The sequence below is a fragment of the Euleptes europaea genome, chromosome 1 (genome assembly GCF_029931775.1).
Source record: "Euleptes europaea isolate rEulEur1 chromosome 1, rEulEur1.hap1, whole genome shotgun sequence".
Lineage (NCBI taxonomy): Eukaryota > Metazoa > Chordata > Lepidosauria > Squamata > Sphaerodactylidae > Euleptes > Euleptes europaea.
The window spans coordinates 27,958,370-28,030,281 of NC_079312.1; the positions used below are offsets into that span (position 1 = coordinate 27,958,370).

Consider the following 71,912-nt stretch of genomic DNA (forward strand, 5'->3'; position numbering starts at 1 on the left):
GATATATGCCTGTGCCTTACCTTTGCCCCTTACTAGTGTCCTAATGTGAGCTCTAGCCCTGCGGCAAACCCATAAACAGATTCCAGCAGACGGCAAGTCCACGAAAGCTTCTGAAATATGGCTTCTGAAACCTGTCGATTATAACCAATAAAACTGCTTTCGTGGACTTGCTGTCTGCTGGAATCTGTTTATGGGTTTGCCACAGGGCTAGAGCTCACACGGGGAAGCAAACCTGGTTCTCTAGATCAGAGTCCACTGCTCCAAACCACCACTCTTAACCACTACACACTGGCTTAGATTGGTGTAGTGCTTAGTCTCTGAGAATACAGCTCGGATATCCAATTTCAAATCTCCACTGAGTCAAAAAGGTGACTTTGGGCCAGTCACTTTCTCTTAGGCTAGCCTACCTCACAAGGTTGTTGTGAGGCTAATGTGGGAGAGCCATTTTTTGCTGCTCTGAGTTCCAGGGTAGAAGGGTATGGCAACGATGTTTTCTTGTTTTGCTTCCATCCCACAGGTTGTAGAGTTCCAAGAATGGCTTCCAAGAAGATTCCACTTTCACAGAAACAGGCTGAAGACACTGGACATTTTGGCCCGATGGATCTCTTTGGCACCTGGACTAGAATGGGCTGGGTACCCTCCATGTTTTCTTCAGGCTCCAGAAAGTCTCCAGAATCCTGTTGCTCCCTCAAAGAAGATCTGATTGCCACACACCCTGAGGTCGTCACCACTCTGCCCAGAGACGCTGAAGAAAGTAACAGGATGAGGTTTCGCTTGGGAACCGTTCCTTTGGCGGAAACGCCCCGGCAGACTCTGTCCCGGCTGGATGAAGCAGCCCAGAAGTGGCTACGGCCGCAAGACCGCACCAAGGGACAGATTGTGGATATGATCATCCTGGAGCAGTTTCTGCAAGTGCTGCCATGGGGGATGCAGACCTGGGTGAGAGCCAAGAAACCGAGAAGCAGCGAGGAGGCAGCTCTGCTGGCTGAGGCCTACCTGGGGCAGCAGGTATTGTCTGAAAGAGGAGGTCACGTCTGCATGTTTTGTGCTGGTGTTCTCAAACCCTAGGAAAGGAAAGCGCTCGCACATGACGTATCTCTCCCCTAGGCTTGAATAAAGACTTGGGTTTCCTCACTCACTAGACATAACCTACTTTTTACAGTTGTTAGGTAGTTCTACCTGTCTGATTTCACCATGCACTTTCCTTTAGATTTTATGTTTATCCTGCTCTCCCCATCTCACACAGGTCAGAGTCAACCTTGGGGAGTCATCCTTACCCACACACTTTGTGGGTTGATTTCTCTTTCAATTGGTTATTATTTCAAACCAGCCTCTTCTTTTGTCATCTCCCCCTCACACCTATTTACCCATTGCTTACAATGCTAAGTATAAATGTATCTGCCTAGTGGATGTACTCTTCACTGCATCTGATGAAGCGAGCTCTGACTCACAAACGCTTATGCTGAACTGAATTTTGTTAGTCTTCCCTGGCGCCACTAGACTTCCATTCGATTTTGTGGCATCAGACTAACATGGTTGCTCTTCTGGAATGACTAACCTTACATAACAGACAACTGTCTTATTGGCCCCAGGTACTGACAAACAAACAACACAGTGGATAGGTCACAGAACCTCCTACATTGGCACGGATTAGGAAGCTGGCAATCTTCCTCTTGTCTCAGTCCAGGCATACTTGGGAAGAGAGATCAGAAAGCGGCCATTTTTTTAGCAACTATTCCTGCTCAACAGGGAGGCCTGATCCGTATGTTGCAATCCATTGATCTAAGATAAAGGTATCATGGCACCCACTATAATTTTGTTGGTAAAGTATTAATAATAATTGTGTGCTGTCAAGTCACAACTGATTCATGGGATTTTCAAGGCGAGAGATGTTCATTGGTGATTTGCCATCGCCTTTCTCCACATAGCAACTCCCATGTTCCTTGGCGGTCTCCCATCCAAGTCCTAACTGGCCAACCCTGCTTAGCTTCTAAGCTCTGACCAGAGAGGGCTAGTCTAGGGAAGTGGCTAGTCTAGGGAAGAGGTGAGCTCCCCCCTAACTGGCAGCCTTTAAGCAGAGGCTGGCCAAGCACTTGTCAGGGATGCTCTAGGCTGATCCTGCATTAAGCAGGGGGTTGGACTAGATGGCCTGTCCGGCCCCTTCCAACTCTATGATTCTATGATTAGGCTGCTGTTGTTAAAATACATGTTTAATAATAAAAATAGCAGAGTCAAATATATGATGTGCTTGCTTTCTTTACTAGTGGCCTGTGGCTTTTCAGGAAGTGGCTGTGTATTTCACCCAAGAGGAGTGGGATCTTTTGGATGAGGATCAAAGGCATTTGTATCACAGCGTCATGCAAGAGAATTCTGAGAACATGGCTTCACTGGGTAAGAATTCTTCATGATAGGACCTGTTCACATGACGCTTTGTGTGCCTGGAAGTTGTGGTTTTTAATGCTGCTGCGGGCTGTGGCAGCCGCACGACCAGCAGCCTGGATTGACTTGGGATAATTTAAAAATGTGGTGGCTGTGAATCATTACCCAAATAAATGAGGACTGTGTTCAGTGTATGGTACTGGTACAATACAACTGGTTCAGCCTATAGGATCATAGAGGGAAACAAGGATAGGCTACCTGAAAATAACAGGTCCTTGATAAAAGGTAAAGGTCCCCTGTGCAAGCACCGAGTCATTTTTGACCCATGGGGTGATGTCACATCCCGACGTTTACTAGGCAGACTTTGTTTACGGGGTGGTTTGCCAGTGCCTTCCCCCAGTCGTCTTCCCTTTACCCCCAACAAGCTCGGTACTCATTTGACCGACCTCAGAAGGATGGAAGGCTGAGTCAGCCTTGAGCTGGCTACCTGAAACCAACTCATGAACTCAGGTCGTGAGCAGAGCTTGGACTGCAGTACTGCAGCTTACCACTCTGCGCCTTGATAGCTAATTAATCCCTTCATCTGGAAATTAAAATGATCGATCTATCAGGCTGACTTGCCTTTTCTGGCTGATTTTCTGTGCCAACACTGAATATAAACTTGCATTGAACTTACTGTAATTCTCACTTTAGATGGCTAGTCCACAAACTTATCATTCCCTCCCTGTCATCCTGTCTTTTTCCTCATCCCAGAGCTGCTGATTGCAACATCTGATCCGGTTCTCTATCCTGGGTATAAGGAACAGCCACACATCACAAAGATCCAAAAACCAAATGAAAAGGAAATCACTGCCAAAGTTGCTGTAACAAGTGACAGTGTAACTGAGCTTGGTGAGTGCCTTTCTCTACTTATTTATTTTAGCCATTAATGCTCCACCTACAGACACCTACCAATTGCTGCCGCCATTATTTTTAATTAAGATTTTAAATAATTTTAATTAACATTGAATATTTGTAAAACATTTCAAACAGGGCTCTGGAGAAGCAGCGTATACATTTTCTAAATAAATAAATGATGTCCTCTCATTGGAGGCTGCTTGTTGCATCTCTGCATGAATCTCTGCAGTGGGATAGCCTCCTTTCAATCAAGTGCAACTAGATAGAACACCAACTTGCAGAGAAACAAGTGGCAGATGATTCCTATACTTTTGTATGATAAAAGTAAACTACTTTGGGATGTAAGTGTAAATTGTCACTTGTATTTAACAAAAAGTGTAGCTATTAAAAGTTTAAGATATACTAAGGTGTTTTCAAATGATTCTAGCAAAGAATCGAGTAGGAAAGGTAAAGAGACTATAATAAATATCACAAATGATCAGTGATTTACGATGTTACTTACCAGTCACACCCAAGACACTTGGGCTGTTTTAAATTGCCGTGGGTGGCAACATCCACTTCGCTATCAATCTCATTTTTATCTTGCCCTTCTTCAAGGTGGCCAGCATCATTCTCCCCTTTTCCATTTTATCCTTACAACAACCCTATAAGGTAGTTTCATCTGAGAGACAGGATTGGTCTAAGGTCATCTAATTTTTGAAGCGACTCAGTTCAAGAAAGCAAAACAGATGCTTTACCACTGAGCCGCAGCTACATCCTCTGTGGGAAAGTGCAATGGCAGGAGACGTATACACACTTTCCCACAATAGGCAAAGACAAAGGATGTGGTTGTGGCTCAGTGAAACATCTCTTTTGCATGCGGAAGGTCTCAGGTTCAATTCCTGACATCTCTGGTTAAAACATTCTGCTCGAGGCCATGGAGAGCCGCTGCCAGTCACAGTAGAGAGAGGCAATGGTCTGCTTCAGTAAAAAGCATGTTCATTTTTTACACTGTGTTCTTTTCCTTTTGACCATAAGGTAGTTTAGAGCGGAAAATTCCCAGCAATCGTTTGGCTCCTATAGCTGATTTATAGACCACATTCACACTTCTTTTGCATGTTTCCCCTTAGCACAGAGATAGGGCCAAATAAAGACAGCCAAGAAACATCTGCCCAGCCGCCGCAGGAGACAAAATGCTGGATGAGAGAGAGACGTTTGGTTAGATCCCCAGTGGCAGTTTGTATGTTCTGGTTTGTTTTCTAACGCTTTCCTCTGATTTTGTTTGTTTTCTGTGATCCAGCATTTCCACCAACCAAACTAGACAAGATTTCCTCTCCCCATGAATATGACTTGATGGTCCAGACAGGACAAGAAGAGGAGATGCAGATGCTGAATGAGAACAGCCTGAGAGACTCTTGCACAGGTGAGATCAGCCTGTGTGGAACAGGTGTAAGGAGATTGCTCTGGGGTAGGGGCAAATGGTTGAGTCACACCAGGCACAAATCTCCTCTGCTCTCTCCCTTCCCATATGTGAGAAGAAATAGCAGGCTGGAGCATTCTATGGAGCGCACCCATGATACACTCAGCATTCATCTGACTGCTCAATGTAGAGCAATGATCTCCACTGTAGTGCGTGCCAATGTGATTCAGAGCTTCCGCTTCCCTCTTCTCCAGACCAAAGAGCCAATCCTAACTTCCTCCTTCTGCCAGCATGGTGCACTGGTTAAGACCGATGGACTCTAATCTGGAGAACCATGAGGGGCAGACTCTAATCCGGTGAACCAGGTTGGTTTCCCCACTCCTCCACATGAAGCCTGCTGGGTGACCTTGAGCTAGTCACAGTTCCCGCTGAACTCTCTCAGCCCCACCTACCTCACAAGTCTGTTGTGGGGAGAGGAAGGGTAGGCAATTGTAAGCCAGTTTGAGACTCCTTAAAGGTAGAAAAAAATCAGGGTATAAAAACCAACTCTTAATATTATTGTTATTATTTTCTGATAGGCTGCAGTGCCTACGGAAGCCATTTTGTGGTCAGTTGTGCCCCACCTGGTGGCTGTGATTAAACCCATGTACTGGTTCTCAAAATTTCAAAAACTGCCCACAGAGTCAACTTTGTGGGTCACCGAAGAGAGGAAGAAAAGTAGTGGCAAACCATCTTTCCTTGGAGGTTGTCTGCCATCGCGGATCTCCCCATCGAGGAACTACTGCTGAGTTTTCAGGGAACATGGTTTTTAAAACGTTAAGTCTCAGACAGGCATTCAGTCCTTGTAAACCCCCTATCTGGCTGTTCCACAGATCTTCAAAGTCGGGGCTGCTTGTGGCACGTATTCTGGTAGTTAGCTGCCTTTGTAATGGCAGGTAAATCTCCTTCCCTCAATCAAAGCTCTGTGTCCTCTTTGCATTTCCTGTCATGTTTGCCTTCTTGCTCTCTTTGACCAATTTCCATTGGGATTTTCTTTATTCCTGCAGGTGATGGGTCAGAAAGTATGAGCGGGTGTAAGAATCCTCCGCAGGGAGATGCAACAGCAGGGCCATCACATGAATCATTGTGGTGGGATTTGTTCTTTGATCCTAAGCTGTCCAAAGCAGTTGAGATCAAGTCAGTAGGACACCAGGGAATATTGCCAGAACTCACACAAGGATATTCAGCTACTAGGAAAGGAAATTTCACAGAAGGCAAGCCCCAGTTAAGAGTGTCCAAAAGAAATTATCCCTGCTCGGTTTGCGGGAAAAGTTTTGACCGGCGTGCTAACCTAATTAAACACCAGAGAATCCACACAGGAGAGAAGCCGTATTCGTGTGCTGAATGCGGAAAACGTTTCGATCAGCAATCCAACCTCAACGTCCACTTGCGAGTCCATACAGGAGAGAAGCCTTACGGCTGCCCTGACTGCGGGAGACGTTTTAGCATCAAGTCTCACCTCCACGGACACTACAGGATCCACACAGGAGAGAAACCTTACGAATGTGAAGGATGTGGGAAGAGGTTTCGGGTGAAATGGTGCCTGAATAAGCACCAAAGGATCCATGCAGGAGAAAAACCCTACAAATGCCTCTCCTGCCAGAAAACTTTCACCTGCAGCTCTGATCTTATTAAACACCAGGTGACTCACTCAGGGGAAAAAGACTACACCTGCTCTGAGTGTGGCAAGAACTTAGCCAACAAATCAGATCTTAACAAGCACGAGAGAATCCACACCGGAGAGAAACCTTGCGTGTGCTCCGTCCGCGAGAAAAGGTTCTGCGATATTTCTCAGAAAAACAAGCATCAGAGAATCCACACCAACGAAAAGCCTTATGGATGCTCTGACGGTGGGGAAAAGTTCAGAGATTGCTCCCAACAGAACAAACACCAGAGAATTCACGTGCTATAGAGCAGTGGTTCTCAACCTGGGGCCATATGGCCCCTGGGGGCCCCCAGGATATTCCAAGGGGGGCACAGGTGAAAATTGCTGTGTGCATTTTGTGTGGCTGTTTATGTTTCTTTGTTCCTTGGCTATTTACAAACAAAACATTTAAATAGCTACCTTTCTACCGGTCAGACAGGGGGGCCACAGGAAGGAAACAAGGTCGAAAGGGGGCCACTGTAGGAAAAAGGTTGAGAACCACTGCTATAGAACACCTAGGTACACATAGGTGCAAATACATAGAGCAGGGATGGGGAACCTTTTTCCTGCCAAGGGCCATTTGCACATTTATGACATCATTCAGGGGCCATACCAGGTGTAGATCTCCCGGGGGGGGGAAGAGGCTAGGGTTGCCAGGTCTCCAGCCACCACCTGGAGGTTGGCAACCCAGGGGAGGCCACACAGAGAAGGCCTGCAGGGTGCCCCCACTCCCCCCTCCCAGGCGGAAGGGCAGCCAGCAGTGGGCCCGAGCAAACAAGGTGCTATGGGGGCGCAGCCCACAGTCGATCGGCAAGGGAGGAAGGAAAACAGAGAAAGAGGAAAAGGGAGGGAGAAAGGGAGAAAGAAATGGAGAGAGAGGGAGAAAGAAATAAAAGGACGGAGGGAGACAAAAGAGGGAGAAAGAGAGGGAGAAAGAGAGGGGGAAAAGGAGAAAGAGTGACAGAAAAAGAGGAAGAAAAGAGAGAAAAGCCTTCCCACACACACACACCCGCGCACGCTGGCCCCGTGCGACCGGGCCCCAGCCTCCCCTGCCCACACACACACACACACACACACACCCGGCGGCGCACAGAGCCCCACGCAACCGGGCCCCAGTCTCCATGCCCTCTCCTCCCCAGAGTCCACAAAAGGGTCCCCTTGAAGCCCGATCGGCTCCTGCATGCATGCTCTGCTGCCGGGAGCTGCCAGCCTCTTTCCCCTCTTTCTCGCTGCTCAACAGCCGACAGTCGGCGAGAGGAGGTCCAAAGGGCACCGCAGCGCCGCTGTAAGCCATGGTGCCAGGAACACCCTTTGGGAGGGCCGCCCTGCGCCCCGCCTCTGCAGCAGGGCCCCGGAGCTCCCGAGGGCCACAAAAAATGTCCTCAGGGGCCGCATATGGCCCCCGGGCCTGAGGTTCCCCACCCCTGACATAGAGGGTGGGGTTGTTTTTGTTTGCTTGCTTTTTTTTCCCCCCAAAGGGATTGCATTCTCAAAAGAAACATTATAGATGTTCCCATGTGCATAGAAAAAATGTTTCGGATTTCAATAACCAACACAGCTAGGAATATGCACCAGAAAAGCAAATCAGTGAGAAATATGGGCTTTTCCCACACAGCTTGTTTGTCCCAGCTTCAATGCTTTTCCTGCATTGTGTAGGGGGTTGGACTACATGACCCTGGTGGTCCCAGCGTGGTGTAGTGGTTAAGAGCGGTGGTTTGGAGCGGTGGACTCTGACCTGGAGAACTGGGTTTGATTCCCCACTCCTACACATGAGCAGTGGAGGCTAATCTGGTGAACCAGGTTGGTTTCCCTACTCCTACCCATGAAGCCAGCCGGGTGACCTTGGGCTAGTCACAGCTCCTCCTCCTCTTCCTCTTCTTCTTCGCACTGTGGTGCAAGGCTGTACCTTCCAGGTTTCCACGACCTTTCCCAAACCTGCCTTTCTCCAAAGTTTTGCAAAGCCTGGATGGCTGCCGTGTGGGTGGGAAAATTTGGGTTTTCCCAGTCCTGCCCACACAGCAGCCATTTCCCGATCCCTACCACCATTATTTTTTTAATCAGCTATTGAATAGTTACAGTGTTATAACAATATATGTATCAGGTTCCCTTAATTCTCAGCTTTCATTCTTTAGAATAAACCTCTAGTACCTATCCTTGCAGAGATATGCCTTTCCCCTTATATCTCTGCAGCAATAGGGACTAGACACTTAAAAAATAAATAAAAAGAAAGCTGTGAATTCAGAGAACTGGATAAGAACAGCAGACTCTAATCTGGAGAACTGGGTTCAATTCGCTACTCCTCCACTTGAACCCTGCTGGGTTACCTTGGGCCAGACGCATTTCTCTTAGAACTCTCTCAGCCCCAAATACCTCACAAGGTGGCCTGTTGTGGGGAGAAGGATTGTGATTGTAAGCCACTTTGAGACTCCTTAAGGTCGCGGGGGAAAGGTAAAGGTAGTCCCCTGTGCAAGCACTGGGTCATTCCTGACCCATGGGGTGATGTCACCTGAATCATTGTGGTGGGATCTGTTCTTTGATCCTAAGCTGTCCAAAGCAGTTGACTAGGCAGACTTTGTTTTCATAAACTTTGCTTTAAAAATCCAGTAGTCTACAAAGCCACATACAACCAAAGACCACGTAAAACCCAACACAGTTTGATGTAATTATAGGCCCTGCCACAAAACGTCCTCCTAAAATCCACTCATTAACCTGAGCTTGTTTTTCCCAACCTGCACTGTGTGTTGGCATTGTTATTCCCATTTTCTTGTTCGTTATTAGTATGGCACTTTTCAGCATAGGGACCGCTAACCATTTCTTATTTATTTATCCTTGCATTCCACCATGGAAAGAAGGATCAGGGCAGATGAAAATGACTTTCTCAGAGACAGCCAACATGCAATAATATTGCAGAATGGATTTGAATCTTGCTCTTTCGCAGCCGCTACCAAGAGGTTTTGGGGGTGGGGCTAAGATCTTTTCGGCCATAAGATTCCTGAAAAGTTGTAGTCACTCTGCCACATGGCTGATCCTGCTCTTGGAGGAATGCAGCATATTGGGAGTTTGATCTGCTTCAGCTTCTTCTCTCCATAACTGCTTCACTTATTTGTCTTGGTGGTGTTTGTGTTCTGTCCTGGAATTTGTGAAAATTTGTTAAGCTTGCAAGGTGACTGATTAAAAAATAAACAGAAGTGTACCAAAAATGAGATTGGCATTTGATTTCCAAATACATTAAAAAGATCCCTACTATATAGCCCCAGGCCAGGCTGATCCCATCAGATCTCAGAATAGGGTTGCCAGGAGGTTTTGGGGGTGGAACCTGAGGAAGGCAGGGTTTGGGGAGGGGAGGGACTTCAATGCCATAGAGTCCAATTGCCAAAGTGGCCATTTTCTCCAGGTGAACTGATCTCTATCGGCTGGAGATCAGTTGTAATAGCAGGAGATCTCCAGCTAGTACCTGGCGATTAGCAACCCTACCTCAGAAGCTAAGCAGGGTTGGCCCTGGTTATATTTAGATAGGCAACCTCCAAGAAACACCAGGGCCATGCCATGGAGGCAGGCAAAGGCAAGCCACCTCTGAATGTCTCTTGCCTTGAAAACCCCATCAGGGATCACCATAAGTCTGTGACTTGACGACACACACACAAAAAAACACCTGGATTAGAACAGTGGTCATTTTAGACTAGCAGCCAGTTCCTCACAGTGCCCAACTAGATGACCTGGAAGGTCCCCAAAGCGAGGTTCAGAGGCTAATGCCATCTGGTGTTGTTGCCTCCTTCCTAGAGATGAAAAATTTCCAGAAATTTTGATGCCGCATGGGGGAGGACAGAAATTTGGGGGAAAGTTGAAATATAAGCAATACTTGGTGGTGGTGGAAAGTGCTGTCAAGTCGCAGCTGGCTTATGGTAACCCTAAGGTTGCTAAACACCAGGCAATAGATGGAGATTTGGGGTGGAACCTGAGGAGGGCAGGGTTTGGGGAGGGGAAGGACTTCCATGCCATAGAGTCCAATGGCCAAAGTGCCCATTTTCTCCAGGAGAACTAATCTCCATCAGCTGGAGATCAGTTGTAACAGCAGGAGATCTCCAGCTAGTACCTGGAGGATGGCAACCCTAGTGGCACCACCTTTCCTCAGGAAAGGTGCTCCAAATTCCTTGATCATTTTGGTTGCCCTTTTCAACCCTTTCTGGTAGAGCCAGCTTGACCTTGCCTGAAAGCTCCATCCACTGACTTGGAAGACTTTAACCCGAGATGGGGCTTGTTTCAAATTACTGGCAAGAGCATCTAACAGGACAACCCTACACAGTAAACCTCCCTGTGTAATTAGAATAATTGCCTTAGCCCAACTATGAAAGATTCCTTTCCTGCATATTTACAGCCATCCAATGTAGCCCTTCCACCAAAGAGGCACAATTGTGAAGCATAAGACATGAGAGCCAGCAAAGTGTAGTGGTTAGAGTGGTAGACGAGGACCTGGAAAAGCGGGTTCGAATATCCCCACACTGTCATGAAAACTCTGGGTGACCTTGGGCCTCCTAACACTCAGCCTAAACTATCTCACAGGGTTGTTGTCATGAAAATAGAATGGGGGCGGGGAGAAAGACATAATTAAGTCGCTTTGGGCCCTGCAATATAGTTTGGAATGATTATCCCCATATTGTAGATGGGAGAATGAGGAAAATGCCTTTTGTCTAAAACATCAAGAAGCTTCAAATGACAAAGACATGATGTCAACAGCTTCCTTTGTGGCTTTTACTTGAAATGCCAGCTCATATTTGGGAAGATCATCCATGACCTGGACTTGGGTCTTCTCAACAGTGGTCCCATTCCTCTGGAAAACCCTTTCAGAGGACATTGGGCAGGCAGGGGAGGGGCTGTGGCTCAGTGGTAGAGCATCTGCTTGGCATGCAGAAGGTCCCAGGTTCAATCCCCGGCATCTCCAGTTAAAAGGTCTAGGCAAGGAAGTGATGTGAAAGACCTCTGCCTGAGTCCCTGGAGAGCTGCTGCCAGTCTGAGTAGACAATACTGACTTTGATGGACCAATGGTCTGATTCAGTAGAAAACAGCTTCATGTGTTCATGCATTCACCTGACCGAGTTCCTCTGCCAAAGAGGCTTTTTGCTGAATGAGCATAACTGTGATAGCTTTGTCAATGGCATGGAGATTCAACAAGAAGGTATGGGCTAAGGGGAACCAAACCTTATGGAACATGTGGGCATGGAACTTTTGAGAACAGATAATGGACACCACAACAAAATTGATGTTAAAGGGGTTGGAGTCAATCAGAAAATGTTGGGAGGTTGTAAGCCAAGCATCATACTGTGATGGAGGCAGCTGTCTCCAAAGGGGCCCTCCCTGCCAGTACAAAGGTGATGCCTCTCCTCTTCTAAAGCCCTCCTGCTCCGCTGAGGTGGAGGAAGCCAGGATTGGCTCCTTGCTTCGAGGAAGAGATGAAAGTTGGCACCAGGAAATACATTGGCAGAGACCAGGGTGCCTAAATGCACTGCGTTAGGTATCACAACACTTAAGGAATATTTGGGGGGTTGCCCTGTTGCCATGCATATAAGCTTGAATCTACTTTAGGCCTGCTTTTTCAGGCAGATACTAATTATTCCCTATAATTAAATTTACCAAAGACATGACAGCCCATATTTCCAACCAGTACACGAGACAGTGATTTCATAGAACAAATAGTTTAAACCGCTAACCACCAGGGCTGAGACCGTGACATCTAATTTTTTCCTCTAGTTCACCTTTCCCTAATGCTGTTCTCTATGGATCCAGTGTAGTTATTAAAGGTAAAAGTAGTCCCCTGTGCAAGCACCAGGTCATTATTGATCCATGGGGTAACGTCATATCTCAACATGTTATTAGGGCATCCAATTTTCCCTCAGTCTTACTAGGGACTTGTGAGCTGTGACGACTGCTTCTACGTTGACTTTTTGGTGCTTGGTTATCTTTAAAACCCGATACCACAGCACATGAGTCTCCAACTTCATTGAGACAATGGTAGCCATATGATGGCCAACAGGACAAATGGCAGTTCCCCAGAACAATTTCAGGTTGGAAAAACGGCATGCAAGTAAGGCTTAAGACAACTCCCTCTTGTACCAGGGTTCCAATCAGAATTAGGCTCCTGTGCACCTGGTAATTGCAATTTTTTGGACAGTAGAAGCTACTGTCATTTTCAGCAGTTTCTCTGGTTTGGTCCTTGGCTACATGATTATTTGGGAGCAAGACCTGCTCAAAATATGTACAGGGAAGGGAAGAACAGCTCACAAAGACATATTACAAGCATCCTCTGGGCTGGCTGATCTCTGCTACATCACAAAGGGTTTTCTTTCCCAGCCACCCAATCACAGGGCAAAGAGGTGCCCCCTCATTTGAATACAAGACAATATATAATAGCATGGGTGGGCCCAGTCCTGAGGCATTTATCAGTAAGGAGTACAGCAGGAAGGAGGTACAGAGCATTGAAACAATGACTGTTTCCCAAGATCAGAAGAAGGCCCAGCCTCAGAAGAAACAGAAACTGCCTAAACAGCCCAAACAAAAGAAAAAGGAGAAGAGGACAAAGGCAGCCAAACAAAAGAATAAGGCCAGGAAGCCAAAGCAGTCTTCCAGTGTGTTTGTGTCTAGGATACTGCAGCAGCTGTGCCAAGGAGAGGCACCCCTCCCAGCCAAGGACAATGAAAATACAGTCTTTTCGCAACGCTATTTCCTCACCAATCAAGATGGGCAGCAGCAGTGTTTCCTCAGCAACTACGTCTCCTCCCAAGGCCCACGTGGCACTATGGACAACCTCAACATGCCCATGGTATCAGTGTGGCCTTACAAGCCAGCTGTGACCAGATGGTCAGCCACCATGTGTCCTCCACAACAAAGTGCCCTGACAAGCCAGCGGTGGCCAGACGTGCATCAGCAATACATCTTCAGCAATCCAGCCCCCTCACAACAAGCCCTCTACAACCAGATGAGCACCCTCAGCCCCAAGGAGCTGCACTATGAGGCCAACGAGAGGATGCCAAGGCAATCAGTCATGGGCTTGTATGGCAGCAAGCCCGGCGTCCCTAGATATTAGGTCAACATCACTCCCTTCCTCCTCAGCCATCTCTTAAGGGGAGAAGGAAGAGAAGACGTGGCCAGCCTGTGAACAATCCCATCTTCCACCTGACATTACCATGAATGGTGCTGAGAAACCCACTGACCTAATGAAATGACTTGCCTTCAACAATCCTATGAACGAGGGACAGGAACGTCTTGAGATGAAAGCACGACATGACAACACTTTCCCCCTTTTCGTTACAAAGGAGAGACCCTTTGTCTCCGCAGGAGTTCCCAACTCTTGGATTGTGTGCCAGAGATTTCCCAGCAGGACAAGGAAAAGAAGTTACTTATTAACATACTAATAAAGTGGGATTTTACAATCAATGCCTTCTCTTTAGTTCTTTCGTTTTCTTTTTGTGTGCAATGGGGAAATTACTGGGTTTCTGCAGATGTTATTTATGGTTCTACTATTCTCGACCTTATCGTCACCTTCTGCCAAACCATTATAACATGAAACACTCTTTAAAATGGACAGTATTTTAAACATGCACACATAGCTGCCTTATAAAAAGTCAGACCAATGGTTCATACATCCCAGTACTAACTGTGTGTGTTAAGTGCCGTCAAGCCGCTTCCGATTCATGGTGACCCTATGAATCAATGTCCTCCAAAATGTCCTATCTTTGACAGCCTTGCTCAGATCTTGCAAATTGAGGGCTGTGGCTTCCTTTATTGAGTCAATCTATCTCTTGTTAGGTCTTCCTCTCTTCCTGCTGCCCTCAACTTTTCCTAGCATGACTGTCTTTTCTACTGAGTCTTGTCTTCTCATAATGTGACCAAAATATGATAGCCTCAGTTTAGTCATGTTAGCTTCTAGGGTCAGTTCAGGCCTGATTTGACCTATAACCCACTGATTTGTTTTTTTGGCAGTCCAAGGTATCGTGGAGTGCCAGTACTAACTACTGAGATGTATTATTTTACTGGGGAGGCCACATAATGAAAGAGTGAAAATCAAGGGTCTTGGCTTCATTTCTCAAAATGGTAGAGAAACAAAATCAAAATGTGGATATTCAAAACAAACCAGACAGCTTTTGCAATTCCGTACCATCCAACTGTGTGGAAAGCGCTTGCTGGGATTCCAGGTGTACCCACACCTGTACATCTACTGATGGCCATGAGCCAGCTCACACTCATATACCAAGCCTCAAGAAAGACTGTGCTATAAGCTGTTGGGCCAGTTAGCGTGCCATCCTCCGGGTGCGGGCTGGGATTGTCCCTGAATTACAACAGATCTCCAGACTACAGAGGTCAGTTTCCCTGGAGGAAATGGCTGTTTCAGAGGGTGGCCTCTAATGACGCAGAGTCCTAGGCCAGTGCATGTGAAAAGTAAGTGGAGGACTTGAAACATTTATACAGGTGAACAATTTGCTTGTGGCCTTTGCCTGTTTCCACACTTAAGGGATGGCATAAGACACTGCAAAGCAACCTCTCTCAATGACCCTTGGTAAAGGAGAGGGGAACGAAGTGCTCAAGTTTTTCCCTGGCAGCTGTTTTTCCACACAAATTTCCCCCTTCCATAGCAGTGTGGTGTAGTGGCTAAGAGTGGTGGACTATCTGGAGAACCAGGTTTGATTCCCCACTCCTCCACATGAGTGGCAGATTCTAATCTGGTGAATGGAGATGGTTTCCCCACTCCTCCATATGAAGCCAGCTGGGTGACCTTGGGCTAGTCACAGTTCTCTTCGAGCTCTCTCAGCCTCACCTACCTCACAAGGTGCCTGTTGTGGGGAGAGGAAGGGAAGGAGATTGTAAGCCGGTGTGATTCTGCTTTTGAAAGGAAGAGAAAATCGGCATATGAAAACCAACTCTTCTTCTAGAGCAGGAATCCCCACCATGAAGCCCCCAGGCAGCACCCACTATTACATCTTCTGGCACCTGCTTGCTTCTTGACTCTTCAGGATAAAATTCAAAGGGTAAAACTGAATGGATTTTTTTAAAAAAACAAGATGCTCCTATCAACTGACAGACTAGCAAACCCCTGAGCTTATCCTGGGCAGGTAATCACAGCTATGCACTGTCGGCTTGGCATGGATACAGAATCTTTTATATCTCTGTGCTTGGCAAATATGATCATGCGAAGTGATGGTATGGCTTTACTCTGCTCTGGTTAGACCTCAACTAGAGTACTGTGTTCAGTTTTGGGCACCGCAATTTAAGAAAGATGCAGACAAGCTGGAACGTGTCCAGAGGAGGGCAACAGAGATGGTGAGGGGTCTGGAGACCAAGTCCTATGAGGAAAGGTTGAAGGAGCTGGGTATGTTAAGACTGAGAGGGGGTATGATAACCATGTTCAAGTACTTGAAGGGCTGTCATATAGAGGAGGGTGCCTAGTTGTTTTCTGTTGCTCCAGAAGGTCGGACCAGAACCAACGGGTTGAAATTAAATCAAAAGAGTTTCCGTCTAGACATTAGGAAGAATTTTCTGACAGTCAGAGCGGTTCCTCAGTGGAACAGGCTTCCTCGGGAGGTGGTAAGCTCTCCTTCCCTGGAGGTTTTTAAGAAGAGGTTAGATGGCCATCTGTCAGCAATGCTAATTCTGTGACCTTAGGCAGATGATGAGAGGGAGGGCATCTTGGGCATCTGCTGGGGATGAAGTAGGGGTCAAGGCATGTGGAGGGGGGAGGTAGTTTGGAATTTCCTGCATTGTGCAGGGGGTTGGGCTTGATGGCCCTGGTGGTCCCTTCCAACTCTGATTCTATGATTCTAAATTTCCCTATGTCCTCTCAGAGAACAAAACTGCTCCTTCCTTTGGAAACTGCAACAAAAAATGTCTCTCCTGTCATTCAGTGGTGGGATTTTTCCCCCCACCCCTTTCCTGAAGGGCCTTAGGAAATAAGGGCTTGCAGATGTGGACTTCACAGCAGCAAGAACAAAACACAGCAAAGAACTCAAGCTTCAGACCTTCAACAGCAATAAATTATAAGGAGCCAGAGCTATCAATTCAGAGGATAGATGGACTGCTGGCCTCAGAAAAATGTGAAGTGGGCAGTTGGGTTTGTACCCATGAGCAGTGATCTCTTCAGTTTATTGAAATGGAGATGCACAGAACAATGTATAGCATGTCTCGTGATAATTATGTTCTGACTGTTTGGAAAGCTCTTAATTGGGAATAGAAATGTTGCATTTTTATAATTTCTTCTCTATATAGCTGCACGCTGAACTAATGCCTGGAAGACTTCATAGAAATCAAATCAGAATGTCATAGTACAGATTTGAAAAGTAAGGGCTAGGTAAACCAAAATGCAAATATCTTTTATCTTTGTAAAAACACACACTTTTTTGTTTTTATTCAGAATGTATTTGATATCTTTTTATGATACTGAACTTTAGATTTAGTTTTAGATTAAAATGAAGTGCGCTGTGGAAAAAAAAAGTCTCTCTTTCAAAGCAAGATGACCTGGGCTTTCTTCCTTGTCCTTGGTACAGGAAGTGCTTCGAGTGAGCCCATGAAGCATTGACTTTGCACCTATGGAATTATATTTAACTTTGAACCTTCCCAACAGTGTGTGGAAATTCCAACATGTTACTATTGGCCGTGCCCTCCCAAGGCAGCCATATTGTGATGGTACAGATTAGACTCACTCAAAATCCCAAAAACACTCCAAAAGTGTTTGTAAAATCATCAAGGATCTTCTATAGATTATCAAGCTCCAAAAATATTAGTCTGCAGGGAAAAAATAATTTAGACACTAAGAAGGGCAAAATACCCAGACAAGAAAACAAAAGTAATGACTACAGGAGAATTACACAACTTTAAGATTGACAATGAGGAAATTGAAATTGTTCGAGACTTTCTATTCCTTGGCTCCACCATCAACCAAAAGGGAGACTGCAGCCAAGAAATCAGAAGGAGATTGAGACTAGGAAGGGCAGCCATGAAGGAGCTAGAAAAGATTTTGAAGTGTAAGGATGTGTCACTGGCCATCAAGACTAGATTAATTCATGCCATCGTATTTCCTAGTACTATGTATGGGTGTGAAAGCTGGACAGCAAAGAAAGCTGATAGGAAGAAAATAGATTCCTTTGAAATGTGGTATTGGAGGAGAGTGCTACGGATACCGTGGACTGCCAAAAAAAATAATCAGTGGGTCATAGGTCAAATCAAGCCTGAACTGACCCTAGAAGCTAAAATGACTAAACTGAGGCTGTCATACTTTGGTCACGTTATGAGAAGACAAGAGTCACTGGAAAAAGACAATCATGTTGGAAAAGCTGAAGGCAGCAGGAACAGAGGAAGACCCAACAAGAGATGGACTGACTCAATAAAGGAAGCCACGGCCGTCAGTTTGCAAGATCTGAGCAAGGCTGTCAAAGATAGGACTTTTGGAGGACTTTCATTCATAGGGTCGCCATGAGTCGGAAGTGATTTGACAGCACTTAACACACACACACAGCGCATGGCTAGCACTGAGCATGCTCATTGCCCTCCAGTAGCCATGGAATGTTAAGGGAACCTGAGTTTCAGTGAAAAGATAAAGGAGGGGAAACCGTTTATCCCATTTGACAGGAGGAAATTGGGGGTTTTAGACAGCACTTTCCACCACCAATAACTAGCAGTAGGATAGTACTTACTATATTTGTTTTATTTATTTTTTAAGGCAGCCTTTCTGCTTTATCATTTCCCCCCCTATGTCTGATGTCACAATCTCCAAATTTACATATGACAGGGATGAACATCTCACAAAGACATATTATGAGGTCCTGTTGGCTGCTGTCCTGACATCACAAACTGGGCTTTTTTCCAGCCACCCAATCACAGGGCAAAGAGGTGGTCCCTCATTTGAATACAAGACAATATATAATAGCTCGGGTGGGCCCAGTCCTGAGGCATTCATCAGTAAGGAGTACAGCTGGAAGGAGGTACAGAGCATTGAAATGATGGCTGATCCCCAAGATCCGAAGAAGGCCCAGCCTCAGAAGAAACTGAACCAGAAACTGCCTAAAGAGCCCAAACAAGCGAAACAGGAGAGGAGGACCAAGGCAGCCAAGCGAAAGAATAAGGCCAGGAAGCCAAAGCAGTCTTCCAATGTGTTTGTGTCTAAGATACTGCAGCAGCTGTGCCAAGGAAAGGCACTCCACCCAGTCAAGGACAATGAAAATGCAGTCTTTTCGCAACGCTATTTCCTCACTAACCAAGTTGGGCAGCAGCAGTGTTTCCTCAGCGACTACTTCTCCTCCCAAGGCCCATGTGGCACCATGGACAGCCTCAACGTGCCCGTGGTATCTGCGTGGCCTTACAAGCCAACTGTGACCAGATGGACAGCCACCATGTATCCTCCGCAACAATGTGCCCTGACAACCCAGTTGTGGCCAGAGGGGCAGCAGCAATACATCTTCAGCCATCCAGTCCCCTCACAAGCCCTCTACAGCCAGATGAGCACCCTCAGTGCCAAGGAGCTGCGCTATGAGGTCAACGAAAGGATGTCCAGGCAATCTGTCATGTGCTTGTTTGTCAACAAGCCCGGCGTCCCTCGATATTAGCTCAGTATCACTCCCTTTCTCCCTGGGCCCAGCATGAATCATCTCTTGAAGGGGAGAAGGAAGAGAAGACATAGCCGGTCTGTGAAAAAATCCCATCTTCCACCTGACATTGCCATGAAGGGTGCTGAGAAGCCCAGAGGTCTAAAGAAATGCCTTGCCTACAACAATCCTACGAACAAGGGAGAGAGGCAGATCTTTACTTGAGAAGGACCTTGAGATGAAAATATGACAACACTTTCCCCCTTTTCGTTACAAAGGAGAGACCCTGTGACTTTCCCAACACTTGGATTGTGTGTCAGAGATTTCCCAACTGGGCAAGAAAAAGAAGTTACTTATTAACATACTAATAAAGTGGGATTATACTATCAATATCTCCTTGTTAGCAGCAAGTTCTTTAGTTGCCTTTTTGCATGCAATTCAAAAAAAAATCATTGGGTTTCTGCAGATGTTATTTATTATTTACAAAATAGGTACCCTGCCTTTCTGCCCTCATAAGGGCCATCAAGGTGGCTAACCAAGACATATATGAAATCACTTTTTAAAGCCATTAAAGTCAACCCCCTAAAGCACACACATCATTAAACTATTAAAAGCAGAGTTAAATACATACAAAACCTTAAAGAATAGCAATTAATACATTGGTGAGGAAGGAGGTATCACTGAGGGAATGCCAAATGAAACAAAATAAGTCTTCATCCACTGGCAGAAAATGCCAGCAGAAGAGGACAGACTATCACCCTGTGGAGAGAGTTCTGGTGCCATGACCAAGAAGGCCCTCTCCCGGGTTGCCACCCACCTAATATCAGAAGGCACAGACATGCGAAGCTGAGCCGCCAAACATGATTACAGTGTAGGGTTGCCAACTGCCAGGTACTAGCTGGAGATCTGCTATTACAACTGATCCCCAGCCAATAGCAATCAGTTCCTCTGGAGAAAATGGCCGCTTTGGCAACTGGACTTTAGGGCATTGAAGTCCCTCTCCTCCCCAAACCCTTCCCTCCTCAGGCTCCTCCCCAAAATCCTCCTGATATCTTCTTAAAGCCTGAAAAGTTCTCCATTTGTGTGTTTGGGGGCAGGGAAGAGTAGGGTTGCCAGGTCCCTCTTCTCCACCAGCGGGAGGTTTTTGGCACAGAGCCTGAGGAGGCCAGGATTTGGGGAGGGAAGGGACTTCAATGTCATAGAGTCCAATGGCCAAAGTGGTCATTTTCTCCAGGTGAACTGATGTCTATTGGCTGGAGATCAGTTGTAATAGCAGGAGATCTCCAGCTAGTATCTGGAGGTTGGCAAGCCTAGGGAAGAGGCTGTGTGGGGTAAGACAAGGAAAATGACACTGAGGTGGATGGGGCCTCAACACTCCTTCCCATCCACATAGGATATGAACACTCTTTGATTGTGATTTCCCCCCCCAAATTGTTTGGTTTGGGAATGAAGGCAGCAAAGTGGGGAGAAACATGGAAGCTGATAGAGGATGACAAGACGAAAAGGTGCAAGGTGGAGAGTTTATTTATCCCTTCTAGATCTCCACTTGTTCTGCGTATGGCTTCGTCAAGGAAGCTTCTATAAAGAAATCTTTATAGAGAATCCCCTGATGAAGCTAGGGTTGCCAACCGCCAGGTACTAGCTGGAGAGCTCCTGCTATTACAACTGATCTCCAGCAGATAGAGATCAGTTCACCTGGAGAAAATGGCCGGATTGGGCAATTGGACCTGGCAACCCTACTGAGTGGTTTTGGGGGCAGTCACTCTCTCCAGTGGGGCCCCAGCATGGTTTATATCATTCTCTACTCCTTCATTTTATGATCACAGCAATGGTAGATTAGTCTCAGTAAAGTAGTTGCATTCAAAAGTCACGTGATACAGAGTATCTACACTAGCTGCACCACATACTCTATCAGAGTACGGTATCTTAAGATACCTCCCTTGGATGTGAGGGCAATCTGGCTATGACACACTATAGGTAAAGGTAAAGGTCCCCTGTGCAAGCACCGGGTCATTCCTGACCCATGGAGTGATGTCACATCCCAACATTTACTAGGCAGACTTTGTTTACGGGGTGGTTTGCCAGTGCCTTCCCCAGTCATCTTCCCTTTACCCCCAGCAAGCTGGGTACTCATTTTACTGACATCGGAAGGATGGAAGGCTGAGGCAATCTGGAGCTGGCTACCTGAAACCAACTTCCGTCTGGATCAAACTACAAGCACTGAAAAGATGCCGCAAAGCAATGAAAGGTCTACATAAGGTAAGACAGGCAAGGTCTTCACTAAATAAAATATCTTTCATGATATAACCTTTTAGCAGCATGATCCATCAGAAACAGTTATATTCTGCCTCTCCAGCAATGTGCCCAATGCGGGTTATCATACAATCAAACAAATTAACTCCTCTCTCAGCAAACCCTCCTCACAACCCAGAGGGGGGGAAATGGGGTGGCTGAGACAGATGTGTATTAACTTACATAGAGCCTAGTTTATGGGATCAAGCAAACTCCACACCTGAAACTCTAGAAATTTCCACCATAATTGTCCTGACTATGGCCACTGCCTAGCCATTCAATTGGTATTCGGATTCTAATTGTGTTCTTGGAAAGCTTTGGAGGATAGGCAAAGGAAGTATTCATCAATCAGAATTCATTAGCATATTTAGATGATAAAGCCACCAGGTTAAGAGTGACAAAAGGCTTAAACCAAAGGCTGACCTAACTACTTCCCAAACATATAGGAAGAACACTCAGAAGTAATGTTATAGCGAACACAGGGCCAGGCAAAGCAAACCTCTGATCATGTACACAGTGTTTTTAAACCCGTAACTGGAGTGATTAGAGTGCTATGTACCGTAGATCTGCCAATGCCCATTATGCATGTTCCGTGTATAAATGTAGTTTCGGTTCTGCAACAGTGATTGAAAATATAGGGTGGTGGTTAATCCAGATTCCTAATTAGGAATGATATTAATTTTTTTAATAGATCTGCTTCCAGGAAGCATCTAAATCAAGTATCTAAAAAAAGATCAAAATTAGACAACAGTCAGCCCATTACAAAAAAAAAGAAAAGATCCATACAATACTTGTATTGGAGCCAACATGTCTTTACAAGGTACTATGCAAGCTTTTGATGGCCTAGAACTCTTCCTCAGACCGGCCATTCAAGGATAAAAAAATTAAATGGAAAAGTAGATATTCCTCATTTGTTTTTAAAAGTAAATTCTTCCATTGAGGAAGGGCTGTGGCTCAGGGGTAGAAAATCTGCTTGGCATGTAGAAGATCCCAGGTTAAATTCCTGGCATCTCCAGTTAAAAGGATCAAGTAGCAGGCGATGTGAAAGTCCCTGGACAGCCACTGCCAGTCTGAGTAGACAATACTAACCTTGATAGGCTTGATTCAGCATAAGGAAGCTTCCTGTCTTCATTGCTTCATTATCCTAACATGGGCTCTTGTTGGGAGACCATCACAGCTGTAAACAGGTTGCAAGCCAAGGTAAATTTACCTGGAAGCAAATCTCACTGAACTCTGCGAGGCTTGCTTCTAACTAAACACGCGAACTTTAAATTTGCCCATCTTTCCTTATCATTTTGTGTGTTAAAGCGTAAGAGACTGGAGTGCAGTTACTCCGCCATCAATCATTCAGAAAGCCAAACACACTCATTTGCAACTGTCTATATTTTACGCATCAGGATTAAACATTTACTCTTTTTGATTTAATTTACAACTGACTGTCTTCATATGTGCACACTAAGCTGAAGAAATAGTGATTTTAAGTGGCATGTGTGAATTGTGATACATGCGCAGGTTTTTTCGATACTTCCCCTACCCTGTTCTCCATGCAACTGCCAACTCAAAAAGAGACCTTTCCAAATGCCAAGCTCCAGTCACTAGAAGTGCTGCAACTACGGTTACCAACCCCCAGATGATATTTATCAGTCTTGGATAGGGTTGCCAACCTCCAGGTACTAGCTGGAGATCTCCCGCTATTACAACTGATCTCCAGGCGATAGAAATCAGTTCCCCTGGAGAAAATGGCTGCTTTGGCAATTGGACTCTATGGCATTGAAGTCCCTCCCCTCTCCAAACCCCACCCTCCTCAGACTCCATCCCCAAAATATCCAGGTATTTCCCAACATGAAGCTGGCAACCCTAACTCCAACAGTAAGATATCAAAACAGAAAGAAGTTGAATTTACACTCTGAGCCTGTAAAGGAGCTCTTGGTTCAAGCTTCCGGCATCATGTTTAGAGGTTTTCAACCAATGGGTGCCTTTCTTTGAATGTTCAAACTTTGCATCATGGATAGGGTTGCCAGGTCCCTCTTCGCTACCGGTGGGAGGATTTTGGAGCAGAGTCTGAGGAGGGTGGGGTTTGGGGAGGGACTTCAGTGCTATAGTGTCCAATTGCCAAAGCGACAATTTCTCCAGCTGAACTGATCTCTATCGGCTGGAGATCCGTTGTAATAGCAGGAGATCTCCAGCTAGTACTGGAAGTTGGCAACCCTAGTCATGGAGCAACATGGGTGCACCATCTTGAAAGAGGCTTCTCGCCACTTTGCCTCTCATATACTGCTATATTTGAGTACTTAGACCACACAGCCATGTGTGTACTTAGACTCTTACAGCCCATTCCTGAGCTGACGGCGTACAGGGAGGGTGGGGAAGCTGCGCAGTGGTGCCTCTTCCTAAGCTGATTCCCATATGCTGTAAAACAAAAAAAAAGCCATTTTGCGGCATTTTTTTTTCTTTCTTTTTTACCGGGCCCTTTCACCCCATAGGAAACAGCGAGGCTGTGCCTGCTGAAAAGCAGGCGCAGCACCGTTCCCGGCGCCAGCGTAACCGGACGCACCAGGATAGGGAGCTGCCTAACCGGCGGCTCCTCCCCCCAGCCTGCCCCCGGAGCGCCCCCTGCGCCGGTGCAGCCTCTCTACGCAGTGGCCTGCACCATGGAGAGGCCACACCGGCAAAGGGATGAAGTGCTCGGCCACGGTGCTCGGCCGCCGGCATAACCTGCCTCGCCACCAGTGTAAGTGCGTGTAATCGCATGATTACATGCACTTATGCTGGCGGTGAGTTCACGCCACCTCCTAAGAGGTTTCGCTTCGAAACCTCAGGAATGGGCTATTAGTTGCCTAGTCTGAAACATGAGATTTGAGTATAGTAGCACTTTAGAGACCAACAAGAGTGCCGGGTTATAAGCTTTGGAGAATCAAAACTCCCTTTGTCAGACACAAGTAGAATAGAAGTGGAGATCTGAGTCCTTTTATTCCAGTCTGTAGGTGGGAGGGATGTTGTAATGAATGCTTGTAAAGGATGCAAAGGTACAATGTATATTGTAATCAGCTTGATTAGAGCAGTGGCAAAATCAAGCTCCGTACAATATGCACTGTACCTTTACACCCTTTCTTTACAACACCTCTCAAACCTTCTGACTCAGATAAAAAGACTCCAAGATCTCCATTACTGCTCATGTCTGATGAGGGGAGCCTTGACTCTCCAAAGCTCAAACCTTGAAACTCTTGTTGATCTCTTAAGGTGCTCCTGGACTCTGAAGCTAGTTATAAAAAGAAAGCTGGTGCACCTTTATTTCCCCGGTGGAACTGGGGAAACAACCAAGAGTCTTAATGAGAGGGAGGTAGCCGTGATCAGAGCCATAACTAGCTAATGGTGCGTCTGCGGCAAGAATGTAAAATTGCGACCCCTGTACTTTCACCGCAGTTATTTTGGTTAAAAGGCACTTAAATAAATAAGAGTAATAGTAACACAACATTTATTTTAGTAATTATATACTTTTTCTACACCTCCCCCCGCCCCAGCTTTGTGCGCAAGAGTTATTCCAGCTCTGGCCATGATCATCAGCGGCTGCAGAAATGAATAGGGGGTCTCATGACACTTTTAAACACCGACCCATGTTTATTTTTGCACCAGCTTTAGTGGCCTGGGGCTGTAGCCCACTTCTACGGATGCACATAGAGGGTTTTGTGGCACTTTAAAGGCCAATGATGCGATCCTGTGCACACTTGCCCGGGTGTTAAGCCCCCATTGAACTACATGGAGATTACTTCTGAGTAACCCCACTAGGATCGGGATTGCTAAGATGCAGACTTATGTGTTCCTGGAGCAAGTATCACTGAGACTTTCAAATGAACACACACACACAGGGTTGGGCTGTAACTATCTTAATTTTGCAGCACACATTGATTGCTGGCAATGAGCCTATAGGTGAAAGAGTTTGGTAGCCACTGTTAACATGGCCGTGTGGTCTAAGCAGGGTTGCCAACCTCCAGGTACTAGATGGAGATCTCCTGCTATGGAGATCTCCTGCTATGACAACTGATCTCCAGCCGATAGAGATCAGTTCACCCGGAGAATATGGCCGCTTTGGCCATTGGACTCTATGGCACATAAGAACATAAGAAAGGCCCTGCTGGATCAGACCAAGGCCCACCAAGTCCAGCAGTCTGTTCACACAGTGGCCAACCAGGTGCCTCTAGGAAGCCACTAACAAGATGACTGCAGCAGCACCATCCTGCCTGTGTTCCACCGCACCCAATATAATAGGCATGCTCCTCTGAGACTAGAGAGAATAGGTATGCAGCATGACTAGTATCCATTCTAACTAATAGCCATGAATACCCCTCTCCTCCATGAATATGTCCACTCTCCTCTTAAAGCCCTCTATACAACAATATACAACAATATACAAAAATAAAGGCACTGAAGTCCCTTCCCTCCCCAAACCCCGCCCTCCTCAGGCTCCGCCCCAAAAACCTCCCACTGGTGGCGAAGAAGGACCTGGCAACCCTAGATCTAAGTCACCAGCCTCAACGTTTCACCTTCTTACTCTTGGGTATTCTGGTCTCCAAGTGGCAGCATGGGTTTGAATCCTATTGCTGGCACATCTTCTTGGAGATTTTTCTTGCATTGTTTTTAAAATTTCTCTGTAATTTTTTTAACTCCTTACATTCCAAAAAAACCCCGGCCTTGTGCTCTATGATCGCCAGATATGAGATGTATTTGTATCTTCTGATGCCCTGCTGGCTGTTTTGTGGGTTAGTTAGGTGAGGAAGGAAATCTTTGAGAGCAAATTGGCTGGGTTTTTTTTCCCCAGACAAGAAAGTAAGTATACTGACGCTACCCTTATGTGATGAGAGAAGGAGGCCTAATTCCCAGCGGGGTCGTGTGCAACTGTTACGGTGAGGCATAAAACACTCTTGTGGTGTTGAAAAGATAAACAGATTTATTATGGTACAATCCTTTGAAGAGGGAAAAACAGTTTGTAAACAGTGGCCTTCCTTTGCCAGGAACAATTATACAAAGGATAAGCACAGTGACAATTCACAAGAGCAGAAAAGTTTGCTAGCGGAACAAGAGCATATATAGGGCAAAAAAAAATAACATTCAAAGTGACAGAGAGCATATATTGTTGCATTGCTCAAGATAGCACCTCATTTTGTTCTGTGTAATGATGGATGGACTCAATAAGGGAAGCCACAGCCCTCAATTTGCAAGATCTGAGCAAGGCTGTCAAAGATAGGACATTTTGGAGGACTTTCATTCATAGGGTTGCCATGAGTCGGAAGCGACTTGACGGCACTTGACACACACAATGCTTCTTGGTTATAGTTTTTTTATTATTTATTTTAATAAACCCTCTTCCCCCTACCTCCAAGTTAACAGAAATAGTAAGTGGATTTACTTCCATGTAAATTGTTATTCCTCTCATACGGTTTTTTCCGGTCTGCACAATAGGCGCCACGCTGCCCTAAAATCTGCCCAGCACCCCCGGTTTCCCGGCACCTGCAATTAATGCCTTCCCTTATTCTATGTCCTTCTTCCCTTTTTTCTAACGGGCCTGGGACTGTTCTCAGAACCCAAAGCTAATAACTGGGAACAGCTACACAAACAATCATGCAGTGATGATGCTAGAGAAGGAAGTAACTGAAAAACTGGTCATTTATCCATGAGAGTTTTACCTGAGGTTCGTTGCTGGCTGGACCCACACCTTCCCGTTGGGAATCTATGCACCAGTAGTCTCCAAGCTCAAATCAAGTCCCGCCCCTTTAAATGCTGCCTTTGTAATGGGCTTACTTGTAGTGCCCCCCAACCCAAATCCCCCCCAACCCAATTGCCACATAAAAACATTTTAAAAACAACAACAACAACAACAATGGAGCAATCTGAAAGTGGGTGGAGAAATCCAACCCTCGGTTTTAAAAAGCCTTTCTTGTGCTCCGAGGAAGCAGGAAGTATTACAATCCCTGCCTCTGGACATGCTGCTTTGTAATCGGCTGTGAGCGAAACCAAGCTTGTGTGCCCCGCACTTTGCCTTATGCGCAGGGATTTCACCCGGGCTTTGCTTAGGGAAGATGGAAGAGTCGGGTTAACAGAGGAATGGCAAAACCCGGGCATTGCGAGGGCTGGCAGCAATGACATTTCTAATGGAAGGAAGACTCATGCAGAACTCCAAGTAACAACCAAATCAGACAGGGGGCGAACGTGAATCCAAGTACCCGTGCATAAATGACTACTGATCTGGTTTCCAGGCAGAGGAACTATCAGTAGCTTTAGATCCAGCAGGAATTTTCTAATGTTTTTATTGCCTAGCTGGAGAACTCAGTCATCCCCCTACACACACACACACATGCATGCTTCTTATCAAACGTATATAAAGTGTTCTTATCTGGAAAGCCCAGGTGTTTTTCTACTGGATCAACAAATGTAAGGTAGCCGCACCCTAAACCCCTGTATCTCTGTTTTGGGTTGCAATGAGACAATATTATATTTTCTGAAAGCGCTTTGGTAAGAATACTAGAAATTGTATTTTATCTTTTAAATTTAAGACACGATAAGAGATGACATGTATGCTTTTTAAATTTCTGATTTCATTGATATCTCTAGTGTTTTTGTATTGTTGTGATTCTTTATTTAATTGTTTCAAGAGTGATTAGAGTGCTTTTAAATAAAAACCTTAAAAGGCAACATTGAGTGATTATTGGCTGGGATTATTGGCTGGGATTTCACTTGCCACCTGGAATTTAAAAAATTCAATCAGAGAGCTAGTTACCTATCAGAAATGGATTATCATCTCAATACACCCTTGTGGTTTAGTAGTTAATGCTTTGCTTTGGAACAACAAGACTCTCAGTTTCCACATATGCTTGTTTTAAAATACATGTTTCACCCATGAGTGGGGTAATACTCTGTGTCATTGCCACTTGCTACATCAAACTGCCTGTGGCTTGCTTGCTTCCTCCTGTATGTAAAAGTTATCAGGCAATAATATCTTATTAATTATAAAGCACCTGCTTAAAACTCAATGCTTATGCATGAAAGGCTTGAAGGTTTAGCCATTGCTAGAACTGCAGATCTCCATCCTATGCACATTTACTCAGAAGTAGATCCCAATTAACAGTGTATATGGGTGGAAAGACATTGAGTTGAATTAAGGAATTTGAATAACTGCTGTGGGCATCTTACAATTTCCAAGAATACAACAAGCTATCTACACGGGGGCACGCGCACACACACATGCACACACACTGACCCTAAACAGTCCATGACTATTGAAGGACCGACTAATCCTGTACAAAAATACCCATCTCTTAGGATCTTCTGTGGATAGGGTTGCCAACCTCCAGGTGGTGGCGGGAGATCTCCTGCTACTACAACTGATCTCCAGCCGATAGAAATCAGTTCACCTGGAGAAAATGGCCGCTTTGGCCATTGGACTCTATGGCATTGAAGTCCCTCCCCTCCCCAAACCCCGCCCTCCTCAGTCATAGACTTTCACAATATGGTCCATTTAGTTCTCATCAAGACTGATTCTGACCAAGGTAACTATTGAGTTCTGCTCCCCTGAGTTTGATATCTCTTTGTTAAGACAAGACAACTTGTCTTGTCATGAAATGATTCGCAAAGTGAAGAAGAACATGAGAAACTACACTATGCCTCCACAATTGTGTTTATAGCTGGGGAGAGGCTACCAGGATGAGAGCCAGCATGGTGTAGTGGTTAAGGTGTCACACTAGGCTCTGAGAAACCCAGGTTCAAATCCCCACTGGGCGATGGAAACTTGCTGGGTGACCTGGGAGTAGTCACACACTCTCAGCCTCAACCCTGGCAAGTATTTGGATGAGAGACCTCCAAGTAGGCTTACCAGGTCCCTTCCTTCTTCGGTGGGAGGTTTTTGGAGTGGAGGGGGGGGTCGTTTTTGGAGGGGGGGCACTTCATCACTTCTAGTTTACACCCGGAAGGGCTTCATCACTTCTAGTTTACACCTGGAAGTGCTGCATTGCAAAGGGCCGGTTTCTACTCAAACTCCTAGTTTGAGTGGAAGTTTGAGTGGGAGTTTGAGTGGAAAACGGCTCCTTGTGATGTGTTTTACACCCAGAAGTGCCGCATCGCTACAGGCCTTTACCTCTCAAACTGGGAGTTTAAGTGGAAACTGGCCCTTTGCGATTCGGCGCTTCCGGATGTAAACCAGAAGTGATGTGTCGCCGCGTGCACGGGTTGTCCGCCGACCCTCGGCTGGTCAGCGGGCAGCCAGGTGGATTGGCGGGGGTTTGCCCACCACTACCTGGCACTTGGCAACCTTACCTCCAAGGAATACCAGGGGTACAATGCAGAGGCTTGGAGGTTGGCATCCCTGTCCATCTACCTCCCTTTCTAACTCCTCTTTCCCTACCAGTTTTCTGTAATTGGTTAATTTAGCTCAAAATAGTTGAAAGCTCGTAGTAGATTGGACAACTGATTATTCGCTTGGGGTGACATGAGAGTGGTTGGGGGGGGGGGTCAAAGTTTTAAATGTATAAAGACGAGAGAGAGAAAGAATTCAAATAAATACCAGCCCGGATAATATGGGTGTTTAAAATAAAGGCCAGCAGTAGGTCCGGCAGCTAATATGGTGTAGACTCATATCTATAGTGTTGCCAGGTCCCTCTTTGCCACTGGTGGGAGGTTTTTGGGGTGGAGCCTGAGGAGGGCAGGGTTTGGGGAAGGGAGGGACTTCAATGCCATACAGTCCAATTGCCAAAGGAGCCATTTTCTCCAGGAGAACTGATCCCTATTGGCTGGAGATCAGTTGTAATAGCAGGAGATCTCCAGCCGCCATCTGGAGGTTGGCAACCCTACGTATCTAGGAGACCTTTACCATACAGTTTGCTAGGTGACTGTGAGCCAGATAAACTCTCTCAGCCTAACCTACCATACAGGGCTGCTGTGAGGATAAAATAAGGAAGAGGAAGTAAACATGTACCCCGCTTTGAGCTCCATGGAGGAAGGGCGGGATAAAAAAAATCCTAATAAGGTCATGTGGCATCTTTATGGATAAGTGAGCTGATGCAAGCAACAGAGCCAGTTCCGAGAATTCTGATTCTTTGTAGATTACACAATAATGAATTGTAATGGAAGACTAGGACAGCAGGTATGTCCATGGTTTAGCCTCTTCCTTCCCTCTGCTATAAAAGCATGTGGTCAGCCTCGTTCTGCAAAGAACTCATTGCTGCCAGACTCCACTACCTGGGATCCTGAGGGTGAAGACATATGGGTATCTTCTGTAAGTAACACTGTGCCAAAGAAAGCAACCAGAGTCGATGATTGCCTTTAATTTTAGACATATGTTTCCACTATTCTGTTTCACCATGCTTGCTCTTCAGAAACTGCTGCATTTTTGAAGCTTTGGGCATTTGCTTTCTGGACTGTTTGTTTGTTTGTTTGTTTTTGCAAACAACCAGTCAGGCCTGTGAATTTTGTAAAACAATGGGCATGCTTCTGTCGTCAAGAAACGGCTAACTTCAGCCTGAAAGCTGTTTACAGGTTAATGACCTATTACAGAAGAGACACAATTTTTGTTTGAACATTTCCCCTTCCTTCCACTCTCTTTGTTGTCTTTCTTTGCACAAATTTTAGAATGTAAGCCCTAGGCAAGATGTGTCTTCTTGTATTATATGTGTGCTGTATAAAATACCATAACCATCATGACTTACAGGGAGTGAGTCTCAGCTAGGACTTAATTCCAGAGGGGTGGCCATGTTAGTCTATGGAAGAAAGAATAGCCAGGAGTCTTGGGGCACCTTGAAACACTACCAAGAGGATTCCAGCATAAGCTTTGGTGTGCTACAACTCACTTCTTCAGATTCATGTCACATGGGTCTTCTATGGGCAGACATATGCATATGAGTGCCCCCCAAAATATAGACAGCAGCCTCAAAGGTCCATGAAATACAGGATACACAGGGTGAAATGCAATTATTTAAAATTCAGATGTTATTAGGAAAAGAGCCACTCCCCAGTACCATTCCTATACAGAGACCATAGCCAAGAATCGTAAATTTGTCATAGTTTTAGGACTGCTAAACTAATTCACACCTGTAAGCCAGCGTAGTGTAGTGGTTAAGAGCAGTGGTTTGGAACGGTGGACTCTGATCTGGAGAACTGAGTTTGATTCCCCACTCCTCCACATGAGTGGCAGAAGCTAATCTGGTGAACTGGATTTGTTTCCCCACTCCTACACATGAAGCCAGCTGGGTGACCTTGGTCTAGTCACAGCTCTCTCAGCCCCCACCTACCTCACAGGATGTCGGTTGTGGGGAGGGGAAGGGAAGGTGATTGTAAGCCGGTTTAATTCTTCCTTAAGTGGGAGAGAAAGTTGGCATATAAAAACCAACTCTTCTTCTTCGACTGAGGAACCCTGGGAGGAAGGAGAAACTATTGAACTCTAGGTCAGCCCTGGAAATTCTTTGACATTCTCTATAATTGGTAGATGGCATTAATGGATATCTGTTTCATGTATTATTCTAATTAATGGAAGCCAGTTTTAACCAATGGGACTGAGAGGCACTCTTGTTGTTTGAGATAAGTTGGGTGTTGACTCATTACTGTAACTGGTTATGGCAAAGAACATACTAAAATTCTTTTGGCAATGAATGGTAACGTTGGTTTATTAAATGGTCGAATTTCCTTCAATCGAAAGATGCTTGCTATTGAACCAAAAATAAATCTTTAATTGGTGGACAGCCCTTGGCCATTTCCGCACCACTCACTTACAGCATATTATCCTCATGGTCGATTTGTGAGGGCTGGCTACGAATTCAGAATTTCTGTCTGCATGTCACCACTTTGTCCATCTTATACTTCCTTCCCAAGAACATTTTCCCCTGTCCACATCTTCTAGGAAAAGGATGATGTTCCTCAGAGGAGTGTCACGTCATTCGTGACATCGCGAATGCCCAAGACGCTCCCCCCTCCTCTTTCCCTCCCTTTTTATTACTTTTGTGCATGCACTCTAGCGTTGGAGCTATGGTACGCTATGACTGGCTGCCTTCTCACCGGGTTATTTTTGTTTTGTTTTTTCCCCGTCACTACTTTTTTGTGCTTCTTGTGCTTATACGCAATTTTGAGAATAGCTTTATTTGCACGGCAGGTAGAAAGCCCCTAACCATGACGTCCGTGCAGGCACATTCCCTCCCCCCACCCCTCCACAAACAATCACAGAGCCGCTGTCCTGGATTTTAAAAACCCCATCTGAAAATGTCTGAGCATCAATGTATCAAACCAAAGTCTGGCATTAATGCTAACCTTTGGCTGTGTGCTTAATTCAGCCTTTGCTCTGGGCAAAGGCTATGAGGAAGTTGTCTCAATGGGGAATTTGTACCTATGAGGAAGATATGTCTATGCTGAAGGTAAAGCTGCTCGTGCACAGTTCTCATACTATTCAATGAGGCTTGTCCAAAGAAACTTCCTGGTAAACTGTGGCTCAGGTTCATGTGTCAGGGCTGGTCTACTCAAGCTCCCCACCCCCCACCCTAAGCCTTCAGTGAATTGACCTACTTTGTTTGAGCGTCTTGCAAATCAGACAGCCCTTGTGCCTGTGAGCTAGGTGACACATCCCACATGGAGGAAGGGTGTGTGTTCCTTGCCTGTGAGGCAGCACAGTGTGCATAATCTTGTGTGATGCGGTGCTTTCCCTTTTTGAGAATCTGCTTTTGGCAGGAAACATTTGTGCAACCTTAGCATATAGCATATCTACACAACAGGCTGTGTAGGAGGAAATGTTAGATCAGATGCTAGATCAAATGCTAGATCAGAAAGGATGTTATCTTAGGAGATGTTAGTCATACTGCAGAGCATAAGAACATGGATTTGGTTCTAAAAACATATCACACTTCCCAGGAGGGAAAGAATGTGAATCTACTACAGACTAACACATTTATTGTGGTAGAACATTGAGAAGCCAGAATCCTCTTAATCAGATGCATAAAGTGTTGCAATCTGTTGACAGAGAGGTTCATGCACAAACCTTCAAACAGCAGTGTGTGTGTGTTGCCATATGTCACACCCGACTTAAGGAAACCCTGTAGGGTTTTCAAGGCAAGAGATATTCAGAGGTGGTTTGCCATTGCCTGCCTCTGTTTCATGCCCCTGGTGTTCTTTGCATGTCTCCCATCCAAATACTAGCCAGGGCCAACCCTGCTTAGCTTCTGAGATCTGACAAGATCAGGCTAGCCTGGGCCATCCAGGTCAGGACCATTGTTTAATATGTTATCTTTAATACTTGTCTTGTTTTAGATTTCTGAAATCCTAGTCCTATTACATTGTTTATTACGTCTCCTCATCCTGCTGATTGTACTGACACATTACATAGTCTGTCTGGAGTCTCAGTGAGAAAGGTGGATTCTAAATGACACAATAAATAAATAAATAAAATTTTAATTCATTTTATTTAACAAAATTTATGTCCCACCTTCCTGCCTTCACAAGGACCGCCAAAGCAGCTACAAATTAACAGCGCATTCCTCAGGCTCAGATCTAAGGACAAAAGCCCTTAGGAAGTCAGGAAGGCGCCACGCTAGCGTCCGGGGGCCCCACGCCGGCATCCGGGCAGCTAATGGCGGCGTTAGTGGCCTGAATGCCAGCGTGAAGGCCCGGATGCCAGTTGCGGGGTGCTGCAGTGGCAACACTGGCCCGGGATGCCGACAGGGCCTTCTGGTGGTGTCCGAACGCCACCAAAGGCCATGCCGGTGTCCCAGGAGGCGTTCCAAGGGTGTTATGGCATCCCGGGAGGCCTTCCCGGGGCCCTTTCTGCCCGGGAGAGCCCCTTGTTATTTTTGGCAAGATACGCCACCTTTTAGGTGAAACCTCCTTTGGAGGCAGCACAGCTGCATTGCCTCCTAAACCCGGTGCAGGCATTCCTCTCAGGAATGCACTGTAAAAGACACACAATAAAATCAAATTTTTAAAAACCATTAAAACCAACCAAATAAATAAATACATTTGAACACAAGTTGCCCACCCTTTCCTAGTCCAACAACCACTATGCAACATGTTATTGCGGTCTAGTCTGGATATAGCTAAGGAATGACTGGTTCTTCCTGTCCGGGACTGGGTGCAGCTGAAAATGCAGCCTTGGCTGGTAAAGCACGATCCTGGTTTCCAACATCACCTAAACATCCAGGAACTAAGGAGACAGGACGGGGAAAACTTTTAAAACAATAATGATTAACGATGACAGTCCTAAATTACAACAACCGGAACGAGCAACTTGCTTAAGGCCCTTGGCATGCTTTCACTAACTTTATTCAGTTATAACAGCAGCTGTGTTTGTGAATGCCTGACGAATTTTGCAACTCAGGTCTTTCCCAAGAAAAGCTGATGTTCTGATACTGTGTCTGCTTCCCTCGGAGCGGCAGCAAGCAAGGTCATTCTCTCAGGTCAAGGATGCCTGCCAGTCTTCTGCAGATATTATGAAGATGCTGTCTCACTGCCATCAGACTAATGGTTTCACCAGTCTCCAGGAAAGCTGTGCAACACTATGCTTAGAACATAAGAACATAAGAAAAGCCCTGCTGGATCAGACCCAGGCCCATCAAGTCCAGCAGTCTGTTCACACAGTGGCCAACCAGGTGCCTCCAGGAAGCCACAAACAAGACGACTGCAGCAGCACCATCCTTGCACATCCGTTCGCTGCAGTTGGATAATTTACTGTTGGGAAAGGCAACTTTGCCCCGGTTTGGCTTTAATTATTGCAGTGAAGGTAGAATGGCACCTGATGCCAGAGCATAGTGACATCTAAGGCCATATGTGCAAAACTGCAAATTCTTACATACAAACCTGCTGTGAGTGGGGAGGTCAGGAGTCAGACAGACAGAGCTGCTGGAGAGCCCTCCGCCGATGCCAGGTCTGATGCGACCTCTCCGAGGTTTATTACGCTAAGTGCGATGATTTGAATCTAATACGGCAAGAGGCTTGAATGTCCCATGAAAGAATTGAATACTATGCACAGACTCTTCTGAGATCAAATGACTGATGAAGCCTTTGGCAGAAACAGACTTCTAATGTGTATCCGGAATGACCGTCTCCTTCTTTGATCTCTTTTGGGTCTTTTTGATCCATTTTGGATCGTTGTTCAGCATCCACACTAACCTGGCCACCAGTATTCTTCATGTCTTGTTGGGTTTCTCTGTCTTATTTACCCCCATGTAGGGTTGGATTGTAATGTTTGTCTGCATGTTTGTTGAGACACTATATACATTCCTCTACCTTGTGGTATTTTGTGTATTTCATTATATATTGTTCCATTCTTTAGCCTGGTGTTGTTGTTTTCGTTCACACCTCTCCGAGACAGGCAGGCAGGTGGGGGAAGAGGAGGAGGAGTGGGAACCAATTCTGCTTTCCCCATCCCCATAAGTCCACCCCACCACGGCTACCTCTCCTCTGGGAGGGGGGAGACGGAGGTGGCAGCAGTGCAGGGAAGGAGGAACAAGAGCCTCTTCTGTTCGTCCGCTCTGCCACCAAGGCCACCGATACCAGCTACACCACTGATGCCTTTCTTCTGAAGCCGGTGGAAGGAATCCAGCACAGACCCTAGTCCCGACACTTCTCTTTTAAGAAATCAAGCTGCCCTCCTACTTCCTTTGAGCCAGCATGGCACGGTGGTTAAGAGTGGTGGACTCTAATCTGGAGAACCGGGTTTGATTCCCCACTCCTACACGTGGAGCCAGCTAGGTGACCTTGGGCTAGTCAGAGTTCTCTCTGAACTCTCTCAGCCCCACCTACCTTACAAGGTGTCTGTTGTGGGGAGAAGAAAGGAAAGAGATTTAAGGGTTTGGTTCTCTTTAAAAAGTAGAGAACGTGGGCATATAAAAACCAACTCTTCTTCTTTCTGAGACCACAGTTTATTCTAAACATTTAAAGAGTATAGTTTACAAGTTGGAACCTGCAAGGACTTGTGGGGCATTTCATTTCCCCTCCCCCACTATGTCCTCTTTCCCTTTCCTGAAAGCCCCCATAGCTTCTCATCTTTTCCTGCTTCCTTCTCTCCTTCCCACCCAATGGCCAACCTACTTTTGTCTTCAGCTTTCTCCCCCACCCCCTTCAGCATCCTCTACCTAGGAAAACTATGGTCCATGCAAGTCAGGTAGTACCAAGTCACCCAGTGAATTCTGACAAGCCTAGGATTGCCAATCTCCAGGTGGAACCTGGAGATCTTCAAAAATTTCAGTTGATCTCCAGACGACAATGATCTGTCCCCCTGGAGAAAATGGCTGCTTTGGAAGGTGGACTCTATGGCATTATATCTGGCTGAGGCCCCTCAGCTCCACAAATCCTGCCCTCCCCAGACTCCACCCACAAATCTCCAGGATTTTCCCAACCTGGAGCTGGCAATTCTAGCCATGCCTGGCCTGATGAGTCCTCCTTCAAAGGTCAAAACAACTCTGGAAAGGACCCTGCCCCCTGCCCCTGCCTTTTAGTTGCAGAAGCCAAGCTTGGAATGCTGTGATTGCCCAGCAATGGCCATGGAGGGAATCTATTTCTTAAAACTACAGGAGCTCCTTTTATCATTTTGGTTTTTTTTCAACCCCTAAGGGTTTGTTTGTTTAGATTTCATATTTTTCTGCAAATCTGGGGTGGTTTTCAGATTTGGAGAAACATCTGTCTTGCCCGGTCACAGCTCTAGTCACCAGATTTAAGTATCCTCATATCTGGCTGACTTTGCTATTAGAATAGGGTGGAGGCCCCGCAAGACTTGCAAGGTAGAATCTCATCTTCCTCCCCATTGCTAAGTCTGGTGGAGTTCTAGGCGCCACCACTCACGTTTGAGCCAAGCGGCAGCAGTGGCAGTGCCTGGAAGCCACTTAGAACCTGGAGATTAGAGCCCCTCCCAGCAGCCAACTCCGCAGCTGGTCCCACTGTAATGCCCAGATATAAGGGCTGGTATAAAATATTATGTACTCATATGCACACACATGGAAGCTTTGGGGAAGTTGGCATCTGGGAGCCATAAACCAACAAATCATGCTTTCTGTGACTGGTACAGCCTTTCACCAGTAGAAAGCTCTGAATTACCTTCATCCTTAGGAATGTGTTTTATACTTCCAAGATCACAAGACCTACTTCCAAGATCACTTGCTTAGAGATTCCTTCGGGCAATATCTATAGGCTATGTTAATTAGAGTGGAGTAGACTCCTAATGTGCACTGGTGCTTTTGTGCATCAATCTGCTTGTCAGTAGCCATGGGCCTGCCCCATGAGAATGCATAAATGATACTAAGCTTCCTTTGTTTCTCTGGTGAGTAACTCTGCATCTTATTTGTGGGTTATTTCACCCCAGGTCTGTGTTTAGCTAAATAAAGAACTGTTGCTTTTAACCTCCGCCTAGTTGTCTTTATTGGACTCTATAAGACAACCAGGCACTTCACCACAACCTCTCCCAGCAGCCACCACAGTAGCAGTCAGGCCCAGAACCTCTCCCAGTGGCCACCATCACAGTCAGGCCTGGAGTGGGTCCTGGCATCCTTTGCCACAACAGCCCAGGCCCAGATTGGCTCCTGGCATCTGCCATGGCTGGGCCCTGAGTGGCTCCATGTGGCAGCCACTGCCAGCTCTACCAGCTCTTAAAAAAATAATGTATTTTTTAACATTTCGGATTTTTTTGCAAACCTGGCCACTTTGGCAATTGGACTCTGTGGCATTGAAGTTAGGGCTGCCAGTGATAAGCCTGTCGTATTGTATCAATATTCAATCACAATAAAACAGTTGGAAGTTGAAGATTCAAAGCAGTTTGTTTATTGGCCAGTACACAAAAAGCCTGGTGAAAATTGCCTAAAGCGCAGAGCAATTTCCACACACATCAAAGGGTTGCAAGCATGGATACAGAATATTGTCGAAGGCTTTCACGGTCAGAGTTCATTGGTTCTTGTAGGTTATCCGGGCTGTGTAACCGTGGTCTTGGAATTTTCTTTCCTGACGTTTCCCCAGCAACTGTGGCAGGCATCTTCAGAGTAGTAACACTGAAGGACAGTGCCTGCCACAGTTGCTGGCGAAACGTCAGGAAAGAAAATTCCAAGACCACGGTTACACAGCCCGGATAACCTACAAGAACCATGGATATAGACTTTGATAATGGGTGGTTACAATAAACCCTTATAGACGTATAAGCAACTATTTGCATATCCAATAGAAAATGTTCTTCAAGGCGTTCCCTAATGGTTAATGAGGAAACACAAGTTTACATTCCAGGATGACACTTCTTGTCTTAAATCAAAGCTCCAGGCTTAATTAGGGAACCTCCCTGTACCAAGTGAGATCAGCTGGCTTGCAAACTGCTTGCTGGGTCAACGTGACCCAGTAGTAAATGTCTCTTGACCAAAGATTGCTACTTTACCCATCATGCATAGTGATTCTAGATCTGTACATAAGAATATATATGTGTGTGTGTGTGTGTTATGCTATGTGAATATGCATATACATAAAAGAATATATGTTTTCCCTTAAACTAAATTAATAAGGCACTACACCAGTTCCCTCTTTGCCACCGGCGAGAGGTTTTTTGGACAGAGCCTGAGGAGGGCGGGGTTTGGGGAGGGGAGGGACTTCGATGCAATAGTGTCCAATGGCCAAAGCGGCCATTTTCTCCAGGTGAACAGATCTCTGTCGGCTGGAGATCAGTTGTAATAGCAGGAGATCTCCAGCTAGTACCTGGAGGTTATATAGAGACTAGCGAGACGCCCTGTGGGTCGGCTGGTCAAGAATTGAGGTCTCTGTACCCTGTATTAAGCCACATTGACATGCTACCAGACTAATGCACAACTGATGAAGCAAAACGTTTTGCGAAACGAACACAGATCCGGAAGTGTCGTTTTGGACTTTGGAACTGATTTTGTGTACCTGGAATTGGATATTGGACTGCTTTGAATTTGGACTCTTTATTTGATTTCCTTTGGACTTTTTTCATTTGGACTTACCTTGAATTTGGACCCTTGAGTCGGAGGTACTTGGTGAATTAACCGAAGGTCCTGTATTATTATTTGTACTGAAAAGCAAGTATATATATATATTTTTTTTGATTGAGTCTGAATCAATGTGGGTGAAGTGAACCCATTATTGTTATATTATTGTTAATACAGCATTTATTTAATCACATTGTGTCTTATTGGTTGTTCAGGTCTCAATATCCCTTGCATTGTAAAAATATTAATTTAAATTGAGCTTGGGTGCTGCGTTTCTCTATATAACTTGTGTTTGATCAGCACACGTAACAATTGTTTAGTACCTGAAGGTTGGCAACCCTAATTGAAGTCCCTCCCCACCCCAAACCCCACCCTCCTCAGGCTCTGCTCCAAAAACCTCCCGCTGGTGACAAACAGGGACCTGGCAACCCTAGTGCCAACAGGCCTAGAGAAAAATGGAAGTAAATAACATCCTATTAAGGTTCTGTTAAAGGTGCAGGACATTTTTCCAGGTTGTTGACAGAAATACTCCAGTAGGACAAGAAGGCAAGACACTTCACCTGCCGTCCCTCCCTCCCAAAAACATACTGATATTCAACACAGGGTTGCCAACTCCAGCCTGGGAAAATCTTGGAGATTTGGGGGCAGAGACTGAGAATTTGGGGAGGGATTATACCTTGAATCTATGGTATATCATACTGTATGACCTTTGAACTTGCAATTTACGTCAGGAGAACTTTGTAGTCTGGAAATCAGTCGAAATTATGCGAGAACTCCAGACCCCACCTGGAGGCTGGCAAATCTAATTCAAAGGTACTCTGCCTGTGAATGTGGAAGTTCCATTCAGCCCTCATGGCCAGTAGGAACTGATAGACCTATTCCCCATGCATACATCTAATCCCCCGTTTTAAAGCCGATTGGGGCAATGGCCATCATAGCAGCCAATTCCATCAACTATATGTTGCATGAAGAGGCTTTGCTGTTATAGTTCTTTTTAATGCTGAACTGAGTTTGGAGAACAGGAATCCTCAGGATGTGGGCAAAGAAGAAAATATAGACGTAAAATGTATTTCTTGGTGTTTTTATTTTTGTATTTGTCCATTTGTCACACAGTGTTCTCATGGTGGTTCTTTGCCACACTTCTAAGTTGCAGCGGCCAAGAAAGCCCACTGGCAAAATGCTTCAAGGATCCAGATTATGACCAATGCCTAGATATAGCCAGGAATGGGCTGAAGAAACCAACACAGCGGAAACATGTGCTGATTGTGGGCGCAGGGATGGCGGGACTCAGCGCAGCCTATGTACTCGCAGAGGCAGGGCATAAGGTAAGGCCCTGACTGAACTTGTGGCCTCAAGGAAAAATAACAACAGCCATAGGAATGATTATTATGTTACTGGTACTCCCTGAATCCGTGCTGTTGTGCGTTGAGTCACCTGGAATTGGTAGGGTTGCCAACCTCCAGGTACTAGCTGGTGATCTCTCTCTTTTACAACTGATCTCCAGCTGATAGAGATGAGTACGCATGGAGAAAATGGCCGCTTTGGCAATTGGACTCTATGGCATTGAAGTCTCTCGCTTCCCCAAACCCCACCCTCCTCAGGCTCTGCCCCAAAAACCTCCCGCCAGTGATGAAGAGGGACCTGGAAACCCTAGGTATTGGCAAGCCTAGGAACACACGTATCAGGAGACCCTGCCTTGGGGGCTCTATTTGGGTGGAAAGGCAGCAAATAAATGTTTAAATAAATGAATAAATCATGGGTAAGCCCCCTCTCTGTAACATCTGATTGAACAAATGTAGAGAAGTGAGTTGGAAAGAGTATGGCTAGTTCTTGCTGAGACATGAATCCTATATCTGGGCTGTATTGCTTCATAGTGCAGAAGGAGGATGACTGAATACTCTTGCATCTGAAAAGTTCCTCACAGGAAGAAAAGCAGCATGTAGGGGAGACCTTCCTCCCTGTCATCTAGTTTTTCTGTGTGCAGGAGTTTGTGTTGTGTGGAGGAGTTTTCAGTCACTGCTGACTTGGTACAGCCCAATCACAGGTTTACCACTTCATCTGCTGTGCCTGTTTGTGAGAGGCAGGCCCAAGAGTAGGGTTGCCAACTCTGGATTGGGAAATACCTGGAGATTTTTTGGGGGGTGGAGCCTGGGGAGGGTGGGGTTTGGGGAGGGGAGGGACTTCAATGCCATAGAGTCCAATAGCTCAAGTGGCCATTTTCTCCAGGTAAACTGATCTCTATCGGCTGGAGATCAGTTATAATAGCAGGAGCGGGACTGTGGCTCAGTGGTAGAGCCTCTGCTTGGCAGGCAGAGGGTCCCAGGTTCAATCCCCGGCATCTCCAATTAAAGGTACTAGGAAAGACCTCTGCCTAGTCAATGCTGACTTTGATGGATAAAGGGTCTGATTCAGTATAAGGCAGCTTCATATGTTCATGTGTTCATGTGAGATCTCCAGCTATTACCTGGAGGTTGGCAACCCTACCTAGAGATCAATTCTAATCGCGAGAGATCTCCAGGTGCGACCTGGAGGCTGGAAAACCTACCTACGAGTGAGGAAAGGACCAGGGATGAGAGCTGAAGATGTCACGCGAGAGCCTCCGTCCCTCAGAAATAAGCCTGAGAGAGAGAAGAACCATTGCAGCCAACAATGTTGTCAGCCAGAAGCCATTAATCAGTTTAAGGAGACAGCCTGCCCTTCCCACCTGTCTCCAGATGATGGAAATGCATCCAAATGTGAAAGTCATCAAGGTAGTAAACGCTTTGTTCTTTGTTTTCAGGTAACAGTTCTTGAAGCCAGCAAGAATGTGGGAGGAAGAGCTCAGACCTATAGAAATCGCAAGGAAGGCTGGTATGCAAATCTGGGGCCTATGCGTTTGGCTAAGGAGAACAAGTAAGTCATGAACTAACCACGCTCCTTATCTGATAAACTAACAGCCACTACCCTTCTCTTGCTCTGATTCTATAGCTCTTTCTTTTACTGCTTGCCAAACCTAGAATCATAGAGTTGGAAGGGACCACCAGGGCCATCAAGTCCAACCCCCTGCACAATGCAGGAAATTCACAACTACCTCCCCACTCCACACCCTTAGTGACCAGAAGATGGCCAAGATGCCCTCCCTCTCATCATCTGCCCAAGGTCACAGAATCAGCATTGCTGACAGATGGCCATCTAACCTCTTCTTAAAAACCTCCAGGGAAGGAGAGCTTACCACCTCCCGAGGAAGCCTGGTCCACTGAGGAACCGCTCTAACTGTCAGAAAATTCTTCCTAATGTCTAGACGGAAACTCTTTTGATTTAATTTCAACCCGTTGGTTCTGGTCCGACCTTCTGGAGCAACAGAAAACAACTCGGCACCCTCCTCTATATGACAGCCCTTCAAGTACTTGAACATGGTTATCATATCCCCTCTCAGTCTTCTCCTCTTCAGGCTAAACATACCCAGCTCCTTCAACCTTTCCCCATAGGATTTGGTCTCCAGACCCCTCACCATCTGTGTTGCTCTTCTCTGGACAAGTTCCAGCTTGTCTACATCTTTCTTAAATTGTGGTGCCCAAAACTGAACACAGTACTCTAATTGAAGTCTAACCAGAGCAGAGTAAAGCGATACCATCACGTCGCATGATCTGGACACTATACTTCTGTTGATGCAGCCCAAGACTGCGTTTGCTTTTTTAGTTACAACATCACACTGCTGACTCATGTTCAGTGTTTGGTCTACTAAGACCCCAAGATCCTTTTCACACACACTACTGCTCAAACAAGTCTCCCCCATCCTATAATTATGCATTTGATTGTTCCTACCTAAATGCAGAACTTTACAACCTGAGCAGAAGAGATCTGTTCTCTTGGCAGTGATCTGGACTATGCACAAGGGTGGGGCCTGGAGATCTCCCGGAATTACAAATGATCTCCAGACTACAGAGATCAGCTCCCTTGGAGAAAATGGCTGCTTTGGAAGGTGGAGTCCACGACATCATACCCTGTGGAAGTCCCCTCCCCTCCCCAAATCCTGCTTTCCACAGGCTCCACCCTCCAAATCTCCAGGAATTTCACAACCCAGAGTTGGCAACCCTAGCTATGCACTTTGAAGGAAGGACTAAAACAGCACATTCCAGGGAGAAAGGGACTAAAAGTTAAGACCGGCCGCGGTGCCTGTGTGTTCAGGAGCCGGGGAGAAGATGGGCTTTGCTGAAGGAGTCACTGGTGTGTGTTGGGGCAGGGGGGAGGTAGGGCTTCCAGGTCCCTCGCTTTGACAGACTCCGGTTTTGGGACTTGTTCTCAGGACAGAAGTTTGAACTCTCAGGGCCACCAGCTAGCCCACAGATCGGATGGCTTCTTTTAAGATTTCTGTGCATGCCTGCTTGTGGAAACTCCGCAGAAATAGATTGGAGATGGGAGCCAATAATCTGCCATTAAAACTCCACTGGCCATCTTGGCTATCGCTACCCTCAGCAATTCAGGGGTGGTCTCTGCAGGGCAAGGCTGGGTGGCGTTTCTGCCATAGCAGCATGGATGGAAACTGAGCTCCACGCCTTCCTAGGCTGCAACACAGAGGAAAACTGAGTGATGCAGAGGTGGAACCAGGAGCACACTGGGAAATGAAAGTGGCTCTGCAGCAATTTGATATAGCAGAAGATTAAACCTAGTTTCTTTCTCTGCTGATTTAAAGGTAAAAAGATAAAGTCCCCTGTGCAAGCACCGGGTCATTCCTGACCCATGGGGTGACATCACATCCTGACGTTTACTAGGCAGACTTTGTTTACGGGGTGGTTTGCCAGTGCCTTCCCCAGTCATCTTCCCCTTACCCCCAGCAAGCTGGGTACTCATTTGACTGACCTTGGATGGATGGAAGGCTGAGTTGACTTCGAGCCGGCTACCTGAAACCAACTTCCTTTGGGATCGAACTTAGGTCGTGAGCAGAGCTTGGACTGCAGTACTGCAGCTTACCACTTTGCGCCATGGGGCTCTTCTGCTGATTTAAGCATCTTTTTAACTCGATAAAATTAGGTGTGATATTCAATCAACCACTGAGGGAGCAAAGCACATGTGGAACTTTTAAAAACACACCGACAGAACAGGAACTTGGAGACAAAGGGCGAAAACGCATGGTCACTTTAGCCTCCTTTATTCCCTGTTTCAGCCAGGAATCAGCCAGGATCGAATGCACGTTCGGCGAAACGCATGCGTTTGATCCTGGCTGAATCCTGGCTGAAACAGAATAAAGGAGGCTAAAGCGACCATGCATAATCAACCAAAGAAAAAGAGAATGCAGGAAAAGCCCTAAGGCTTGGGAGACCATCCTCACTTAGCCCTGATGGTTCTTAGGTCAACCAGACATGCTCTGTCAGTGTTGTTGTGAAAGAAGAGGAGAATCGTATATGCCATCCTGACTTCTCTAGAGGGGCAGGATGCATCTGAAGAAGTGAGCTGTTACTCAAGAAAGCTCATGCTAGAATAAATATTGCTAGTCTTTCAAGTACCCCTGGACTCTTTTCTTTTGCTACAATAGACTACTATGGCTACTTATCTGGAATATACAAAGATGAAACCTGTGGTTTACTCTGTGGTGGCTCTAGGCCAGTAAAATGCCAGAATATTAATCTTTATTTAGATACACATACTCCACTTTTCTCCCAAATGGGAATCAAAGTGGCTTACGACATCATTCGCCCCTCCTCCATTTTATCCTTCAAATAACAAGCCTGTGAGATAGATTAGATTTATAAAGTAGGGTTTCCAATTCTGGCTTGGGAAATTTCTTGGGTTGCCAGCTCCAGGTTTAGAAATACCTGGAGATTTTGGGGGTGGAACCCGACTAGGGTGGGGTTTGGAGAAGGGAGGGACTTAAATGGGGTATAATGCCATAAAGTCCACCTTCCGAAGTGGCCATTTTCTCCAGGTGAACTGACCTCTGTTGCCTGGAGGTCAGTTGCAATAGCAGATCTCTAGCTACCAGCTTGAGGTTGGCAACCCTAGAAATTTCTGAAGATTTGGGGGTGGAGTCTGGGAAGGGTGGAGTTTGGGGAGGGGAATGGACTCAGTGGGACTATGATTCCATAGAGTTCACCCTCCAAAGATGCCATGTCCTCCAGAAGGACTGATTGCTACAGTTTGGAGATCACTTGCCATTCCAGAACTCCAGGCCCTACCTAGAAGTCGGCAACTATAACTAAAAACCAGCTGGAACACTTTAAAACTAGGCCAGGCAGTCAAAAACTGTTTGTCTATCCCAACCTTCCTCTGAAAAACTCACACTGGCATACATGGAAATATTTCATCCTATGCCCTCCACAGAATAGACTTGACAATCAGTCTGTAAAGCAGTACAAATCACCCAGGTATGTTTAGGAATTGTGCATAGATTTACCTCCATTCTTACAAGGAGCTCAAAGCCACACTAATTCCCTTTACGGTGCCATCCTAAGTAGAGTTAAACCCTTCTAAGTTGGCATAACTCGGCTTAGGATGGCACTGTTCGCTTCTCAGCAGCCGATGGGGTAGGTTAGACTAAGAGATGATGACTGACCTAAGCCTTCTGGCATAGTGGGGATTTTAACTCAGGGTTTCCCAGTCTAGCTACCACACCATGCTAGTTCTCAGTCAGCCCAATAGACTTTTTCAGCCCATTCCTGAAGGGGAGACCGAATGCCCATAGGAGCTGGCATGATCCATACACTGGCATTGGTGCCACTTGCGCCATGAAAACAGGCATGGATGCTGGCATAGGGTGACTTACACCGTCCCCCCCTGGACCCCAGCAGCAGTTCAGCACTCGGACGCTGGCGCAGCCTCCCTCCAATGTTTCCCTGGCATATAGGGTTGCCAACCTCCAGGTACTAACTGGAGATCTCCACTATTACAACTGATCTCCAGTTGATAAAGATCAGTTCCCCTGGAGAAAATGCCCGCTTTGGCCATTGGACTCTATGGCATTGAAGTCCCTCCCCTCCCCAAAACCCTCCTCAGGCTCCACCCCCAAAACCTCCTGCCGGTGGCAAAGAGGGACCTGGCAACCCTACTGGCATATCTCCCCACACCAGCGTACTGGGATACATTCCCGGGGCCTTCCTGGGGGCGGAGCTGCTTTTAGGCAGCTTCCTAACCCCTTTCGCCTCAGGAACGCCCCCTCTGCGGTGTTGCTACGCCAGCTATTTTGCTAGCATAGCCTCGCTAAAGGCAATGAGGCTATTTTGCACTTTGTTGAACGAGCTTTTTTCTCATTTTTTCTGGCCGGGAAGCCCCCTTCAGTAATGGGCAGTTTGTTTCATTTTGCAAAGACTTTCCAGTCCCAGTGTGATTTGACTCGCACAGGGTCCCCAACTTTTTGAACCTGTGGGCACCTTTGGCATTCTGACAAAACGGCTGCCACGGCTTACCATCAGTCACACAGTGAAGACCCGTGTGCTGTGCTGGCAGCTGTTGCCAAATCAATGTTTTTAAAAATCCACAGAGCCAATCAAATCTCCAATAGTCAATCAGAAGGGACCCCCCCCCCCGCCCCTCGCCAGCCACACCCACTTTCTAAAAATATTTCTCATGCACCAGGAACGGCTGGGAAAACCTGGATGAACACTTCCAATATCAAATTAAACAGTTTCCACTTGCGTGGCCTGTGCTTGCACTATCTGGGCGAGAAAGTGGTAGAGCAACTTATCGCGAGTTCAGCGGATTTAATCAGATGCTCCAAGAAACTCCACCAGACGGTAGCTTCTACAAAAGTGCTCTTTTATTCACAGTGCAGTTCATATGCTCTATATACAATTCAGCAGAGCCTCCGGTTTAGTCAGTATATCCACCCCAACACTGAGCACTAGAGGCCATGCCACTTATATACATATCTCATGCATAGATAATTGCCTGGCCACCTGCAGTATTGCATCATACTACCCTTTCCATCCAGTTCTCTCCAGTCCACTCTGCTGGGGCAAGTCATTACTACACATTGCATCAGCTAGATTGAATGGATCTATTCTCTCACTGACAGCTCCTTCTCAGCTGTCCTGTCAAAATAATACAGCATGCTTGCATATTCTTGACACAACTATCTCTCATCTGCCTCATGATCCTGTCACTTATATATAACTGTACAATTTGGTACCAAATGCTTAGGGTTTTGTGTCGCCCTAAACTTTTGTCTTCGGTCCATGGTTTCCTCCTCTCCCCTCTCAGAATTGTCCATGAATATGTAAAGAAATTTGGCCTGAAGCTGTCCAAATTCGTTCAGAATGAACCAAATACCTGGTATTTTGTTAACAACATCCGAAAGAGAGCCCGGGAAGTCAAAGAGAAGCCCAGCATCTTGGGATATCATCTGAAGCCCGAAGAAGAAGGCAAATCTGTTACGAAGTTATTTCATGATGCCCTCAAAAAGGTCTGGATCGTGTTTTTTTAATTGTGTAAAAAACTGTCAATAAAATGTGTGTGTGTGTGAAGTGCCGAGAAAGTCGCAGCCGACTTATGGCGACCCCTTTTGGGGTTTTCACGGCTAGAGACTAACAGAGGTGGTTTGCCAGTCCCTTTCTCTGCATAGCAACCCTGGTATTCCTTGGTGGTCTCCCATCCAAATACTAACCAGGGCTGACCCCTGCTTAAGCTTCTGAGATCTGACGAGATCAGGCTAGCCAGGGCCATCCAGGTCAGGGTGTCAATAAAATAGATAAATAATAAAGTATTCCAAGTAGTTCTTATAAATATACATATGTTTACAATATCCACAATATGAAGAACCCATACCTCTTCACTCCTTACATTACTTTTTCTATTGATCCTGACTTTTTCTTGGTGTTCATCCCAGGTTATAGAAGATGTACAGAGGACGAACTGCAGTTACTTGCTTCAAAACTATGACTCCTATTCAACCAAGGTAAAGGAAGTTTCCCTAGAACAACAGTTCCCTAAAGCACCCCTCGCTTCTTTGCCTACAAAGTTTCTGGCCTAAGTTTAACACTGGCTAAAGCTAATAATGATTGAGTTTGTTCTAGGAGCAACATAATCTTTTTTTTTTTCACTTGCCATTCCCTCAGTGATCTCTCCTTCTTCCCCCATTTTATCTCTTCCTTTTATCTTTTGTACTTACTTTAAGCTCTGGTTTAAACCTGTTTTAATGATGTATTTGTGTGTTGGTTTAATGGCTTTTTAGATGAGAGTTTAATTTGTATGTTTGAATGTGTGAGCCACCTTGGTGGCCCTACGGGGGCAGAAAGGCTGGGTAAAAATCCTGTTAATGATGATAATAATTTTGGAAGCAGTTGAGAGCCAGTTAAAGAGGAAAGCAATGGAAAAAGATGTGGGAATTGCCTTGTTGAAGCGCCTGAGCTCTTATGGAATCCTTAAGGGGGTAGATGTTGGCAGTTTGAGATTTCCAAATTGTTCCCATTTCCTACAGTCGCCTCTTAAGCTCCTAGTTGTTGGATAATAAATTTGGTGGTCACTTAGCAAAATCAATGGCACAATTAGGTACCCGCACCTCTGCATATATAGCACATACTGCTTGGTTAAATCTCATATGAAAAATGACCCTGGGACCATTCTGCTCATCAGACCTGGAACTCTTTTCTCCCTTAACAGCAATATTTAGTCGAGGTAGCAAACATGAGCCGTGGCGCTGTCCAGATGATTGGGGACTTGCTAAACCATGGTGCTGGCTATTACCAGTCCTTCATTGAGAGCTTGAAAGGGCAAGTCTTCTCTTTCTCAAAGGGGTAAGCAAATGTGCCTTGATGGTGAAACTGGGAAATATGTACTCTATCTGAGAGGAAATGTAGTCATTTGGAATCCGAGTGCAATTGCCAGTGTTACAATTATGTGGCACATGTCCAAAGAACCCACAGTAAAGCCAATAAGAATCCATTGACCAAGGACATATTTACCACCGAGATTTATTTATTTATTTAGTTTCAATGTTTGTAGGCCCATCTTTCTACTCCCCCAAATGGGACTCAAGGTACAAAGAGAAAAAACGACTAAACAGTGACACACAACCCTGAATTTATGGTTCCAAACTGAAAGTCTTCACCTGTTAAGAGGGATCATGATATGGATAGGACAGGGGATGGGAAACTGCTTTGCCTTCATATCTCTATGAAGCTGTGTACTTTTTGCCTGGCACTGATTAAAACCCGCATTGGGCACCATTCAATTTGGGATCAGTCCACAGCACTGGATTCCCGCTGACTTGTGTCTCTCCACTTTCCTAATTTTACATTATCTACGCTACAGACAGAAATGCATAGCAGGAGGGGCAGCCGCTAGTATGCTGGACTTGGAGGAAGTTAGGAAAAAAACAGCACACAAGCTCAATATTTACACAATAGTCTTATTTTTGAATAAATTTTTCCATATAAATACTCTCTATATTTTTTACCTTAACCATTCAAATACAACAAGTGCTTTTTAAATAATTTTTCAAACTATGGAATTGTCCGTGGCACAAAAGAGACCGAGATATTCCAGTTCCAAAGCAAGTTGGTAAGTAAAAGTTCAAAAAGGACGCTGGAGGCAAGAGCGGTCACGTCAATGAAGCTTCAAACGGCGTCCTAAGAGTGCCCAAAGGCTACTAATACTCTTCACCTTCAAATGAGGCGAAGGCACTCTTAGGACGCCGTTTGAAGCTTCATTGACGTGACCGCTCTTGCCTCCAGCGTCCTTTTTGAACTTTTACTTACCAACTTGCTTTGGAACTGGAATATCTCTTTCGTGCCACGGACAATTCCACAGTTTGAAAAAGTATTTAAAAAGCACTTGTATTTTAATGGTTAAGGTAAAAAATATAGAGAGTTTTATATGGAAAAATTTATTCAAAAAATAAGACTATTGTGTAAATATTGAGCTTGTGTGCTGTTTTTTTCCTAACTACTTGTATTACAGCACTTGGTTTGTTTGGACTTGGAGGAAGGACAACTTAAACATGTGGCTGATATTTTCTTGTGCCTGTAGTGATGGGTGTGGTTTTACCCCAGCTGAAGTTCCATACATTTATTAAAATACAACGAAGTAGAACCAGTAAAAAAGCAGCACATGTGCAACTTGTGCAACCTGAGTGAATAGCCCTGTTTTTATTTCGCAGCTAAAAACAAGATGGGGGGGAGGAGTTATAACAGTTAAACTGATATAGTAGCACTGTAATATAGGGCTACCCAGCCTGTTATCCTCAGGAAGTCATACTGAACCCCAGACCAAATCTCCACTGCATTGGATACAAACCAGCCCTAAGAGCAAAAAACAGACAAACAAAAAACGCGCAGTATAAAAAAAATGTCCTTCAATACTTAGATATTCAGGAGATTCTGAGAGAAACAGAGGTTATATTTTCCATAAAGTCTGTAAAGAAGTGATTGTTTTTCCTGTGGCAGACTTATCTGAGTTAGAGGACTGCCTACTCTCCCACAGCAGAGGCCTACTGTTTCAAGAACAGTTTCTGCTCCCAAGGTGGTGAAGAGGTCTTGCTTCTAGTGTACTAGTGGGGAAAATATTGTGAAGAGGGCCCTCTGTCTCTCTATTTCCAACCCATTTATTCGCGTTTGCTTTTGTCTTGCAGCCATGATGAACTACTAGGAGGCATTGATCTACTGCCAAGAGCCATTTACAAAACCATTTCAGATCGGGTGCTCTTGAATGCCAGAGTGGTCAGGATTAAACAAAGGAAAGGTGCTGTTACTGCATTTTATAAAACACTTGACCAATCATTGTCAAGTGTGACAGCTGACTACGCCATTCTTACCCCTACAACAAGGGCCACCAGACGCATCTATTTTGAACCGCCCCTCTCAGCTAGCAAATGGGATGCCTTGCGATCCGTCTACTACAGGAGCGCCACCAAGGTCTTCCTTGGTTGCTCCAAGAAGTTCTGGGAAGCTGATGGCATTCACGGTGGGTCGTCCGTCACCGATCGTCCATCCCGATTCATCACCTACATGGCCACTAATTTCTCCAGTGGCTTTGGGGTTCTCTTGGCTTCCTACGTCATAAGCGATGATTCCACTTTTTTCCTGTCTCTCAGCCAAGAAGACATCATTAACATCGTCCTGGATGACCTGTCAGTCATCCATCAGATGCCTAAAGAAGAGATACGACGTATCTGTAGGTCCTCAGTGATTAAACGATGGGACCTGGATGAGTACGCCATGTGTGGCTACACTCGGTTCACTCCCTACCAGTTTACGGAATATGTTCAACCTCTTCAGCAGCCAGAAGGTAGACTCTATTTCGCTGGGGAGCACACAACGGTGCTCCATGGTTGGATCGATAGCGCAATGGCGACAGGAATGCGAGCGGCAAGAGCGATCAATCTCTTGTGAGGGAAGCATTCCCAGATCAAACCAACTGAAAAGAAAAGAACTATATTGTGAACAAGAACGAATAAAACCTACCATGATTAGCTGGGCACAAATGTTAGGTCATGATATAATGGTACAATTAAGAGAAAATGTATACAAAATGATGTATAAATGGTATTTAACACCCAAGAAATTAGCAAAATCATTTCCCTCAATGTCGCCAAATTGTTGGAAATGCAATAAAGAAATAGGAACTTTTCATCATATGTGGTGGACTTTTGAAATAGCTACCGTAAGAAATTTTGGGAGATGATATATAATGAAATAAGGCTGATTTTACAACGCAATATTTCTAAAACACCTGAAATGATGCTATTAAGTAAGATACCGGATACCATTTTTACTCACCGAACTTTTTTGATATATGCCACCACAGCTGCACGAGTGATATATGCAGCTAAATGGAAGTCTTTGGAGATACCAGACAAAAAAGACTGGATAAAAAAGATGCTGGAATTGACTGAAATGGTGAAGCTTACAGCTCTGATAAACCAGAATGATAATTGGTTCTCGTAGGTTATCCGGGCTGTGTAACCGTGGCCCTTCAGTGTTACTCCTCTGAAGATGCCGGCCACAGCTGCTGGCAAAACGTCAGGAAAGAAAATACCAAGACCACGGTTACACAGCCCGGATAACCTACGAGAACCAATGAACTCTGACCGTGAAAGCCTTCCCTGATGTGGAAGGACCATCATAAGTGTGATGCCCCTATCCGCGAGTGATTGAGCAAGATGGCAAAGGACAGTAAAATACAAGTGGCCCACATGAATGTACACACATAAATTCCCCTACTAAAGTCATTTATAAGGGTATTGCTATTACTAAAGTTCTTCTCTAACAAATGAAAAGGACATGCATACCTCCAAGATGTCCTGCTTATCAGAGAAGTCTAAAATGGGATTAATGTTATATCTTTTACTCCACACGCACATGAATACATGAGACATGGGACTGGAACCTACCAGCTTTTCTGCATAGTTTCTTCTGATTCCTCTTCTCACGTCAGCCACCACCCCATGTAGATTTTGTCCACATGGATTCCACAAGCCTCAGCATAGCCTTGTGGCTGGCATAGCCCCACTTCCCTCTTTCACCAGTAGACAATTTCATAGGATGCAGCCCATGATGTCTGTCTCATAAGGCCACCCAGTGATCAAGCACAGAGAAAACACAAGCACAGGTGGTAGAGGGTTCTGGGAATTCCCCATTCATACTACTGAACCAGGTCTGCCTATCCTGCAGGGCCGGATCTGGGGGGGGGGGGTAAGGGGGGCAACTGCACCAAGCAGCATGCAGAGGGGGAAGCAGCAGCAGCAGATTATGGTCAGGAAAGAGTGGCCTATTAATCCAATAATAATAATAAAATATATGGGGGCATCAATTAGTACATTCCCCCCCCTCAAAAAATGTACCTCTGGTCCTGCTGTCCTCTGGTCCTGTTACTCATGCAGCAACTCTGCTCTTCTGACCAAGCGCTGCTCATCATTCACAAACATATATATGTTTCTTGTTGTTCCCAGCAATGTTCTAGCTGTCTCACCCTTGAGAATGAATAGTTCCATGCTCAGAATACATATTAGAACACAGTTAGAAACAAGTAGAAACAAGGTGAAGTAGTTGTGAATTTCCTGCATTGTGCAGCGGGTTGGACTAGATGATCCTGGTGGTCCCTTCCAACTCTATGATTCTATGATTCCATAAGTATTCTTGAGAAAAAAGGCATTAAATGCTCAGAGGAGTCTTCACTCATGCCTTCAGAAGACACAAATTAGATGGTTTAATACTGTCATGTGAGGTTCATGTCACTGGACATATATAAGGTAGCCACGCCCTAAAATCCCTGAATCTCTATTTTGGGTCACAATGAGACAGTCTCATCTTTTCTGTAAGCACTTTGTTAAGAATCCTAGAAATTTTGTTTTATCTTTTAAATTTTAGATAGGATAAGAGATGTCTCCCTGTCTCTTCAATCTGTATGCAGAACATATCATTAGGAAAGCAGGATTAGATTTAAATGATGGTGGAGTGAAAATTGGGGGAAGGAACATTAACAATTTGAGATATGCCAAAGGTTGTCATGAGTCGGCTGTGGTTCACTTTACCTTTAGATCTGATCTTTGGGGAGAAAGTGCCTTCAACTTTTCCTAGCATGATTGTCTTTTCCAGTGACTCTTGTCTTCTCATAATGTGTCGATCCAAAATGAACCCGGATTTGCTATCGAGGAGCCAAACCGTTATCCCTGGCTTGTCTCACATAAACACAAGCCGAGTCTTCCCGCGCCACAACGGCACGCCCACCTCCAAACCCCTCCCCTCGCAACCCAACCACCTTGTTTGAGATTTCCCCCCGATATACCGCAATATAGAAATATCGAGAAAACGTGTTGATTAAAAATTACCCAACATTGTGTTGATTGGGACAGTGCTTGCTTGCAAAGTGTGGAAAAAGGCGCGATTTCATTGATAATGGCTGGTATGTTGAGAAAGTTCAACTTTCCCAGAAGCGGGGAATGGACACCAGAGCCGTTACTTTCCTGCCCGCCAAATTTTCCCACTCTCATCCCACTCATCGACCAATCACCAGGGGGAGGGGGCGTTGCTGAACGACCAGGAAGTACTTGGCTCCCGCGTTTTCTGTTTGCACGGACGGGGCAGCTCACGGTTTCACCACGGATCAACAAGAGTCATGTGTACAGGGAGGAAACTGGGCAGAAACCACACTAAGTGACCGTGCGTTTTTGCCCTATGCCTCCCATGCCCTGACCTGGATGGCCCAGGCTAGCCTGATCTCGTCAGATCTCAGAAGCTAAGCAGGGTCAGCCCTGGTTAGTATTTAGATGGGAGACCACCAAGGAAGTCCAGGGTTGCTGTGCAGAGGGAGGCCCTGACAAACCACCTCTGTTAGACTCTTGCCATGAAACCCCAAAAGGGGTCGCCATAAGTCGGCTGCGACTTGACAGCACTTTACACACACACATGCCTCCTGTGGCAGCCATTTTGGGATTGTGACCACCACCCTGTGTCAGAATTCCAAAGGTGCCCACAGGCTCAAAAAGGTTGGGGGGGCGGTTTAAATAATCCCTTATAGACCAGACTCAGAAGGTTGCTATCAGAGATCAGTTGTCAGCAATGTGGGACTTTCCCTGTGGGAAAGAGATGAGGGGAAACTCTAAGGCAAACTGCTGAGATTAACCATGTGTTCCAGAAACCCACTTTTCCTTCTTTAAAATTCTAATAACAAAGAAAGGATCCCAGTTTGGGATCGCTAACACTTCCCTATACAGCTCCAAGGCAAACTGGGGATGTGTAAGTCTGTAATTTGCATTTCTTAGAATGGGTTGCACAGTCTTCATTGCATCTATTGGAACCCTATTTGATCCCCAGCATCTCACACTTACGGAGCAAAGCCTCATGATGTCATGGGGTGGGGGCTGTTAATGTCATAGACTTTCACAATATGGTCCATTTAGTTCTCATCAAGATTGATTCTGGCCAAGGTGACTATTGAGTTGTGCTACTGAGTTTGGTATCTCTTTGTTTAGAGGATTTACAACTTGTCTTGTCATAAAATGATTCACAAAGTGAAGAAGAACATGAGAAACTACCCTATGCCTCCACATATGTGTTTATAGTTAGGGAGAGACTACCAGGATGAGAGCTACATGGAGTAGTGGTTAAGTTGTCAGACTAGGATCTGAGAAACCCAGGTTCAAATCCCCACAGTGCCAAGGAAACTTGCTGGGTGACCTTGGGGTAGTCACACACTCTCAGCCTTGACCCTGGCAAGTATTTGGATGGGAGACCTCCAAGGAATACCAGAGGCATGATGCAGAGGTAAGCAATGGCAAACACTTCTAAATGTCTCTTTTCTTGAAAACCCTATGGCAGGGGTATCGAACTCAATTGTTACGAGGGTCGGATGTGACATTAATATCACTTGGTTGGGCTGGGCCATGCCTCGCCAGGCCATATCAAGAGTGGGGAGGGGTGGCTGCCTCGGCTGGCTCGTGGGCTGGATAAGAGCTCGCAAGTGCCAGATCTGGCCCCCGGGCCTTATGTTTGATACCCCTGCCTTGTGGGGTTGCCGGTAACCAGAAAAAAACCACACATTAAAAATGCCCACATGAAAATTGCTCACAAAAAAACCCCATGGTCATAAATACGCACAAGAAAAAAGCCCACATGGAAAAAAGCCCACACAGGAAAAACCCCACACAGAAGAAGCCCACATGGGGAAAAGCCCACACAGAAAAATACTCACATTTGAATACTTAATATTATTTATTTTGTTTTTTAAAAATTGCAACCATAACATAATTTTTACAACCCATAACATAACTTTCACAACTATTAACATTAACGATTACTTAATAAAAAATAACTAGATCAGAAAGAACCATATTTTATTATTTCCAAATCATGAAAAACACTATTTGTACTGGTATGATAATATCTGATAATTATTTTTTTTTATTCTTACATTTCACATTAATTTTATTCACACTTCTGTAAAAGTCTCTTACCGTATATACTCACGTATAAGCCAAGTTTTTCAGCTCAAAAAAAGGGCTGAAAAAGCCGAACTCGGCTTATACGCGGGTCAATACGGTAGGAGAGGGGAGGGGGAGGAGGGAAGAGGGAGGAGGGAGGGGGAAACTTACCTCCATCACCGCCGCCGCCTGGCCCAGGCGCCTTCCTCCGGCCGGCAGGGGCCTCCCGAGGCCCCTGCTGGCCACACCACCGCCGCCCGCGCGCCTGGGCGCGTTCCTCCAGCCGGGGGGGGCCCTTCCCGCCCAGGCAGGAGGCCCCCGCCGGCCACGTCGCCGCCGCCCGTGCGCCTGGGCGCGTTCCTCCGGCCGGGGGGGGCCTTCCCGCCCAGGCAGGAGGCCCCTGCCGGCCACGCCGCAGCCGCCCGCGCGCCTGGGCGCGTTCCTCCGGCCGGGGGGGGCCTCCTGCCAGCCCAGGAAGGCCGCGCCGCCGCCGCCGCCACCGCTTCGCCGCCTTTCCAGGTAAGGGGCTCTTCCCCCTCCCCCCTTGAATGGCACTGGGGGTGGGGTGGGGTGGGGCGGGAGGGCCTGGGAGGCCGGCGGGAGGGCGACTTGGGGCAGGGGCCCTGCGCTCTAAAATGGCGGCCGCCATTTTAGAGCGCAGCATTGCCGGTAAAGGGAATTTCTTATTGACCCTCGGCTTATACGCGGGTCAATAAGAAATTCCCTTTTCTGGCCTCAAATTTGGGGGATCGGCTTATACTCGGGTCGGCTTATACCCGAGTATATACGGTATTTGTTATTTAACTATCTACTTTATTCCTTTACAGTGATTGACATGAAAATAAAGCCATTTCACTGTTTTAATATCCCTGCCAATTCTTACATTTCACATTAATTATATTCACACTTATGTAAAAGTCTCTTATTCGTTATTTAACTATCTACTTTATTCCTTTACAGTGATCATTTGACATGAAAATGAAGCTATTTCACTGTTTTTATATCTCTGCCAGCTGTTGAAAACAAACCCGGAATGAATGGGGACCCCCTGGATTAAATGAGGGACCAACATTAAATAATAAATTGAGTAAATAATAATGCAGATATAAATCTTTACTGCAAATTAGCCAATTTCCTTAAGTAAGTAAGTTTATCTTCCACCTGCTCATACTGCTGCACAGAAGTGGCAACCATGTCATGTAGTGCCTCGTATCTTCTCTTTTTCACCTCTGGGCGACCTGCTTGTGCATTAGCCAATGTTAATTTGTGGCAAGCCAGGTCCCTCTGCAGTCCATCAAATAGAAACCACACACTGGGATTACTGCAGTGGAACAGGGAATTAAGAGCGTTGTGAAATCCTTCACAACAGTTAGTAGTTTTTGGTGACCGTTCAAGGGCTGTATCATGATGATTCCATATTCTTATAGGAAACTGAGGATCTCTACCTGCTGCACCCTCGATATATGTAGAAAAGAAGTACGCGAGCACTCATTATAGCTGTCTTCATCTGGAAATGTGGCAGCAAGCTTTTCAAAAAAGCTTGAACACTTCTTACATCATCTATTGGGACAAAGGCCAATGCAGCAAGAGACTTCAGTGTAATTTTTATGTTCATATTAGTTTCATATTCAGTCTTCAAGCCAACATTGTTGATTTTCCTAATGAGACTCTGACACAGTTGAAAATAACACCCTTTAACCTCAGTGTGTGGAAAGGCAATCTTCACTGCATTCATACAAGCCTTCTCAAAATCGACTAAAACCTTTTGAGGTGCCAGATTTGGAATCAATAGCTTCATTATTTGAAACATTCTATTATAGGTGTCTGTGTTCTTTTTTTTTGGAGTAAAATGTAAATACATGGCAGATATGAATTACCCACCTTGCCATGCCATGTGTACAGTTGGTAAAACATATTTGGCACTTTATCAAATGTGCTATCTCCATAGATGGTATCTTTGTTCAATTCGAGCATAAGATCTCTATCACCTAAAACCAGAATTCTGTCTGGAGTTGACTGTACTTTTCAGGGATGTCAAAATTTATGGTTTTGGGGTTAGGCAAATTACTATTTGTTCTGTGATAGAGAAGACTTCTTGTGGGGGATGATTGTCTGGGCATATGGGCCAATATATCATTATTTAATGCTGACAACACATTTCCCATCACATTGCGAGGAGTAGCACTTACTGCTCCCATGTCTTGCCTCATTTTGCTTCTGGCAATGCTTGCTGCTGCTTTTTGAGGATAAGAATCATGACAATGCTCTGTTGGTTGTTGAACTACGTTGCCATCTTTTGTTTTTATAATTGAATGGCACTTTATAGAGCGATTCTGTCTGCATCTCCAAGTCACTACTCCATCGACAGTGTGAAAAGCGAGATACTCAAACCCCAAGTAAATCATAACTTTATTGTTCTTCTGGTTTCTTGAAAACTCCACTCTTTGCACTACAAAAATAAAAAATAAAACTCATAATGTACATTTAAAAGAAACAGCAATAAGATAGTTGTGTAATAACTGTGCAAGTCAGTAGCGTGCCTGTGCAACTCAGACTTGAGGCAAATGCTGAAGTAGGCCTCTGGCACACCTCCCTGCCATCCCCCTGCCCCCCATCCGGAGTCCTCATCTGGAGGCCTGGTCTACCGCCATAAAAGCCTCTTGCTAGACCTGGCCTCCAGCTGAGTCCCATCAGGAGGCCAGGTCTACCCATTGGCTTTCTTGGTGGTAGACTCCAGGGGTCCATAGAATCCATATTGGCGTGTGTTAGAAGTTCTATCCAGCCCAATAGCGAGTGAAAACAGCGGATTCAGCACGTATAAATCAGTGCTCTTTTATTTACAGTGACAAAGTACTCCGCTTAGCATCTCCATTCCACAACACCACACCTATAGAAGTACTGTACAGAATATATACAGATGTGGCTCTGTCCAGCAGCCAATCACCAGTAAGCTGCCTAGTTGCCAGGACTTAACCTGCACAGATGAGTTCGACCCAGATTTACTGCCAAGTCACTGAGTAGTCATGTGATGCCAGCTGTCACCTGGCTGTCACATAGATTACAGCAATCTACTTGCTATGAGTAGTCTGAACTTCCAGCAATCCAATGGGTAGACCTGGCCTCCGAGGGTCTTCACAAATGAGAGTGTTCTTGTCGTCTCAGAACACAAGCACAGAAAACTACACACACTTCAGCGATTCTCCAAAAACTACAGGGGCTGAAAAGGTCCAAACAGGCAGCTCCAACTAAAAAGCACAAAAAACGTCTTGATCCGTAACACCTTTTACAAAGACACTTCAGAATTGTGTCAGCTCTGAGGGGAGAAACTTGGAGGTATTGCCTGGCAGAGCCTCCAAATTCAGAACAGCTCTTTTCTAAGGCTTTGGCTGCAACCTGACAAACTCCTTTCTTAGGGGGAGAAACTGAAATTAAAAGAAGAGCTTAGGAGTACCTGAAACAGCACCCCTCACTACCATGCAAAAGAATGTTTTCATTCAAGGATACACCCCATGCCTAGCAAAAAAATGACAATAGCAGCAAGCAAGCAAACACACAAAGCTATTTCAACAAGGAAATATAGGCACTACCCTTCCCCAGTGTTCTATTTCCAAATTACAATGAAATGATAACATAACTGAAAAGTAAAATAAAATAGAGACTCACTTTTCCCCTTTCGTGGATAGATGAGGTAGCTGTGTTTGTGTGTCCGAAGTAGAAAAGAGCAAGAGTCCAGTAGAGAATGCAAACTCAATTAACATCTGTGTGAGAACTCCGGAAGTAACCCCCTGCTTCTCTGAATTGAAGGTACTCAGGAAGCCATTTGTTGTCAAGGTAACGGATGGCCTTTCAAATGGACTATGAAGGTACTCATCATTTTAAACAAATAAGATGTTTGCTTCCAAACATATTGTGAATACGGAAATTTTTCTACTTTGAGTATTTTTCCGTGTGGGCTTCTTTCTGCGTGGGCTTTCTTCTGTGTGGGCTTTTTTCCATGTGGGCTTTTTTCTTGTGTGCATTTATGACCATGGTTTTTTTTCTGTGGGCAATTTTCTTGTGCGCTTTTTTCATAGAACCGGGGTTGCCATAAGTCAGCTGTCACTTGATGGCAAAAAAGAGGCCACCAGGACAGAAAAGGTGACTTAGACACATGAAGCTACCTTCTACTGAATCAGACCCTTGGTCCATCAAAGTCAGTATTGTCTACTCAGACCGGCAGTGGCTCTCCAGGGTCTCAGGCAGAGGTTTTTCACATCACCTACTTGCCTAGTGCCTTTAATTGGAGATGCTGGGGATTGAACCTGGGACTTTCTGCATTCCAAGCAGATGCTCTACCACGGAGCCACAGCCCAGTAGACTGGTAATCATATTTCTTTTCAAAACATAAGCCCTCTTGAAGGGGATCTCTGTTACTGTTGTTTTGGGTTAACAGGTTCTTATGGAATGGCGCTACTTTAGGTCAATGAAGAAACGCCACATGTGAAATGATCAACGTTTATTTTGTGCACAGAATAAGGCTTACTGCTGCTTAGTAGCAAAAGGCAGTAGCCCCAAGCATAAGTTGGCTTCAGCTTATATACTTTTACAGATTGATCAGGCAACTACAGAACAGAACATCATTGGCTACAGACTGATTGACATCACATTACATCATTCTGAATACATGACACATGTGCATTGGAACAGACATCCCATAATAGTCCTTAGCATGTTCTTTTGGAAGTAATTGACTGTTCTCTGTGGGTGTGACTTTTACTATTAAAATGAGCCCTTTGGGTGGAATGCTGGATGGAATGCTGACAGCTTGATTCACATGTTTATTATGTTTGTTCGATGTTGTTTTCTTATGACCTCTAAACTGGAACTTTACCACTCTCCCTTACCTTGACTTTATCACCCTCATGTCACAACTCTAAAGACACTGCAGCGGTCAGTTCCCAACTGTAAATCTTCCTGTCCCTTGCATTCCAAAACAACAGTGAATTCTGATTACACCCTCAAACAAGATGTTCTCAGTACAGTGTTACAATCAATGAGGCCTGTCTGTTTGGTCAACTTAGATACTTGACCAAAGAAATAGCAAAGAGATACGTTCTAAGCAAGTTCCATTACTTTTATAACTTTTAAACCTTTTTCTTTATACCAAAAGGAGAAATGTGATTTCTAAAATATACTTTTTGCTTCTAAATTGTTTTTTGCTGGGTGCCGACCACATCTCTCTCTCTCTCTCTCTCTCTCTCTCTCTCTCTCTCTCTCTCTCTCTCTCTCTCTCTCTCTCTCTCTCTCACTGTCACTGTCACTGTCACTCTCTCTCTCTCACTGTCACTCTCACTCTCTCACACTCACTCACTCTCTTTGAAATGTTTGGTGGATTGTTGGAAGGCTTCCACCTTCTTAGTGCTGTGGCATCAAATATGTAGCTGCAAAAAGTATGCTGAGAGCTACTGTTTGGTGAGAACCCCACTAGACCAACTCGAGGGTTTTATTAAGTATAGCATTCTGTTTCCAAAACAGAAATGTTAAGAAAGTCCATAACCAGGACACAACACCAGCAATTCTCCCTGTTTATTTGTCCCTAGTCTGTGCCTCTGATCCCTAGTCTGTGCCTCTGAATAGAGAGGTTTCATTTACTGTCATTTTAGAATCATAGAGTTGGAAGGGACCACCAGGGTCATCCAGTCCACCCCCTCCACAATGCAGGAAATTCACAACTACCTCCCCCCCACACACACTCCCAGTTACCCCTACTCCATGCCCAGAAGATGGCCAAGATGCCCCCCTCCCTCATGAACTGCTTAAGGTTATAGAATCAGCATTGCTGAAATTGGCCATCTAGCCTCTGCTTAAAAACCTCCAGGGAAGGAGAGCTCACCACCTCCCGAGGAAGCCTGTTCCACTGAGGAACCGCTCTGTTAGAAAATTCTTCCTATTGTCTAGATAGAAACTCTTTTGATTTAATTTCAACCCGTTGGTTCTGGTCCGACCTTCTGGGGCAACAGAAAACAACTCGGCACCATCCTCTATATTCACAGCTCTCCTTCATCAATTTGACCAATTTTTTTGCTTTTCTGTCTTTAAAGTTATCTAAGTTAATGGCCAGTGCTGTATTTTGTGAAGTCCATAAGTTGATCATGAGCTGTGTGAAGATGGTTCCAGGCATTTCCACTCCCATTTCCTGCGCTCATATGCTAAAAGCAGTTTTTTACCAAATGCAACCATAAATTCTAATCACCTATCTTTTACTGAGTCTCCATCTTATAGGTTTGCCCATTCTTAGTTGGGAAATACCTGGAGATTTTGGGGGTGGAGCCTGAAGAGTTTGGGGAGCCTGAAGGGGTTTGGGGAGGGGCAGGACTTCTGCACGGTATAATGCCATTGGTTGTTTATGCATGGCTAGTATGCCCCTGGTTCATCCCTATCTTGTCTCACACTTTTATATCCCGAGATTGGAAAACCTTACGCATGGGTGTTGCTTGTTGTGAAGAAAGTCCTGGCAGTCTCAGGAGCACATGCAGAAGACTGAGAGGGGATATGATAACCATGTTCAAGTATTTGAGGGGCTGTCATATAGAGAATTGTGCTGAGTTGTTTTCTGTTGCCCAAGAAGGCCGGACCAGAACCAAATGGTTGAAATTAAATCAAAAGAGTTTCCGTCTAGACATTAGGAAGAATTTTCTAACAGTTTGAGCGGTTCCTCAGTGGAACAGGCTTCCTTGGGAGGTGGTACGTGCTCCTTCCCTAGAGGTTTTTAAGCAGAGGCTAGATGGCCATCTGTCAGCAATGCTGATTCTGTGACCTTGGGCAGATGATGCGAGGGAGGGCATCTTGGCCATCTTCTGGTCACTAGGTGTGTGTGTGGGGGGAGGTAGTTGTGAATTTCCTGCATTGTGCAGGGGGTTGGACTTGATGACCCTGGTGGTCCCTTCCAACTCTATGATTCTATGAAACCAGGAAGCGCCTGAGTCCCCACCTCTTTAAACGCTGCATTGTCATTGGCAGTAGTGCTTACTCCGACAAAAACATCACCCCTCCCCTCCTCCCCCCATGAGTGGCCATTTCACAACTCTTCTCGCAAAATAGGGTACAGAACTGCATCCACTAAAGTGAAGTGGGGGAGATTCTCCGTTGTACACACACTGCTGAAACTGACTAGAATAGATGGTATAGAGCAGTGGTTCCCAAACATTTCGGGCCACCACCCCCTTGGTCCCACAAACTGAACCCCAGCGCCCCCTACCCTATCCTATAAAAAGCATTATTCAAAATAGGGGTTTGCATGACACACTAAAGAAGATAATAACAAATAATTACAAAACAGTAACAATCAATTGCACATCTATTCAAAATCAAATGTATTCAACAAAACTGATGAACTTGATCCAGTGGTACCAGCTCTTCAAAGTCTGGGGGGGAAATCCGATAGTTTCCACCAAATTTGCCAGCATGGTGCCACAGCTTGATCTATTGTAAATTAGTGAACAGCACAGTTGAAGGGTCCCACCTCTAGCGTCCCCCTGCTACCCTCTTGCCTCTTAGTGCCCCCCTAGGTAATCCCACTGCCCCCCAGGGGGTGGTACTGCCCGCTTTGGGAATCACTGGTATAGAGGGAAATTCTCCATGCATCCCTGTGAACTGCACAAAATAAAAGGGGTGGGGGGAGATTCTCTGTTACACACACACACTTGCTAAAACTCACTAAAAAAGAAGCCTCCTTCTTTGGGGGCCCTCGCCACATTTTTTAATTTTTTCCCCTGCTGCTTTATTGTAATATTGATATATTGCCAAATCACCCAAAATACTAAGCAAAATTGCAGAAAGCCAGCAGAGCCTAGGACTGTGCACTCACTCCCCCCACCCCCAGAGGGTAAGTCATCACCTAAATGTGTGTGGGGGGAGCGAATGTATGATCCTAGCCTCCGCTGGCTCTCTCTGCGGTTTTGCTTAGTATTTTGGGTGATTTGATCATATGATATTACATCAAAGCAGCAGGGGGGGAAACATTTTTTACATTTTTTATTCAAGTATGCAACAATATTACAAAATATGTCAAAATATACAAAATATACAAAAAACCTAAATACCACAAAAAAGAAAAAGAAAAAAGAAATATAGAACAATACAGTAATGAAAAAAGAAACCATCTCTCATACAGAACAGATTATATATATTATTTCCTTTGTGAATAACACTTTAACTCTATCTTTACTTTACTTTATTTGACTATTTTCACCTTAGTCTGCAATTTAATAAATTTAAGTTCTAACACTTAAGGTTATTTTTCTGTCTCTAAAGTACTGATTTATATATACTGACCATACCTTCCAATCAATGTTAAAGTCGGAAACCCAGCTATCTTCTATATATTTACTTAACTTAGCTATCTTGGCCAGCTCCATAACTTTCTGATGCCATTCACTTCTTCTGTTCTCCATTTTTTTCGCCCATATGATTCTTGCTGCTGTTGTTAAGTATCTAAAGATATCTCCCAACTGTTTTTCTAATGTCCTATCTACGATACCCAGTAAATATGTTTCTGGTTTAAACAAGGCAAGGGGGCCCACAGAAGGCGCCGACCATGGCCGCCTCCATCTCTGATATGACTTCCTGGGGCATTGCGGGGAGGGGGGTGACTGAAGGCTGGATGAAGGAGGAGTTGGAGGAGGTCTTGGAGAATGGGGGCATGTCGGGACATGGGAAGATGGACCCACAGCTGAACTATGCACCTACTCACATTCCGAGATAATCTCAAAAGAAAACTTAATTTTGGGATAAAACAGGGATTGGAAAACCTGGGGAAGTCACGGGATGGAGGCGAGCTGAGCCCCCGGGGTGGAGAACAACATGCATAATGCCAACGGAGAACCGAGATAATTGCGGGAGAATCATGAGACAAACCAACCATGCATAAATGACCATAGAGTCCACCCTCCAAAGCAGCCATTTTCTCCAGGGAAATTGATCTTCTGGAGATCAATTGTAATAGCAGGAGATCTCCAGGTGCCACCTGGAGGTTGGCAACCCTATCTCCCTTTCTACCTCCCTTTCCATCCCCCTTTTCTGCAATTGGTCAATTTAATTCAATAGAGTTGAAAAGCTTGTGGATAACTGATTATTTGCTCGGGGGGTTGGGGGGGGTCAATGTTAAATGTATAAAGATGAGAGGGAGAGAAAATTAAAATAAACACCAGCCCTGATAAAGTAGGTGTTTAAAATAAAGACCAGTAATTGGTCGAGCAGCTAATATGGTGTAGATTCATATTAAGGAGACCTTTACCATGAAGTTTGCTAGGTGACTTTGAGCCAGACGCACCCTCTCAGCCTAACCTACCATACAGGGCTGTTGTAAGGATAAAATAAGGAAGGGAAAATAAACCTGTACGCTGCTTTGAGCTCCATGGAGGGCAGGATAAAAGGATCCTAATAAAGTAAACTGGTCATGTAGCATCTTCATGGATAAATGTGCTGATGGAAGCAACAGAGCCAGTTATGAAAATTATGTTTCTTTGTAGATTACACAATAATGAATTGTAATGGGAGGAGAATAGGAGAGCAGGTGCATCCATGATTTAGCCTCTTCGTTTGCGCTGCTATAAAAGCATCTGGTCAGCCTTGTTCTGCAAAGAACTCACTGCTGCCAAACTCCACTATCCGGGATCCTGAGGGTGAAGGCATATGGGTATCTTCTGTAAGTAACACCGTACCAAAGAAAGCAACCAGAGTTGCTGATTGCTTTTCATTTTAGACGTACGTTTGCACTATTCTGTTCCACTATACTTGCTCTTCAGAAACTGCTGCATTTTTTTTAACAACTTTTGTTTCAACCCTTCCCCTTTCTTCCACTCTCATTGTTGTCTTTTTTTGCACAAATTTTAGAATGTAAGCCCTTGGCAAGATTTGTCGTCTTGTACTCTGTAAAGTGTAAATATCACCACCATCAATTGCAGGGAGTGAGTCTCAGCTGGGACTTAATTCCAGAGGGGGGACCATGTTAGTCTATGGAAGAAAGAATAGCCGGGAGTCTTGGGGCACCTTGAAATAAGATTAAAAGACTATTCCAGGATAAGCTTTAGTGAGCTACAGCCCACTTCTTCAGATTCATGCCGCAGTTTTATGTATTATTCTAATTACTGGAAGCAAATTGTAACCAATGGGACTGAGAATCACTCTTGTTGTTTGAGAGGGGCTGTGGCTCAGTGGTAGAGCATCAGCTTTGTATGCAGAAGGACCCAGGTTCAATCCCCGGCATCTCCAGTTAAAGGGACTAGGCAGGTAGGTGGTGTGAAAGACCCCTGCCTGAGACCCTGGAGAGCTGCTGCTGGTCTGAGCAGACAGTACTGTCTTTGATGGACCAAGGGTCTGAGTCAGTAGAAGGCAGCTTCATGAGATAAACTGGCATGAGTCCACCATGGCATTGGCCTGGAGGCAGCAACCACCTGGTAGGAAAAGCTTCACTGCGACCACGAGCTGCCCTGCTCTGGAAGCATCAGGCCCATTGTGTTTGGTGCCATGCCCCAAATCACATGGCCCGTGCTGACTCAGATGATCATTTCCCGCTAGGAACTAGACAAGGATGTCCCCTGTCTCTGTTACTATTTCTGTTGGTGTTGGAATCACTATGTTGCAAGCTAAGGAGCATGGAGAACATTCGCGGACTAAAAATTAAAAACATGAATTTAAATTGAGAGCTTTCGTGGATGACCTCCTGTTAATTTTGGAAAACCCAACACAATCAATGAAGATATTGATGGAAACTTTGGACGACTTTGGAAGAATATCGGGATTTAAAGTTAATCAAGAAAAAACAAAGACAATATTCAAGAATCTGCCAGAAACAGAACAGCAGGAATTTACATTATATACAGGTTGGGAGAAGGCTAATAAGGTCAAATATTTGGGAATCTGGATCTCTGCAAAGAACAAAGAATTAATAACTAATAATTATCTTAAATTATGGGATAAAATAAAAACTGACATGATCATTTGGTCAAATAAAAGGCTGTCACTCTTGGGACGCATATCAACAGTCCAAATGAATATTTTACCAAGGATACTTTTCTTATTCCAAAATTTGCCTATAATATCACATGTTAAATATTTTGACACCTGGAGGAAAGACATATTAAACTTCATCTGGCAAGGGAAAAAACCGAGGATTGCCTATAAACATTTGGTGGACTCTAAAGTTAGAGGAGGTTTAGCATTACCTAACTTTCAACTTTATGCTGAAGCGGCCGCTTTAGTATGGCTAAAGGACTGGATGAACTTATCAAATTCGCGTTTGTTAGATCTTGAAGGCTTTAACAATATAAGTGGATGGCATGGCTATTTGTGGTATAATATAAAATATAAAATTAAGATACAAGCATCATTTCGTAACCATATAATCAGGTCCTCCTTATTTCGTATCTGGATGAGATATAAACATATTCTTGAACCAGTAACACCGATGTGGATATCACCCCAGGAAATGTTGACATTACGCCCACTTAGACCGAATAAATTTATTACCTACCAGGAGTTAATTAACTGGGAAGGAAAAAAATGCTCACTAAAAGACTTTCAGCTACTTAAAGACGATCTACAATGGCTTCAATATTATCAAATTAAATCAGTTTTTGCACAAGATATGAAAAATGGATTTTCTAAAGAAAAAATCGCCTTTTCACAGGATGTTATTAGATAATAATACTCAACTGATCTCTAAAATGTATAATCTTCTTTTAACAATATATTGTGAGCAGGAAATAATTAAACCAACAATGATTAATTGGGCTCAAACTGTGGGACATGATATTGCTTTAAATAAATGGGAAAGACTATGGTCGAAAGACCTGAAAGGAATAAATGCGCAGTCAATTCGAGAAAATATCTATAAAATGATGTATAGATGGCATTTAACACCTAAGAAGATCGCAAGGATTTACAAAGTGACATCCCCTAAATGTTGGAAATGTAATAAGGAAATTGGTTCCTTTTACCATATGTGGTGGACCTGTGATAAAGCTAAGGATTTTTGGGACATGATTTATAATGAACTAAGACTGATAGTACAAAAAAATATACCCAAAACACCAGAAATGATGCTATTAAGCATGATACCTGATGACTTGTTAACACAAAGGACTTTTCTGATTTATGCTACAACAGCTGCAAGATTGCTTTATGCAGCGAAATGGAAAGGGGCAGATACCCCTGGGGAAAAAGACTGGATTATGAAAATGTTTGAACTGGTGGAAATGGCAAAATTTACAGCCACTTTAAATCAAAAAGACAATGTACGATTTATGGGGGAATGGGAGGCTTGGATGAAATATTGTGAATATGAATTAGGACTGGAGAAAATGGAAGAATACCTTTTAATCTGATCTAGATGACACTATTATTATAATTAATTATATCAATAGAATATGTTATATGAAATTTAATTGAGTTATAAGAATAATTAAGATCAGACCATATCACGATGGGGTAGAATACTTTATTAAGAGGCGGACGGAGGTGATGGGGAAGTCGAAGAATTTTCCTTTATTTGTTTTTTTATAACGTATATAAGAAATTATAACAACATTTAGTTATGATTTAGAATTTCATATTACCTTCATTGTTGTTTGTTAACATGGAAAATTTGTATTACAAAAACCAATAAAAAATTTATTTAAAAAAAATGATCATTTCCCACTGGTGAGCATGGTCGTTGTTTCTCAAGACAGCGCCATGCATAATGCTCAGGGCCCCCACAATACAAACATAGATTCTGAGTATGCCGCCTGTTTTTTTCTACATCCGGCAACGAGGGCCAGGCAGTTCGCAATTGCATACGTTCATGGAGCTCGCTTGCCAGAGGCCCAGGTACAGGATTGCTGTGCCTGGCAGGCAGACTCTTTGGGGTACTTAACTGCTGCCACACCTCCCATTATGCTTGCGTCCAAGTGTCTGAGTGTCTGTTGATGCAGAGGCATAACAGTATCAAGGCCTGGAGGGTAGCAGGGCGGTCTACCCGTGCCAACTCATCCAGAATCCAGATTAGAGTCAGCCGTTCTTAACCACTACACCACGCTTCTTTCAGACTTCACCTATCGTCCCTCCTCCCAAAAACATACTGGTATTCAATGTAGGGTTGCCAACTCCAGCTTGGGAAAATCTTGGAGACTTGAGGGCATTGTCTGTGAATTTGGGGAGGGATTGTACCTTGAATCTATCGTATATCATACAGTCTGCCCTTGGAAGTTGCCATTTCCTTCAGGGAAACTTTTCTCTGTAGTCTGGAAATCAGTCGAAATTATGTGAGAACTCCAGGCCCCACCTGGAGGCTGACAAATGTAATTCAAAGGTACACTGCCTGTGAATGTGGAAGTTCCATTCAGCCCTCCTCGCCAGTAGGAACTGATAGACCTATTCCCTATGCATACCTCTAATCCCCCCTTTTAAAGCCAATGATGGTAACGGCCATCACAGCAACGAATTCCACCAACTGTATGTTGCATGAAGAGGTTTTGCTGTTATTTATTTTTTAATGCTGAACTGAGCTTGGATAACAGGAATCCTCAGGATGCGGGCAAAGAAGAAAATGTAGACGTAAAATGTATTTTTTGTGCGTGCTTTTATTTTTGTATTTGTTCATTTGTCGCAGTGCTCTCCTCATGGTGGTTCTTTGCCACACTTCTAAGTTGCAGTGGCCAAGAAAGCCCACTGGCAAAATGCTTCAAGGATCCAGATTATGACGACTGCCTAGATATAGCCAGGAATGGGCTGTGGAAACCAATGTACCCGAAACATGTGCTGATCGTGGGCGCAGGGATGGCGGGACTCAGCGCAGCCTATGTACTTGCAGAGGCGGGCCATAAGGTAAGGCCCTAACCAGGCACTCTTTCTCTCAGTCTAACCTACCTTGAAGGTTATTGTGAAGATAAAATACAGACGAGGAGAACCACTCTGAACTTCATGGAGGAGTGTGTGTGTCAAGTGCCATCAAGTCGCAGACGACTTATGGTGACCCCTTTTGGGGTTTTCATGGCAACAGACTAACAGAGGTGGTTTGCCAGTGCCTTCCTCTGCACAGCAACCCTGGACTTCCTTGGTGGTCTCCCATCCAAATACTAACCAGGGCTGACCCTGCTTAGCTTCTGAGATCTGACAAGATCAGGCTAGCCTGGGCCATCCAGGTCAGGGCTTCATGGAGGAAAGGTGGTATAAAAATGTCCTTTGTAGCCATCAAGAGGACATAGTCGAATGTACAGAAATCAGAAGTAATATAGCTCCATGTGTGAACAGGGTTGCCAGGTCCCGCTTCGCCACCGGTGGGAGGTTTTGGGGGCGGAGCCCGAGGAGGGCAGCCTGTCCCAAGGTCACCCAGCAGGTTTCATGGCTCAAAAGGGTATTGTTTTACAGTGCAGATGGGGGGTGACAGGGCTGAATGCTCCTCCATCTGAAAAGTTCCTTGCAGGAAGAAAACCGGCATGTAGGAGAGACCTGTCTCCCTGAAATCTAGGAGTTTTCGGTCACAGCTGATTTGATACAGTCATCTACTGTGCTTGTTTGTAAGAGGTAGGACCAAGAGCAGGGTTGCCAACTCTGGACTGAGAAATACCTGGAGATTTTTTGGGGTGGAGTCTGGGGAAGGTAAGGTTTGGGGAGGGGACAGACCTCAGCAAGGTATAATGACACATAGTCCACCATCCAAAGCAGTCTTTTTCTCCAGGGGAAGTGATCTCCATTGTCTGGAGATAAATTGTAACAGTGAGAGATTTCCAGGTGCCACCTGGAGGTTGACAACACTACCCATGAGTGAGAGAAGGACGGGGATGAGAGCTGAAGTTGTAATGCGAGAGTGTCCATTTCTCGGAAATAAGCCTTAGAGAGCGAAGAACCAAGGATGATGGAAATGCATCCACGCGTAAGAAACATCAAGGAAGTAAGCACTTTGATCTTTGCCTTCAGGTAACAGTTCTTGAAGCCAGCGAGAATGTGGGAGGACGAGCGCAGACCTATAGAAATTCCAAGGAAGGCTGGTATGCAAATCTGGGGGCCATGCGTTTTCCTGAGGAGCACAGGTAAGACATGAAGCAACCTCCTTATCTGATCAACTAACAGCCACTACCCCTCTTTTGCTCTGTTTGTATAGCTCTTTCCTTTGTTGCTTGCCAAACTTGAGCAGAAGAGATCTGTTCTCTTGGACTATGCACAAGGGTGGGGCCTGGAGATCTCCCAGAATTGCAAACGATCTCCAGACTACAGAGATCAGCTCCCTTGGAGAAAATGGCTGCTTCGGAAGGTGGAGTCCATGATATCATACCCTGGGGAAGTCCTTCCCAAATCCTGCTTTCCACAAGCACCACCCTCCAAATATCCAGGAATTTCACAACCCAGAGTTGGCAACCCTAGCTATGCACTCCAAAGGAAGGACTAAAACAGCACATTCCAAGGAGAAAGGGACTAAAAGTTAAGACCAGCCACGGTGCCTGTGTGTTCAGGAGCCAGGGAGAAGCTGGGCCTTGCTGAAGGAGTCCCTGGTGTGTGTTGGGGCGGGTGGGAGATAGGGCTTCCAGGTCCCTCGCTTTGACAGACTCTGGTTTTGGGACTTGTTCTCAGGACAGAAGGTTGAACTCTCAGGGCCACCAGCTAGCCCACACATCGGATGGCTTCTTTTAAGATATCTGTGCATGCCTGCTTGTGGAAACTCCGCAGAAATAGATCGGAGATGGGAGCCAGTAATCTTCCATTAAAACTCCACTGGCCATCTTGGCTATCGCTACCCTCAGCAATTCAGGGGTAGTCTCTGCAGGGCAAGGCTGGGTGGCGCTTCTGCCATAGCAGCACGGATGGAAACTGAGCGCCACCCCTTCGTAGGCTGCAACACACAGGGAGACTGAGTGGTGCAGAGGTGGAACCAGGAGCATGCTGGGAAATGAAAGGGGCCCTGCAGCAAGCCGCGCTGACT

At 45.2% G+C, this 71,912-nt stretch overlaps 3 protein-coding genes and 1 non-coding gene across 4 annotated transcripts in view; all 4 read left to right on the top strand.

The window, feature by feature from the left end:
• Positions 1–534: 534 nt before the first annotated feature.
• Positions 535–6,626, top strand: LOC130474428 (zinc finger protein 1 homolog). The gene is made up of 5 exons (XM_056846038.1): positions 535–1,008; positions 2,265–2,391; positions 3,133–3,270; positions 4,556–4,678; positions 5,722–6,626. Exons 1-5 carry the CDS (start codon positions 535–537, stop codon positions 6,624–6,626), a joined length of 1,767 nt encoding a protein of 588 aa, XP_056702016.1.
• Positions 6,627–23,890: 17,264 nt separating this feature from the next.
• LOC130474445 (L-amino-acid oxidase-like) lies at positions 23,891–51,497 on the top strand. Its single transcript, XM_056846062.1, is given in 7 exon segments — positions 23,891–23,945; positions 40,261–40,472; positions 41,927–42,039; positions 47,320–47,521; positions 47,945–48,013; positions 48,718–48,851; positions 50,687–51,497. Coding segments are annotated over 7 exon segments (1,596 nt in total).
• A 14,150-nt stretch (positions 51,498–65,647) lies between these two features.
• The window catches only part of LOC130474453 (L-amino-acid oxidase-like), a 21,765-nt gene continuing 15,500 nt past the window's right edge, over positions 65,648–71,912 (top strand). The window contains exons 1-3 of the mRNA XM_056846075.1: positions 65,648–65,660; positions 69,606–69,820; positions 70,913–71,025. Coding sequence (XP_056702053.1) covers positions 65,648–65,660; positions 69,606–69,820; positions 70,913–71,025 — 341 coding nt within the window. The remainder of the gene's footprint in view (positions 65,661–69,605; positions 69,821–70,912; positions 71,026–71,912) is intronic.
• On the top strand, positions 66,155–66,226 carry TRNAT-UGU (transfer RNA threonine (anticodon UGU)). Its single transcript has one exon. It is a non-coding gene; the product is annotated as a tRNA-Thr (tRNA).

What these genes read in the sequence shown, in the direction of transcription:
- LOC130474428 (XM_056846038.1), top strand. Translation starts at nt 535, where the DNA reads ATGGCTTCCAAGAAGATTCCACTTTCACAGAAACAGGCTGAAGACACT. An exon ending in AGGCCTACCTGGGGCAGCAG is followed by an intron (nt 1,009 to 2,264) that starts GTATTGTCTGAA and finishes TTTCTTTACTAG; the next exon opens with TGGCCTGTGGCTTTTCAGGA. An exon ending in CCTGAGAGACTCTTGCACAG is followed by an intron (nt 4,679 to 5,721) that starts GTGAGATCAGCC and finishes TTATTCCTGCAG; the next exon opens with GTGATGGGTCAGAAAGTATG.